Here is a 70955-nt window from a genome sequence, read left to right as displayed (position 1 = left end):
CTGAAGATTCACATACGAACTCTGGAAGCACATTTTTCCTCCTGCTGCTGTATCCGTCAAAGCAAATGTGCCTGTTGTTTCTCTTCCTGGCTTGTAGACACCTGCTGTGGAGGTGGCACTCAACCCTGGCACTTCAGCATGACTGAATGCAGTTGCCTGGTCTGCTTCTCTCCCGAGTAAGTCAGTCAGTGTCAGGCAGTCAAGAGTTCTCCCTGCCACATCTCTTGACACATAGTTGTCTGGGACTTGTTCACTTCATTAAGCTTTATGTTTTGGGCAGAAAGGGTGGAAAGAGAGGTAGTTATCACCCAATTGTGAGGAGCTCTTCCTAGAGCAAACGGGAAAGCTTTCCTAAGTGCCTGCACTTCATAATTGTATCTTTGGGCATATGAGCTTCAGACTGATACCTTATGGTTAATATGTTTAATCTTTTAGGTGTTTTACACCGTCCGTGCAACATACTTCAGTCTGAAAAGATATGCTTGGAAAAGTCAAAGACACTGATGCTGTCTGGTGCCTGTTGCATTGTGTGAGTAGTGGTTACACAAGCCATCATTTTCCAGGGTACATTGTACCTCTACCCACTGAGTGGGGAGAAAAGCTGGAAAGGGTAAAAAGGTTATACACAGCAACTGAATTCTGATGATAAATGTGAAGCCATTCTCAGGGACAAAATTGTTCAGTCCTCTCTGTGCTTGGTTTTCTACCAGAAGAGATTGTTGCCTGGAGAATAACTTCAGGAAAAACAGGAAATAATTCTGTGTGGGTTTTTTTTGGTTGTGGGCTGGTTGTTTTTTTTTGGGGGGGGGGGAGGGAGGTGGTGGTAGTTTTCTTTTTTTACACTGATGTATTTCACAAATGTTCCTTCATTACTTACTTTCAGCTGGTGACAATTATTTTTCCTCTGAGTCCCAAGAGGTTTAAAGTAGGCCTTAAATTAAAAGTATGAGGAAATCGGCACTGAGAAACTGGAGTTTCAAAACTAATGTTTTTGCAAAGAAGAAAAAGAAATGTGTGCGCCCCTTGGCTGGTCTGTAACCACAGCATGGTCTTTTCAGCATTCCTTTCCCTGACATGCAAAATATTTCCCAAACTCCCATCCTGTTGTTTCTAGGAGCTGTGTCAGACTGCATGCAACTTGTAAGACTAAGGCAGTAACAATGCGGCGCTATAGAACTCTTTCGTATTCTATTTTATTGGCAGTAAACAATCCCCAGGTGACACATCCTGAATACACAGGAAAATGGAGTAAATTAAGGAGAGTTATGTTCCTTTTATGGTGTGTGTGTCAGGGCGGGGGGGAAGTCGCCAGTCTGTGGTGCACAAATCTCCAGGTATGAGCTGCTGCTTGGAGGGCAGGGCCAGCCCTGCTGGGCTTCTCGTTGAGCTTGAGGACCACCACTGCTGCCCTATCTGTTAACTTGTGATGGGGACATAGATGTGGCACGACTGTGCTGCTGGTGTGACCACAACAGGATCAGTGTTCCTGTGTAGTGTAGAAAGAGTACATCATGTTTAACTAAACTCATCAAGAAGTTAAGATTAACAAATATCTGAATCATAGTTCAAGCAGAGCTGTTGATAAGCATGTTGATCTCAGTGTCTGAACACCCACTGTTTTTAATGCTACTTTTTTTCCTGGTCCAGACATCTTACATGTTTAAAGATTTGTTCCTGATTAATGTTTCTCAGCTAAGTTGTTGGAGAGTTCACCCACCCGTGACCTTAGTTTAGAGAAAAAAAAACCTGAGCAAATATTTTAATCTTAAAGTAAAGCTGTGAGTATGCACCTATTTATCTACCTTTTGGGGAACGGATGTCTGTTTTTTGGCTGGGTCTAACTGTCCTAGCATAGAATGTTATTGGTGCACGTTGGTAGGGTTAGCACTGTTGCTGAAATGGTACATACACTGTAATAATGCAGGTGTTACCTTGTTTGATAAGCAAATAATAATACTCTGAGAACTGCTATACTGACCAAGATCAAACAAAAAATGTATGTGGGTGAGGAATCCGTAATAACAACTCAGTTCAGTAAGACTGTGACAACCAAGAGAGATCCCACTGCAGTGGAACCACCTCTTTTGCTAACAACTGGTTAAACTGATAAGGTTTCTTACTGCCATCTACAGTACGAATGCTTCAAGCCAGAGGGGAATAAAAATTCTGTCTCTTGGTTCTGAAATAAATGAAATTGCTTCTGAAAAGAGAGAGAGAAAGCAGAGCTTGATTTCTCTCTAGATCTAACATTCCCTTTATTTGTCATCTTTTCAAATTCAGAAAGAATTTATTTTTTTTTTTAATCTTTCCTATACTGAGAGTAGAAATATCAAGTGTGATCAAGGGAATCATTATCCCTTTACTCTCTGCATTTTCCATCAACATAAGTTTCCCCTATATCTATGTCTACAAACATAGATAATATTTTTTAATTGCTGCTTTCCTATTTTTCTTCATTTTATCTAGCACAAATATAAATTACAGTCCTTTTTGACAATTTTAGCTTTTGTCTGTTAATTATTTTCCATTAGATTAAACATTTTTAGATCCAGAAGTCTTTATAAACGTTACAATCTTTAATTATTGGAATCCAGTTGGAATAATTGGAATCCATTGGATTAATGGAACATTCAATTGTTTCACAATAAATCCAAACAAAGAAAACAAAGGAGTTTCCTTACACTGCTACTTCCTAAATTTTTAAAAGGCCCTTCCTACAAACTCAACCTGCAAGGTTCAGTTTGGGTCTGTGGCAGGTACAAATGGTATTTAATTGGAAGAAAGAGCAGAGCTAGGCTCATGATTTAAGAACTGGCCAGTCCTTTATCAGGGGAATACTAATAGGCATCACTTGTTTCCTATCATTCAAACCTTAGATGTTGTTTGTTAAAAACAGTACCCATCTTTTCAATTTCAATGGAAATGTTAAATTTAGGGGTATATTACTGTAGAATTTTGCCACATCGGTGAGCTAGAAAAGCAAATGAGATCATCATAGCAAAAATACTGAGATCAAAGTCCAGACCTACAAGGAGGAGCAGCCATAATAACATCTGTTAAACGTTGCTGAGACATTAGGATCCACAAAAGCACTTGCAGAAATGGAGGAGGACTGACAGAAGTGATGAATTTGTTTTCAAAATGCCTGTAGATTTATTTTTTTTGAAGAGTCATGTTTTAGGAAATACTGATGAGGCCTCATGATTTGCAAATACCTGATGTTTGCACATACTGCTGACCACCAGCAGCAGAATGAGCATATTACACTTTTTGATGGTGGGCTACACCACTGCAAAACAGTATAAAAGCTACTGCCCACCTTGTTGTTGTTCCCCAGCTCACACAGTAACAGTATTACGAAAAAGCCACTGAACGCAGTAGCGTACAACTACAAGAGCAAGATGACTAGGAAGATACATAAGCACTTTGTTTTAAGGTTTCGTATTATGGAGCCTTTGGTGTTTGTCTTACTCAAAGGCTATAAAGCCTTAAAGGATTCTTGATGGTGAGACTCTAAAGCTGGCCCATGTTGAAGTGAGTGAGCACAACCCTGCTTTGCTGAGAGACCCGTTGTGTCGCGCCATTCTTTCTTTATCATCCGAATAAGGCATATCTCTTCACACAGGCTTTTCAAATCTGGTAAGTACAACTTGGCAAGGAGGCAGAGCAGAGGAAAAGTCAGCTGGTTTAGTGCTAAACCATGTGGAGTTTTTCCACCATGCCAGAGGAGTCTCCAGATGGACTTTTCTGGCTGTGTTGCATAAGGAAGACGGATTACAGCTGAGAGTCTGTGCCTATACTTCTAAGTGACTGATGGATGAGGACAGAAAAAAAACATTGGGGTTTTTTGTTAAATTTAGAATTGGATTAGCCTGGTGCTTGCTGTCTTCATTTTCTATTGCTATCAGTGGGAGCAGAAAATCCTCAAAACCTGATAAGCCTGATATCTCAACTAAAAGTTAACAAAACCAGCAGCTTAGAGGAAGATACAACAGATAATAGCAGGCCATGTTGTGCTACTGGATTTAACACAAAGCTCTTCATTAAGGCAATCACAGAAAAATGGCAAGATCCGTTTCTGGCTTAGGCCCATTCAAAAGTGTGATGCCAAAGAATGTTCCTACTGAGCAGGTTAATGCAAGAATGCAGAGAATCCTGCTGCAAAACACTTCCAGAGACAGTTTAACACAGTGAAAATGAGTTACGAGAAAGTAAATACAGCATCTTGTACCAGTTGGGTATGAAGTTGTAGTGTGATAAGCAACGGAGTTTTATTGAGAAAATACTAATGAGAAATAAATGCCTGCAGTGAAAAGTGTAGCATCTGGTCTGCATTTGACTTCACGCATGAAAGCTATTTGGCTTGACTTCCTGCCAAATCCTGCAGTTTTTGAGATCATCGCACATGAAGGAGATTGAACTCCCTAGGTTAGCATCTCAAAATTTTCTCTTAGCAGAGCACATGTGGAGTTCTAAAAGGACAGACTCCCCACTTTTGCTTACAAGTATGGCTCATTTTTTTGCATTTTTTATGCTGTTGTAGTCTCTGTCAACATCTATAACGTTTATGGAGTGGCGGTTATTAAAGGTTGTTAGCCGTTGTTCAAGAATCCTTCAACATGTATACATCGGGTTTTAAGTCATTGTCTAAATACCCCAGAAAATCTGCAAGAAAGAAATGGCAAACCGCTGCACAATCCATCAAACTGGACACTGTGGGCTTTCTGCACAAGGAGCTTTCTGCATTGCTTAAGTAATGATACATCCCAGTCAATCTATTTGTGATTTGCAGGGTTTAAGGTACTTAGAACAGTCCAGTCTAAGGCATTCCCTTGAGAGGACTGACTTTGAACAGTTAAAAAGAAAGGCTACTATGAACATTTCTCAACTGTTTGGATGCCATTGCATTCTCCATAGTATGCCAAGGGCTCTGCTGCTTTTGGTATTGCCTCTAGAATTTTCTACTCATCTTGGACCGTGGTGTGCTTAGTTCGTATAAACTAGTCCCTCCCTGTCCTCCCCTCTTGCACTTGGACCATTGGACTAGGTAGTCTGAAAGCCAGAAGAGCAATAAGAGTGCTAAAAAAAGACTGAAATGAACTTTTAATGAGGGCTTTTTTTAACATTCTCTGGACCTAATATCATCTGCTCTAGCATCATTGCAATTAGTCATTTCACAGCAATGACGTGTAGGAAGGGGATGACAGTGTCTTCATACTAATGAAGATATTTTGATGCTCCAGTTAGACATGTAGACTAACAATTCCACTGATAGCATTGAGTGGCTCTGGATTTGCCTTTGCATTAGGCACATACAATCTCTTTTAATTGTCATAAAAGGCTGATGTGAGGATCCCAAATCTGCAGGCTCACCTGCTTGGCAAAGTTCACAAGAGTCCTGGTTATTGGACATATCCTTGGATGGGACTTGTATCTAGCTGACGTGCTGCCTACCCATCAATCTGAATCTGCTGATGCACTGAAAATCTTTCTTTCCTTCTGCGTACTTGAGTAATACTGTCACTGTTTGGTCACTGTTCAGTCTCTTTAGCTTGCTGCTCAGTCAACATTCAAATCATTAAAGAGAGCTATTAAAAGTTTATTGGAAAACAAATGTGTGGAAGGTTTTGAGATAGTTTAAAAGCATCAATTGGAGGGCATTGTCATCTCTCTGTAGTTTCTGTCTAAAGAGAGCAACTACATGGAAAAATAATTTCTGTGAGCAAATGCTTGCTGTGCCATTGGCACTGCTCTAGGCTGAAACTTGACTCTAAAACCAGCGTTGGAAAATTCAACGTTTGTAAGTAATTCCTCACTAATCTAGATCAAATATGCTCATCTTGCAGTTAAAAGCTTTTGTCTTGGTGGTAGCCTAGCTTGCCTTGCTTTATTTCTGCCTGGCATACATTTAGCAGCAGGCTTTTTTCATTTGATCCTGCAATCATTTGCTGTGGAGTGCAGACTTAAGATCAGAAATTATGTTGTGGCTTGAAGTGTGTCCTTCATCTTCTCTCTATCCTTTTCTTATACATCAGTGCAATGAAAGCGTTGGTTAAAACCAGCCTATTCTGTCAGAGCCGCGTTGGTGCTGGCAGGAGTTACAAACTTACATCAGGAGAAGGGGTAGGCGGTGCTGAGCGCGCTGGGGGACTGGCGGGGGCTCCAGTTACCCGGCAGAGAGGAATTGTGCTTTAAAATCTTTCTTTTTAAGGATTACGTATTTGGGAAGGATTCACAGGGATTTGACTCAAGTTGCCAAATACTGCCTGTAACTGCATTTGGACGCACAGGTGGCTTTTGGTGGTTAAACCAGCAAACCAGCTTTAAATCGCCTTCACCAGCCAGACGTGAGGAGCCCCGGGGAAGCGGCCCGACTGCCGGGGCGGAGGCCGCCGGCCGGGCGTCCTTCAGCGGGGCCCGCCGCCGCCCCGGCTGGAGGGCCGGGCCGTTAGCTGCCCGCCAGGCTCGGAGAGGGGCGCAGGTCGCGGCACCGGCGGGCGGCTCGTCAGATCGAGCCCGTTGTTAACCCGCAGTTAATCCAGTCTGCGGAAGAGCGAGTTGCGCTGTCGTCCTCGCCACCGCTTTCCGCTCGCTTCCCGACAGCGCGGCGGCCGCCCGAGCGCGGCACGCCGGAAGGGTCCCGCCGCCGCCGTCCCTCGGGAGGGGCCCTGCGGGGCGCTGGGAAGCGCAGCCTCTGCGGCCTGCCGCGCCCTGGCCGGGGCTCCGGGGCCGCGCCTGCCTCGCCGGCTCCGGCCCCGGCCCCGGCCCCGCCGCTACCGGGCGCGGAGCCACGCTACGCCCTGAGACGAGCGGCTGCCCTCGCTCGATGCGCTCGGAGCTCGGCCGAGCGAGCGCTCGGGAGCGGCCGGAGCTGCCTGGCGGGCACCCGGTGAGGCGGTGGCGAGGAGGCGCGAAGCGGCCATGTACGGCCTGGCGCGGGCCCTGCGGCGGGCGGCGGCCCCCGGGCGGGCCGGGCGGCTGTCGGCGCCCCGGCGAGGGGGCGGCGGTGCCGGGGCGCGGCCCTGGGGCTGGGGGCTGGCGCTGGGGCTGGCGCTGGGGGTGAAGGTGCCGACGCCGGCGGGCTGCGAGGCTGACGGCGGGCAGGAGGCGGAGGCGAACCCGCTGCCGCCCCCTCGGGGCTTCGGCGCGGCCATCGAGAGGAGCAGGGACCTGCTGCGGAGGATTAAGGTGCTGAGCGAGCGGGGCTGAAAGGGAGCCGGGGGTCTGACCCCGCGTCTGGTGCTGTGCGAGCCAGCCCTCGCCTCCGTGAGGGGGGAGATGGGCTTGTCTCTCGTTCCCGTGGACTTCGCGATCGCTGCAAGAGATTTCGGTCAGGCGTTGCGCGGGGGGAACGTTTTTGGGGGGCCCCGCCAGGCGTGCGGTGCGCGCCGTGCTGTGAGGAGCCGCCCGGCGGCTGGAGGAGGAGGGCGAACCCCGCCGAGCTGCCGGGGCTCATCCCCAGCCGCTGGCTCTCCAGTGAGGAGCCGCTCCCGCCCGCTCGCCCGCCCCGTCCTGTCCCGCCGCGGGCGCTCACGGCCTCCGCCCCGCCCGCAGCTCCTGCGGATACTCGTTGGGTTCCCGCCCAGCGATCACAGATGAATCGCTGAATGTGACGGTAGCCGTCTTACGGAATATTTCATTATTTTTCTTCTTAATGTAGTGTCAGTGAAGGCTGTCGGTGCTCGGGAAGCTTAGGCCAGGCAGAGCTTGATGTGGCGAGCTGGTGAAAGTATGGTGCAGTACGGGGTATCTGAGAACAGGGGAAGGCGTTACAGGCTGTAGGAAGGAGGGAGAGACAAGGGGATTGTTTAAAACACACGTTGTAGTTACTTTGAAAATCTCACTAAACCTCCTTTGAAATTCTACTTGCTAATAGATGATGCAGTTTGCGTGTTGCCTATTAACTCTGTAATGTTTTATTTCTAGTCAGTTTTTCGTGCATGTCCTGTTGCTAATTTAATTCAATTATTAAATAAATTATTTTCTTTAAATTATTATTGTTGTTAGATATATTTTTCCTAGTTGCTGGATTAAAATTTTGCTTCTCGAAAGCAGTTTATACCAGTTCAGCCCAACTAATATTTAGCAAAATTTCAACTGTAATGTGACAACAATACGCAGGTGTATTTGTAGGATTGCTTTTGCATTTTTAGGGTTTGGGAGAAGGTGTTTTTTAACTGTAAAGATCCTTCTTAATGTCTTCTGTCTATTTTTTTGACAGGATGAAGCAGGAATCCCAGGTGTACTAGTTGGGGTTTCTGTAGATGGAAAGGAAGTCTGGTCAGAAGGTTAGTATATGGGAGTAGTAGTTGTGCATGCTGTTGGGAAGCGATGAACATTTTAAAAATGAACAATTCGGACACACTGATCAGGCTGGGATTTCATCCACTTGATGTCCCAGCTCCAGACAGTGGCCAGAAACAGGTGCCTGTGGAGTGTGAAGTGATACTTGCCTTGGTAAACTTCAGTAATTTCCAGGAATCAATAATTTATTAACTTCCTGAATGTGCTAGTATATCTCAACAGTTATGTTTAAGAACCTTTCTTCCATTAATTTGTCAGATTGGTCTTTGAATATACTTATACTCTAGGCATACAGCTGTACAGTGATCTGGTAGAATTGTATATAGAAGGTACAGAACTGTCCCCACAGGAACTTACTTAATAGTCAAAGTAATAATGGCTCATATTTGGTGATCTGTCTCCCATTTATGGGCCGAGGTGTACATTTTTACTGGGAAGGTGCTGAGATGTAACATGTGTCCTCCTTCCAGAAATTGCAAATGATTTTTCTGGTTACACAGTTTAGTTTTAAGAGTCTGTTAGTACTGCTCATATCACGTAGACATTTGATGTTTATTTAAAAAAATCACCAAACTGTGTGTCTGTTTTCAGAAACACTTTCATAACATGTTTTGGGTTTTTTGGACAACTTAAATGGTAGTAGTAAATGGCAACATATTTCATGAATGTGTTAGAGAATTTGGAAAAAAAAAATCTTTGTAAAAAAGACTGTTACTAACTTTCTTCTGGCGGTCTGTTGTTGCATTAGCTTTTATATATGTATAAAGCTGATTATAGGTTTTCATTTCTCTTTCATCATAACAGAAGTGAGTTGGAGAGCCACTGGTAACTTTTGTAATGTGGCCTAATAAGAAAATTGTGCTAGAAACTTAATCACAAACTTTCTCAAATCGGATAGCTTTTTCTGGTCTCAAATTACCTAGCAACGAAAGCAGAAGTTTTTATAAGACTTGTGCAGAATCCCTTCCTTGACATGCAGGAAAGTGCCTGAGGGAACTAGTGCCAGGGTTGTGGTTTATCACCAGGACTGCCAGATCCAGTAGCAAGACAACTACATGTGGGAGCATAAGCCATGGTAGAGCTTTCTATAACCTGCTGCATATGGATATAGAGAACAACACTGCCTTGAGTAAGGCAGCTGGGAGGTGGGTAACATTCCTCTAGCAGACTTCTGGCTCATTTTGTTGTCTTCCTCCCTTCTTCATGGCGGGGGGGGAATAGGAACAGGTGTAAGTTGCATGTATTCTGTGACCATGGTACTAAACCTGCTTTCTTGCCAAACTGATGGGAGTGATTTGAGATTTGGAAGGTTTTTTCACTGAGGGGTACAGCATCTGCATTCACAAGCACCATGCAAGCACTTGAGTAGCAACTTTACATAAAAGAAAGGGTCTTGGGCAACTGACATGTCATCTGCTTTATTTCTTGTATTTTGGCAAGGGTTTTTTTTCTGAGTAGTTCATTATTAGACTACAGGTTTATATAGACAGACGTGCATTTCTTGCAGGCCTTGCTTGTACTGAAAACTGAAAATATGTCATTACTGCATTTCATTGCTTTTTATGCTGCAACATCACTTGCACAATTTCTTCAGACCTAGCTCAAACTGAAGACTAGTATGGGAGCTTGATAATGCCTTATTAGTTCCAGTTCTTGCTACCAGATTTGTGGGTTGGTTACATAGGAAAACACTGGTATGGGGACCATTAAGCTGTCTTTTAATTGAAGTTGTGCTGAGTGATGTTGAAACATAGTGTGTAACACCACTGTTTTGTGAAGCTTTACAGCTTCGGTAATTGCTATGAGTTTGTGAGTGATTTCCTTTCTCGATTTCTGTACTGATAAAATAAGACCCTTTACTGTTTCAACCATTAATTCAGAACAATAAAAGGAGTATTTATGACTGTTGGTCAGTTATTTTACAGTCTAGGTTTTGGTCTTTTTAGTCTTTCTACATTGAATATTTGACCTCAGGAGTGTAAGTTTTGGCTTAATCTTCAGTCTTGTTTATCATTAGGTTTGTTTTGTAGTCTTAATCAGTAACTTGGGATGCCATTGGCCAATACAATGGGCTTTGATTAACTGTTCCTACTATATTAAAATGTTATTAACTTAATTGAAGGAGGAGCAGGGATAGTCCAATGCTTCATGTCCCAGTTTAGGTAGAGGAAAAACATTTTAAGGAGCGAGTAAATCTAATTCATTGCAAATAATTAATTCAGTATGTCTCTAGGCAAAATATTTACCACAGTGTTTTTATTTTCTTAAAGGTTTGGGTTATGCTGATGTAGAGAATCGTGTAGTATGTAAGCCAGAGACGATCATGCGAATTGCTAGTATTAGCAAATGTCTTACAATGATGGCTGTTGCTAAATTGTGGGAAGAGGGGAAACTGGATTTAGATGCTCCAGTGCAGAAATATGTCCCTGAATTTCCAGAAAAAGTCTACGAGGGTGAAAAGGTATGTAATTGTTTACTGGTAACACTTTTCTGGAGTTTTGTTCCTGTCATTGCACAGCCATATGTGTACAGGTGCCTGTATCTGGACCTATATTCCTGTAAAACACCAAAAATCTTTTAGACAAGTACCGATGTTTGCTGCTTAAAAAAGCAACACTGGAAATTTGGATCTTCAGTTTTATATCAAGTGTGTTGTGTACGCATATATATATATATATTTTAACTGGGTTTAATACATGATACTTAAAAGGTCTTATATCTTTGTCTGTTCCTTGTCATGTTGAATTTTACTTTTCTGGTGATTTAGTGTGCATCATATTGTTAATGAAGAGAGCTCACATTTAAATATTGTCCTTTCTACCTAGGTTGCTATTACTACAAGACTGTTAGTTTCACACTTGAGTGGGATTCGTCACTATGAAAAAGATATTACAAAAGTAAAGGAAGAAAAGGAAAAGGCAAACAGAGCATTTAAACTAACAAAACCCTATCAGGATAAAGAACAAAAAGAAGGCAAAGGGATTGAAAAGATTGATTCTGTCAAACCGAGAAAAGAACATGAAGGTGAGGTAAAAAGCCGAAATTCAAAACCTGGCAGGAGAGACAAGGAATTTGAGCAAGAAGAGTATTATTTGAAGGAAAAATTTGAAAGCGTGATTGAATCACTGAAGATATTTAAAAATGATCCTTTATTCTTTAAACCAGGTGAGTTTCTATTCATTTAGACCAAAATGTATTTTTATGGTGAAATTTTTGTTTCAAATTGTTTTACATGCAGTGAGGATAGTAAAGTCCAGTAGAGAGTGTTTGTGTAGGGTTTTTGTTTTGTTCTGTTTTCCCTCCCCCTCCCCCCTTTTTTTTTCTTCTTGTGCCCCATTAAAAGCTCAACAGAGAAGTATTTGGGCTGTTCTGCATAAACCATCTGATCATGTAATTGTCTTAAAACTGATGTAACTTTTGAAGACTGAACTGATCAGGATTTTATCAGTTCAATTTTAGATAACAGTCTTTCATAGGTATCTTTACCAATCTACTAACTTAAAGAATTATGCTGATGTAGATACCTTCTAATGGTGTATCTGCACCATAATCCAGCAGGTTCAAAATGTGATGTAGCCAAGAATTAAAAGGTAATACAAAGAGTCCCAGATAATGCAGGGGAGAAGAGAAAGTGGGACCTCAGGCAGAAATAAGACTTCTCTCCCAGGAGCTCTAAGTAATGCAGTAAGTGCTATGAAACGTACCAGTTACTGAATTTATAAATGCTAAAGCAGATTATAATTTTGGTAACAAATTTGTATCTACAAAGTATTTCGTAAGTGGATACCGACTTGCTGTATTCATGCTCTGGGCCTTCTAGATACGAACCAAAAGTGAAAAATTTTAGTGAGGCACTAAACCAGAGCTAAAAAATTTGACAGAAAGACCATAGAATCACAGAAATATTGAGGTTATTTATTGTTGGAATTATTTAAGTTAATTCTAGAAAGGACTTTGAGGAACTTCAGGTGTAAGTTCTAAATGAGTTATGTTAACAGGCGAATGATACGCATTGCTGATGAACAGTAAATAATGTGCATTTAAGGGGAGAGGGGTAGGAAAGGGGACAAATTAACCACTTACCATCTTGGAGAGTTCTAGGAACCATTTCAAGTGAGATGTGTCTTGACTGTAGGCAGTTCAGCAGTTGCTTGATATGTAGATGTTTCATAAAAGGTGTTAGCACAAGAATGAGATTTTTAAAAATGTTTTGTAAATAAATTATGTTGTCTTAAATAATACGCATGTTAGTGTTCATATAATCTTTCAGGATATTCTAGAACTAGAAAACTAGAACTAGAAACACTATGATTAATGTGATCAAGACCTTTGAAAACCTTGAGCGAGTACTACCCTTGTCTTTCCATCTCTAGGGTATAGACACACAAACAAGTCACAGTAGATGAGCATCTTTTAAGAAGTAATGTTATGGTTTGCTTCAGCTTTCCAAATCCAGACATCCTTGTTAGAACTGGTATGGTAAATCTTATGGAAAAGATGTTAAATGTCAGTCTTCACATCTTGGTGTGAAACCTAGCTGTGCATGCAGATCGTTGAAAATTTTTTAGCGCTATTCTCAGAGCTACCTGCACTTAGCAAGCATCTGTGTCTGCTGCAGTACAGAAATTCCTAGGGCCCAGTATCATAAGCTTGTGATTCACATCATATTAAAATGGGAGTGGAGGGGGTGTCTTTTAATTGATTATTCATTGCTGTATATAGTTTTATTTGCACATGTGATTACTTAAATTTTATCTTTCAGATTCCATTTAAGCATCATGCAGCTAACTTTTTTTCCCCCCCCTCCCTTTCTCATTGTATTTCTTCAAGGTAGTCAGTTCTTGTATTCAACATATGGCTTTACTCTGTTAAGCGCTGTTGTGGAGAGAGTTTCAGGACAAAAATTTACAGATTATATGCTAAAAATGTTTCATGATTTGGATATGCTGTCAACTGTACTAGATGACAATGAAGCAATGATATATAACAGAGCAAGGTAAACAAGGATGAAACTTTTTTTTTCCCACAACAACTGTTGCTCTTTCTATCTCTGTTAAGCTGACTGAATTAAGAATGTGTGAATTTTTTTTTTCCAGGCTTTTAAATGAAGTGGGTTTTGTTATTTCAAAGTTAGTCATGTAACTGATTTTATGTCAGCATTATGGTATTGTTTCTGTAATTAGCATGTAAAATTACAGAATAGGAAATATGTATTTCCTGTTATAAGAGTATATGGGGGGGGAGTGGCAGGGGTGACTTTGAAGTTTGCATTTATTTTGGATACAAATAAGCAGGTAAGTGTAAATAGAGTAAAATAAAGGAGTAACTAGGAGATTGTTAGAATATATAGTTGCCTTGGTTTGCTTAATATACTGACCTTTTAAGAGTTCTGTGGAATTGTAACAGTCTCACAGTAACAGAAGGTTTTCATAAATTAAATTGTAGTATCAATTTTAACCCGAATTAAAATTCTATTTAACACAGAACATGCTTTACCAATTGATTTCTTTTTATTAACTAGAAAAACCCAAACAAACACAAAAAAACCCCAAAAACTACCAGAGAAATTAATGTAACTGCATAATCTGTTCCAATATAGTGGATAAGGGCAGAGTTTCTTGTCTTTCTCTCCAGTCTTATTTTATTGACCTACCTGTCTGGGCTCTGAAATTGATTTATTGACTGACCTGTTAAATTTTGGTGCAGAAGAATTCTAACTGAATCATAAAAGCAGGTTAAGGAAAATGTCTTATGAAAACGAGACTCGAACTTTTTAAAAGTTTGGCTTCTAAAATGCTCTCAAAGAATGAAAATGGTGATGAACATGTTGAATCCAAGGTTTATAGTCCTTGCATATAAGTGTATATTTAAAGAGTGTGTGTGTGTGTACATAGACACAGGAGTTTGTAATGTTTTAGGGATAGCTTTACTGCTGTATTCTAAAATGCTTTGTGCTGGTATTTATTTTGCTTGCAAATTTTCAGAGGCTCTTCTGGCTGTAGATCTGGATGCTAGTGATGTTCTCATAAATTATCAAGCTTGTACAGTCAAGTTCTTTTAAATATATATGTGTGTGTGTATTAACCCTTTTATAAACTGAAATATGGTAGGGATGAAAGAATTGGGACAGACGCTATTTTGAGGGTCTTTTTATGGGCTATTTATTGTTAAGCAAAACTGATATGCTAATGTGATGGTTTTGCTTCCACAAATAGCTAGCTTGGTGCCTCAAACTAGAACATATTGACATGTTGTGGTTTGTTTAATGGTTTGGTTATGCTATACTTCACTGACATGAAAATGTTTAAAAATTCATGTTCTAGATCTTTTAGAGGTGTAAGTCAAGCATTTCAGCATCTTTGTAACAGTTTTTATTGTGATTGAAAAACTGACTATAGGGACACCGAGATAATCAAGTCTCTGGCAGAGTTGATGGTAGTCTTGGACCATTTGTGTCTCTTCCTTTGCTTCAACCTCTGATTTTCAGTATTATGGCTTTCAGAAGTTCCCCAATATAAGTGCAGACTAGATAGGGAATGTATCTCTGTACTGTTTGATAGTACGCTTGCCCTGTCCTGCCCTGCCCTGCCCCGCCCACCCCCCCATTCCCCCCCCCCCCCCCCTTTTTTTTTTTTGGTGGTTCCTTTTCACAGCTCTCCAAGTAGTACATGGACCTCTTCTGGTCTAAAGGCCAAAGGCTGAAATTCATCAGATTGTATAGTTATTCAACATTCCTTTTCATATGTTGTTTGAAATGAATCCAGTCATGATTGGACTGTTTCTTTCAAAAGCATAATTCAGTGTGCACTCCTGTTGTGTTGTTCCTGATAGTTCATTCTGCAATTCTGGTTGGTAGTTTCTAATTTGTATTTTAATGACAGGTTTTGCAAGACTCTTTCATGCTTCTCACTTTTCTTAGTAGTTCCAGAATATTCAGTTGTAGTAGTATATGGCAACTGTAATGGTGAAGTGGGGGGAAATCCATCATAAATGGAAACTACTGTCTCAGAGCAGTCACCTAAGGCTTCAGTGAAATTTCAGCTCAGTGTCTGATAATCATGGGGTAGTTGTAGGATTCCTCTTTCTTAAAACACTTTAACTAGTACAGGGATTTAAGAAAAATCCTGTGCTGGCTGATCTATAGATTTCTGTCACGTCTCTTATTTGTATATTGCCTTTGCTCTTAGTATGTCCTAAGCGTAAGTAGAAGGATTAGTACTTTTATTGAAACTAAGCTTCTAACCTAAGAAGTCACCTTCATTTTTGTTTTCCTGTCTGAATTTCTTCTTGATTTTTCTGCAAGAAATATATTTAAGAAAAATATATTTTAAAAAATTCTAAAGTTTCATGAGAACAAGCTAATATATGCTCAGTTTGCTCTTTTAAGGTAGGGCAGCTTAAAATAGTTGTGCATAGTATCTGAGAATGACAAGTTGAATTTTCTTGAATTCTAGGTGTTATGTTTACAACAAAAAGGGACGGCTGGTAAACGCGCCGTATGTGGACAACTCTTACAAGTGGGCTGGTGGTGGCTTTCTGTCGTCAGTAGGGGACCTTCTGAAATTTGGAAATGCCTTGTTGTACAGTTATCAAGCCGGACAATTTAAAAACACTAATGGCAAACTTCTTCCTGGGTACCTCAAACCAGACACAGTTGCAATGATGTGGACCCCAGTGCCAAAAACGGAAGTGTCGTGGGACAGGGATGGTAAATACGCAATGGCTTGGGCTGTAGTAGAGAAAAAACAACAATATGGCTGTTGCAGACAGCAGAGACACTATGCATCTCATACGGGTGGTGCAGTGGGAGCAAGTAGCGTCCTCCTAATTCTTCCTGAAGAGCTGGACTCTGAAGCTATAGATACTGGGCTAGTGGCACCACCTAGAGGAGTGATTGTTAGTATTATCTGTAATATGCAATCAGTTTCACTCAACAGCACTGCCTTAAAGATTGCAAGGGAATTTGATAAAGAAAAATGGGCACAATATATAGATTAAAAAAAGAGATACGTGTAACTGAACTCACTGTACTGAAACATGAAAAAGAAAAAAGGAGAAGGGTGAATTGGACTCTGAGATCACTAAAAGTACGTGAAGAAAAAGCATCAAAAATTCACTTAATTAACTTCTGCTAGTGGTGCTAAACTTATGTGTAACTGGAATTCATCTCTCAGGGAAGTTCCTAACTTACAGAAAAGGAGAATGTAACAGTCAAATTTGACGTCCTGTAGTACCTGTGTAAATTATCATTATATTAGCAGGGTTTTTTTGAATCCAGCCAAGCACTTGACCAAGATTAAAAAAACTAGCATTGGTTTCTTGCACGGAGAAGTACAACAAATTATCTACCTTAAATGATAAGCTTTTGAAAAATTTCACATCTTGATTTGAGCACACAAAGATGTAATTTGTTATTCTCACAGTTCCAGTCTGCCAAAACTGTTCAGTATTCATTTTTAAAGAAAAATGGTTTTACTGTTGATTTTTCTATTTTCACATAGTGCTTTATTTGCTTAAAAAGCAAAAAAACCCCAACAAAACCCAAATCTTGAAGCTACCTCCAGAATGCAGATTGATACTAGAAGTACGCTTTTGTCAGAGCTGTGGATTTTTAAGAATTAGAAAAGAATGAAGCTTAGAGTAATGTAAGTAAAAAATCTTTTTGTTATTTAGATGTCCTCTCTTCCATTTTTATTGGACACAGAGAATGTGTGAAACTAGTTTACTAGTGAACTAAGGGTATTATTTCCACAGTCGAATATGCCCAAATAGCACAACATGGTGAGCTGTCAAACTGTCTCATTGTTTTTGAATCATACACATGCTAACTTTGGTAGCCAGAAATGGCACTGTATTCTGTAATGTAGATATTCCTTTAGATATAGGAATTAGGAACTCAAATAACTCAATAAAATTTAAAGCCCATTCTTGAAGCCAGTAGTAGAAGTCTCACAGACTTCGAGAGTTTTTTTTGAAAACCATCTTTTTTTCCATTTGGAGACCTGCCTCAATGAGTTACTTTTGCACAAGGCTGAACAAGAAATTGTGATAGAGTTCCAAAGAAGCATTTTCTAATCTTCAGTTTTACTATAGGAATACAATAACATCTGAAGATGTTAATTGTATATATTCCGTAATGGCATGGAATATCTCCATGATCTTCAAGATTTACCCCCACCCCACTTCCCCTGCAGTTACATCAGACAGTATTTCCAGGCTGAGACAAAACAAAATATCTTTCAGGAAAGGTTTGAATACTTACATCCCTGCACTGTTTAGCAGCTCTGCTTCTCTGAATATAAGGAGCAAGATGTCTTAGATAACAGCTAGCAGAAGGTAGCCTTACCTGCCTCTTTCCCAAGTTATTGCTTTTAGTGTTAACTTCATAGTTGTTACCTGCCCTGTGATGAAACAACATGCTGTCATCTCTGTTCCCAGTATGCCTATGATGATAACATTTATTACCTAGGACTGACAAACCAGGAAATTTAGTATTTTGAGGTGTCAGTGTTTTACCTACATTTTTAATTGAAGCTAGTAGGACTGGTTTAGCACTCTTCATAATTATAATCATTCTTGTGCCTTAAAACAGTAAAAGCTTACACCTAAACTATTTGCTTGGGTTTTCTGGCCCACTGACCAAAATTTCACTCTTTCATTCATTAATAACGGGTTGTCTTTATCTCAAGAATATCAAATCAGTAGAGACAACAGAGAGAAGCTTTCTGAATAAACTTTCATTTGGTCAGGCAATAAATTATGTGTTCTTCCACTGAAGTCTCTGATTCTGTTTGACAGTTCCAATACAGAAGTACTGGAGCTGAGCGTCTTCTACAATAGCAACATTTCCACACCCCACACCCCCCCCAGTCTTGAGCACCTACTAGCTGGGTAAACGTGCAGCAGCAGAAGTCATTGCCCGTTTTACACAGGGAACAAGAGTAAGTAGTTCTGAGTTGTTTTCATGTTGAAGAATACATGAATAGAAATAGACCAAATACAATGTTTTAAATATAGAAAATCTGAAAAGTAATAATACCGTTATTTTAGGATTTATAACATACTTTTCTTGTATGATGCATCTGTTTTGCAAATGGTATTTACTGTTCTTGAAAACCATTTTGCATATTTCAGAGAAAACAAGTTTCACTCACTGATCATTGTGTTTGGGTTTAGACAAAGATTCAGAATGTAGAAGGCATAGGTTTACCGTTATGCTTGTCTGCATATGACCAAACACTAATAAATGTAAATACTTGAAGTATATATGAAAGTGAATAACAGTAAGAAGTGTCTAAGGCATTTCTAACACCAAGATACTAATGACAGTGTCTCACTTCCCTCACAGAATATGTTTAGCCACCAACTTTTTATATGCATACCATGTTCTTCATACTGGGATACATACGTATCCCCATAACTTAAGGCTTTTAAAAAACCTTTGCTGTCACATATACAGTACTGGAGATGCTATGATGTCTGAATTTCATCTTCCAGTACCTGGAAAATGGGTCATTGACTTTCCTTGATTTGGTATTTACTTAAATCATGAGTTCTTATCTTTTAGGGTAGAGGAAGAGAAGGCAGAGATATGGGAGACTAGGAATCAATCTGGCCTTAGCACATGTATTCAGGTCACAAGTGAATTAATATTGCTACTTTGATCTTTGTTCTGAAACCACTTATTTGATGGACTGGCATTACGTGTGGGAAACTGGTCAATTAAGAGCAGCTTTCCTGATAAACTTACTCTTAAATTAACCTTTATTGTGAAAACACAGTATGGCACTGACATAAAACTGTACTTTCCTTAAAAGGCATGTATACTACATTGGTGCATCTATTTCTGTATCAAACACCTACTTTTTGCACCTGGTAATTATAAGTGGTCACTGTTTGAATTAACTGAAATAAAACTTCTCTTGCAAATGCAACAAATTGTAATATCAGGTTTTGGGGTTTTCTTTTATTGACTACAAACGTACAAGTTTTAAAAGTCATAAAAAGAATACAGGTTAAATAGAAATTCCCAACAATAATTAGCTCACCAAGACACCTGATACTTTAAAAGAAATGTTGATACATAACTTGAGATATTATTTAGTAAAATAAGATACATGTAAGACTGTTGAATGTTTTCTCATGGTTTAAAAAAACAAAATCCACTTTTTAACAGCCATTTAGAAAGGGATGGCTTTTAAAAACTAACTAAAAACCTGTTTCCTCATTGCAAAAAGGTAATTATTTAATGTCAGTATTTAATACTGAAAATATGCATGGTTTTGCTGTACTAGTTTTTTTAATGACTGGATACCATTCACAGCTGTTAGTGTAGTTTGCTGACTTACTGTTGCTTATATACCATATACTTTCTCTATACTCAATGCTTTCAGTGTTTTGCAAAAGACTTTTTTTTTTTTTTGGTATAGAAATCTCAGTATAGAATACCAAATGCAGTTTTGAGACCAGATTAGAGGGAGGGAAAAACTATGCTTTCCAGAAAAACAGCTGAACATAACTGAGTAACTTTAGATTTTTATTTATTGCTACGTTACTCAACACGGTAAAGGGACTAAAGCAATGTTGAAAGCAAATGAGCCATTTTAAATCTATCTAGCCTTTGCAACCGTTGCAGTTAGGGTAGCTGCAGTAATAAAGTATACAAAATGCTTTCTTAAGCAGTTTCTGTCACCATATACGTTACACTGGTGTAGTTGATTCATGAGGAGAGGATGCAGCAAGTCCAAGGTTTTTATACTAAATGACACCACGCAATTAACAATACACTGTTTAAAAGTAAAATTATAAAAATAGAGCTCAGTTGTCTGCAAACTTGCAGGAAAAACTTGCACTTCAAATCATTTATTGAAAAAGAGATTCCAGCTCATTAGCCACCAGTAGCGTGTAATTTTTACAAAATCAGTCGTAATTAAATTGTATTAACAGGCATTTTTAAACTGGTAAGGCTTTCAGGAACACAGATCCAAAACCACATGCTGAAGTGTTCAGTGTTGCTTTCTTCTAAATGAACAGCCTGTAAAGAAATCACATGAGTATAGACATGGATAGTCCTTAAATTGTTAGACTGCCTTGGAAAATTGCCCACCCAACTTAAGTAGGAAAACTCATGCAATAAATTTAAATTTCATGTACCACAAGAGGTGAAGATTTAGCACTTTGAGTCCACTAACTCAACCAGAACAACATGGCTGTCGTATAATTCATCTTAAAATAAGGCTAAGGTGTACTATTTCTTTTCTTCCAGATGCCTTTTAAAATTTCAGTCTACTGTTCCATCCCTTAGTGATACAAACCCCAAGCTGAAACAGCTGCTAGGCGTGTTGATACCTTTTCAACTGCTCAACAACCTTACTTCAGGTATTCTGTCCTCATATAAACTACATCCGTAGAGTAGCACATGGTATAAGCACTGCTACATGTAATTTGCATATGTATTTACCTTTTGTCCTTTAAACAAAACATGAATAAGACGTGGATTTGTTCTTTAGGTTTTTTTAAACCCTCGAGTGTTTCCAGTGTTTTTCACATAGCCCAGACGTTGGGTTGCATTTCAAGATACTGGTGCTATACCAGTTATCTGTATATAATTACCAGTGGTTATTTGTTCCCTTATAATTTATACAAAACAAATTTTGATTAAGTAACATGAGCCAGGGAACTGCCTTACAGTACTACTGTTTAAAAACAAACAGGCAAGCCACCACTGACTAGCAGTGGCACAGAATTGCTTTAGCCTGGCAAAAGTATCCTACTCCTTTAATGGTTCTTTTTAACGCTTTAAACTTAGCTCAGAATTAAATAGGCAGTATTTATTACAGATAGGCTAAAGAAAACAAGTCAAAGCACCTGAAATCAAGTGTGTTTGATCACAATGAAGCTGCTTAGCTGCCTGGCATACCTGCGTAGCCATTTCGAAACAAGAATCTGAAGAAAAATTTGCAATTCAGGGCCCATTAACGATGTTTTTACTAGCCAACTCTAAGCAATTTGCAAAATAAGCATTCCAGTATCAGTTTTCAAAATCAAAGCTAAAATATTTGCAGGCTATAAATACATAAATGCATTTATGTAAGTGGAATATTTAGGCTGCTAAACATTGCCCCTTACCTTCTGTGAGCCTGGCTTTCCCCCCGGTGGGCTGACACAGCACAGTTGAGCACCCTACACACAGAACTACTGTCTGAGCATGGCTGAATACAGTGGTGATCTTGTAGCATCCTGGAAAACAGCATTATTAAACTTTCCATTGAGTATTTCTAGCATGATTTTTTTATTGTATGTGTAATTGAATCAGATACTCTAAATACACTTGTCCAAAAAGGGATCTATATTTCATTACACAGCATACCAAGTGAAACAAAGCAGAACATTGTTACTGCGGTCTGAAGTACTTGCTTTTACTAACATGCGTATGAAAGCAAGTTAGTTAACTGGAACTGTTATGACTCCCCATATGAAAATCAACACAGCCTGATGGCTGACAAGCCCCAATTTACCTGTAGTATGTCTCCTGCAAAAATGTCGAGGAGTTCTAGACTAGCCTTCGCTGCTGAACAGAACCACCCATCTAGCTAAATATTTAACTTGTAATAGTAGAACGTTGCTGTTGACAAAGTCTGGCAGCTGTGAATATAAACACTGCTGTTCAAGTTTGTGTTTGCTTTCTGTTTAATAATTGGTACACGTAAGGCACGTGCTCGGTTGCATTCTACAAAGCTAGCATATTTAAACGAGAAGACTTGCACAGAATAACTTCACTAATTCCAGATGCAAGAAGAGGCATCAGCAACACTTGTCTACAACTTCTAAATTCTATGACTTAAGAAAGAATGACATCACTCTTGACAAAGGGATTTTCACTGCTTTCATTCTTTTCCCTGAAAAGTATTTTTAGTTAACCAAGAGGAATTTTTGGAGAGAGAAAACTTGTAAAGGATTTAATCTAGATATGGATATAGAAAAATAGACAAATAGATAAAGGTGAGCATAGATTCCATTTTCAGCATGTGTGGACCAGAAAGGTAAGATAAAATATATGTTGTGAGGAAGGTCCTCAGAAAGCTGACAAGAGAACTGGTTGGTAGAGAGAACTCCTATTAGAATAACAGATTTCTGCTTTGTTTAAATCACAAATAGTAACTGCACAAATCTCCGTTTTGCAAACAGGTGCTAGCAGCTACAATTTAAGCATAGCAATGTTGTTTTCCCCCCAAGAACTGAACTTCCATGTTGATGCATTTTTAACTTTGTGGATTTTGCAGGGAAACAAGCCCAATCCATTTCAGTAACTAGGTAGCAACTTCTAACACCACTGAATGATGCATAAGGCCGTCTGATATTTTCAGTGCCTCGTGCTTAGGACTCTCATTATTGAAGCTCTCCTGCTTTGCTCTATATATCCCTCAAACTCAATAACCAATTAGTCCAACAATAATGAAGATAACCAATGACCTATGGGCTTATGTTCACATTAACTGTATCTTAGTATATGCATGCATGTACACTGGTTTGAAGAAAGTTTAAAAAAAAATAAAAATCAGTGGCTTAGCCTTCAACCATGTATTTTTTAAAAGTAACCACACTTCACTTTCAAACAGTTTTAATGAATTTACCTCACTTTTAGATGGAAAACAATGTCTCAGAGCTTCTTAGAAATCTAAGCTACTAAGAAAAAATAAGATAATAAGAAAACCTGAATACAGCAACAATTCCCTGCTTCTAGTCAGGATGATCACTACTGTAAGTAAGTCTATGCATTTTCTTACTCCTATAATCTTCTTATACTGCAGTAGTTTCTAGGAAATAAGTTACCACACTTAACAATTTCTGTGCCTCGATATGGATGTAGCTGTGCTGATCAAAGAAGCTGTTCACTGGTAGAGCATACTCCTATAATTGTGCTAGAAAATCCCACGTTTTAGTGTATAAAAGAAGTTGGTTATACAGATGTTTCTGAGCCAAAGTAATGAAAATCTGTGCAAGGCAGACACAGGCAACACCTTAAATATAACCCCTGTACACGTGAGCTAGATGTCAGCTTACTTCTTAACAGTAGCACGTGAAAAAGGCAGTTGTATATGTTTTACTTTATATGTGAAGTCCCAGTATGCCTGTATATATCCTTGTGAAAAGTTCTTCTGGTTGCTCTTCCAGAATCAACCAACTTATAAAAGGAGGAAAACAATGTTGTCTTCTATTTGAAACTTGTGCCATGGATGCTTTAAAGCATCCATTTAGTCTCACTTCTTATACATGCAAATCTGAGGGTTTGGTTTTTTTTCCCTGCCTGCCAGGATTTCATAAAGGGAAAAAAAACCTCAACAACCAAACAAAAAAAAATTCTCATGCCAGACCTCCAGAAAAGAAAATAAAAAGCTGACTGTTTAAATTAACTTTTGAAAAAGGTTGAAAACACTTTTATTGTTAAAAAACCGCAAAGCACTATACAGACTTTTTTTCTCTACAGAACAGATAAATCACATTTAGATTAAAAAAAAAAAAAACTAAAAAAATCAGACCTTTTATGAAGATGAACGGCATACAAAATTAGTTCCGTTCCTTCTGTAAGATACAAACATTTTAAATATTTACCTGGACATTTTACATCCATAAAGTAGGAGTTTGGGCTCTGCACAAGACGTTTCTTTTTGTGCTTCCTCTTCTCATCCTCTAAGGAGGGATGCACTAGGTCTTTAGCCAGCTGGGTAGGGCAAGAGGAAAAACGCACTGCATGTTAAACAGCGCTCCGGCTACTTGGACAGACTGGATGCCGCGAAGCCGCCTTCAGTCTGTTCCCGAGCACGGCCGCAGCGCTAGCGCCAACCTCCCCGGCAGGGCTGAGGGTGACGGGGACAGCGAGACCCCTCTCGGGCCTTCGCAGCCGCCGGCGGGGTACCGCCGTTTGCCAGCGAGGCGGGAGCGGCGCGACGCCTGAGCGACCGCAGCCGCTCCCCGCTCTGGTGGCAAGCTCGCCCGCCCGTCCCCGCCGGGCGCGCGTCCGCTCCGCTCCCCCCCCCCCGCCCCGAAGGCCGCGGCGCGCGGTACCGGGGCGGCTCCTGTCAGTCGGTGCCCCCCGCGCGGGTCCCGTCGCGACGGAGGCCCGAGGGCAGGGGCCAGGTGTCCCCGAGGACGGACCCTCGGCCGCTGGCCCGGTCTCTGCCCCGCGGAAAGGCCCGGCGGGCGCTGGTAAACAACTCACAGGCATGTCTGCCGCGGAGCCGCCCCGTGCGCCCGCGACGCCAGCCCCGTGTTGCCCCCGCCGCCCCGCCCCTTCCCCGCGCGCTTCCGGCGGGCGCGAGGGCAGCGCCGCGCTGGCGGCGCGGAGCTCGAGCTGCTCTGGGCGCCCGGCGGACTCGGGTCTATGGTGTGTGCTGGGGGGCGGGGCTGGCCGGCCCCGGAGCGGGAGCGCCGGCAGGGCGGGCCGGCGGCGGGCGTGGGGCGCCGGTTTGTGAGGGGCTTCCAGAAATCGGGCGGGAGCCTCGGCCTCACAGGGACGTCGTTTGCAGTACTTGCAAAAATGCCAGCGTGCCGTTTCCCGTCACGCAACTTGATTTGTTTGCCTTTAATTGGTTAGGAAGTCAGTGCAGGGAGTATGTGCACGTTCAGCTAACTGCCTGTTGAGGATTTTTGTACGAGCTCACGGTAATGCGCCTACTGCTTTCCCAGACAAAATGGCACTTACAGGAAAAAGCAGCGTGAGACCTTTTATAATGGCATTACGGTGTTCATGGCAGGGCAGTACCACAATGCTTTCTCTCACTGGCACTCAAAAACTGATTAAGCACAGAGAAAGACAGAGTCTTAATACGATTGCAGTTCTCTCTTCAAAAAATCTGCTCATTTTTCCCTCTAACAGATTAATACATGACACAGGTATTTTCAGGTAATGAATGGAATCTAGAAGTCCCATCTACTTTTATACTAAATGCTGACTGAATTGTCGCTCATACGTTGTTTCATACTAAATGACACGTTGCGTGAAGTCGTACCTATGTGCATATTCTTTTGCAGTTTCCCACCCCATTCAAAAAGAAGAATGCAGAAGAATTTCTGTTAGTTACCATTTATGTGTTTAAACCGATTTAGAGAACCTATGAGAAATAAAAATATTGCAGGTAGTGGGAATGAAAAAAACATTTTCCATTGATTTTTTTTTAGTAAGAGGTTGAGTGTTTTTTTCTATAAGTCAATAAAAATAATCACAAATATAATCTGTAAAGACTCTTGGATTTAATCAAGCCTGGAACATTTAAAAGTGTAATTCACTAGAAGTCCAGTAAGTGGCACAAATAGACCTTACGAAAATTGCTTATTATGAAAAGTCTTCCAAAACGTACAATGGGCAGCGTGTTGAGCCACATCCCTTTTGAAGAGAGAACTGATGCATTTAGCAAAAATTATTTTAAAAGTTTGCCATGAGCACAAGCGAAGATGTAAGTTTTATAGAGGCATATCTTCTGACAACAATATTCTCAAAGCTGGGATGGCCTCTCCAGTGCTGACACTGTACACAACTTTCAAAATACTTTCTTCCCACCCCAAACCCCTACATTATTCTGCAAGAATAGACCCATGTGTTGTAGTGCTCCAAGCCATTATATTGGTTTTCCTCTTCTCGCCATCACAACCATGGTCTTGTAACATTGTAATGCTATGTTAGCATTTTTTTCCTTACGCGCTGGAGTGGCGATGACACACAGATAGAGGTATTTTGGAAGTATTTCTTGTTATATCATGGGGAATTTAATATGAAAGGCTCTGACTCATACTTTCCTCTGCATGCCGTCTTGTGAAGCTAGGAACATCAACCAGTTATCAGCGCAGTCAGTTCTTGAGTCTTAGCTGTTCCTACTACCTTTCAGTCTTTTTCAAATGTATGTTATTTATCTGCAAGTGGAAGGGAAAGGGGAGAATCTATTAAGCCTGTTGATTCGGAATCTGAAGGAGAATTATGTTTTTCTTTGTTTAAGAAAATACCTTCACAACGTATAAAGCACCACCAACAAAAAACCAGAACTTACAAAGTGCCGCCCTCCTTCACCTCTTCCTCCTAGCTTTCCCTTCTTAAATGTCTTTCCTGCAAGGAGCCTCTGGTGCTTGAGGAAGACTTCAGAGTCACAGTTTACATTAAAAATTGGTTTCTGTGGAAGAAGGGGTACACAGGACGATCTGAAAACAGGATGTGTTTTGGACACATTCCTCTGTTTGGTTCTCTATTTTGGTTTTACTTGGAGATTCATTTCCTTTTCGTAACTGCTTGTAGTTCAGTGACCTGCTGAATGAGTCAACTCTAATGCATTACCTTCAATCTTATGATTGAAGCTTTTTTTGAAGTACACTCTTTAGAAAACAGAAATGCAGCACTGAGTTTAAGTTGCAAGTTAACGAGGAGAGAAATGCAGTCTGTACTACAGTGGTGTGGCCTACAGAGACAGAGATTCAGGTCTAAGAATGACTTCCCCTTTCCAGCCTTCTCCCAGCAAACAAAGACTTTGATCTCATTTTAGAGAAAAGAACAAGAAACATTATCTGTCTGCTAGAATGACAACAGAAAATTTCCAAAAGCTCATCTGGAGATGTTTAAAAACAACATAATGACAGTTGGGGTTTTTTCTGCATTGCGAGTGGCAGTCTCTTGCTGTTGAAAAGCTGAATCTGTGTCTCTGATGACATGCATTGTGGGGGTCTCCTGCTGGGCTGGTACAGCCAGCAAGCCCTCCCTGCGATGAGGGAGGTAGTGGCAGAGCGCCCGCTGACACCCAGTGCTACTCTGTTCTGCTCCATTTGTGGCCTTCTGCAGCTGAGTTTGGGTGGGTTCTTAGGATTTGCTATCTGATGTTGCAAGAATACAGGCTTTTTGGGGGATTTACTACAAAACCTCGTTTGAACTGACTGTGGTCACTGAGGAAGTGAGTATTGACTGATTTAAAAAAAAACAAATTCACCCTAATAATGCTTATAGTGGTTTGTTTAGATGGGTGTCTCTGTAGTACTATCATTAAGACCGTTTAGATTTCCATACACTAACCAACTCTAAGCTGCACTCAAAATAAGTAGGTTCACTTCAAGTGGTATGTTTGATCTGGAACACAGTCTGCCTGTGGTTTTGCCTGTACTGCAGAATTAAGTATTATAATTTTAATTGATTATAAATTAATGGTGTAAACCATGGCATGTAGTCATTTGGTTTAAATATGCTTACGCTGAGATAGTTTAGATTAGCACTGGAACTTGAAGAAGGTCCGCTTTTAGAACTACTGTAATAGCAAACCTTGAAATTAATGGAACTTACAGATAAGAGTCTTACAGTGTTTTTCCTTTCTGGAATTGAACTGCACATACTTTAAGTTAATGACTTGATTTAACCTCTTCTATATAAAGTTCTGCAGCATATACATATGGAAAATTCATACATTTAGATCACTAAAGGAGAGTACTGTTCTCTGTAAAGACCAAAAATTAAACCTATGCATTGATCTTAAAACTAGGACTTAAAAGCAGGACATATCGGCATATCAAATGCAGTAAGACAAAGTGTAGAATGAGCATAGAAGTATCTACCTGCAGTAAAAGACGTCTTTACTGGAACTGGGGAATAAGTGACTTTTTTTTAAAGGAGTGTCACATGATGGTCATCAAACAGTAATAAATTGCAGAGGCATCTGCCAAAAACATAGTTGTTAAAGATATACATCAAAAATATTATCATATTAGCTAGCAGAGTCCAAAAGCTAAGGAGCAAAGCTCATGTTAATGATTTGTGGCTAGGTGGCATTCGGGGCAAGACTGCTTCATAAGATTATCTTTTGTAGGACTTGGACCTGTGGATTTATTGTATATGAATAGAGGGAGTAATTGCATTTTGCTATTAGTATTAGCGCCTTTCTTAAACTGAGTGCTTTAACAGATGCACTTTACATATACCTCAGTGACTACAGGAATTCTGCTGTATCTTGGTTGGGACTCAACATCTGTTTATTGGATGAGCTTCAACTGTGGTATTCAGGCAAAACTGTTAGGGCAGTCATTTAGGAGTTGTAAAGGGTTTTAAAATTCTGCTTTTTTGAAATGTACAAATCAGCATCACACTGTTACAGTGCTATCCGCTTTTATATAGTGACAAAAGGTAAACCATAGTATTAAACATTTTCTGCTTCCTACATGTTCCCCTCAGTGGTTCTCCCATACTAGAAAAAAATGAAATGTTTAATTGTAGTTGATCTAGTTGACTGTAATGCAATATAAAACAAATGTTGCCTTTTCCAATTTAGTGCAATAACAAAGACTGGGCTTCAAAGTATTTTCATGAAACAGGTATCATAGTGGCTTGGTTATTGAGCCTTAACAGCTTTGATAGTACTCCTCAAAGTTTTACTAACATGTTGCAAGGTATACAATTGTACAATTACAGTTTTTCCATATTCTAGAAAATAAAAAAATGTAACTCTTTATATCTTGTTTTTAAAGTTCATGGTTAAGTAAACACCTGTCCCTTGAATCTGGCAAACTGGCACTTTTCCAAATCAGAACAAAACGCAATATTGCAAAGCACCAGTGTAATTAAAGAGGGAAGTAATTTGCATTATTTTTCTATAAAACTACTCTTGAGTAACAGATGGCGATCGCAAACATGTTGCTCCGGAGACATATGGAAGCCTATTTGTTCCATAAAACTCAAGAGTGAATATTAACCCCAAAATTACTCTCTTCTATGCTGAAATATGATTGTGTAGTAATTTTCAGTATGGCCGTAATTACAGTACATAGCAAACTGATGTCTCTGAAAATACAGATACAGGGAAATGTTTCAGAGATTAGTTTTTCATTTGCAGTTTCCTATATAATCCGATTATTCATGCCAGTCTGAAATAATTAACCAATTTGGTTTGACTGCTTCAGTGCCAGGTTGCCATTATCATTTATAAACTTAAATCTTGTAATAAGTATTGTAACAACCCATCTTAACATCTAAACAGCCCAACTGCTAATGATACAGTACAAAAATGAACCAAGCAGCCATGTTTCCAAATTCCACCCTGAACTGGGCAGAGGTCTCCAAGTGTGAAAAGAAAAAAAAAGAACCGGCAATTCCCCCCATCCTTGTTTTGCTGCCTTGATTCTGCTCTATCAGATGATATCCTGGTCTTGCAGAGGTCTCAATCAAACAAACAATGACATTTTTACTTGACTCACAACACAGCATCTATGATATAAAATTAGATTTTGGTACAATTAACTGGAAGTTAGATTAGCGTTCATGACAAGCTCTTACTGAATTCACCTTGTACAGAGATTTACATCAGATCTGTCATTGGATTTTTGATGGTTTGTTATCACAAACATATATTGGCCGGGAACACCACCAAACTGAGACCCTTAACAAGGAAGATTTGGAATAATTAAAAATAGAGGCAGAATAGCTTTTGCTTTTTCAAGGTTTATAATGGCTGAGGGTATTTGTTTGGAGTGATTCCTCAGAATACTTTGCACAAATATGGCAGTAGCCAGGCGTTAGACTAGTTTAGCCCTATTTTACCCCATCAAATTGTAGGTTGATGTCATGGAGTGATTTTTTGTGTGCTTGGAATATGGAGGCTAACCATGTATGACAGAACTTTAATATTCAAAACTACTTTTGTTTGATTCTGTACAGAACTCAGCGTATATATTTGCCAAATTAACACAAAAAAAAAGTGAGAAAGGACCTTTTACAGTTGTAGGCTGGGTTATAACTAATAGATCTGGCTGCAGGTGGGAGACACTTATAAGCAGGTATCTCTGGACTGCTGTTAGGCGGTTGAATCACATTTGTGCCCCTCAGTCCCATTTAGAGGGTGCTTGAAACACTTGCAGCTGAGGGGAGATCACAGGGGTCCTCAGGCCTCCTAACGCTGCACCTCACTCCTGCCTTACTCCAGGCGGTTGCTGAGCACGATGGCCTGCTGGGCGACTAGCAGGAGCGGTGCCCTGGTCAGCGGGTGCCAAAGGGCCGTTCCTGCACGGAGGTGAGGGGAAGCCTGGAGGGAGCTGAAAAGGAAGCTGGTGGCTCAGGTCTTGCAGGATGACAGTCCCTTAATGAAAGATTTGGGGAAAAAGGCTCTTTTTCCTTTGTTTTCCTAAGAGGGAAGTGAGAACTGTTGTAGTGATTTATAGTGTTAGAGATTTCTGTTTATAGCTGGTCTAAAGGCTACAATTTTTAAATTAAATTAAAGCAATAGCTCTTTGCTGTCATTTTAAAGTGTTTCAGTAACGCTGTTTATTTTTATAGTGCCTTGTGACATCCTGTGGGGAACACAGCATAATGAATACATAATGAGGTTGCCTCACACCAAGAGATAATTATCAGTGGAAAAAGATGGGGAAAAGTGTTTATTGAAGTGCCCTAGAATAGTCACATGTTGTTCTAGAGTACCCACGTTTTTAGTGCTACTTGACTGTGTGAAAATAATTTTTCTGTTGTGTGAACAAGTTTCTTCCTTACTTGACACTCCCAAAGCAACACGTAAACATTTGAGGCCACATACACACTCACGTTTCACCTGTGTGTATTGGTGATGTGCAGTATTGTGCCATTATTTATTGTGTCACTTGAGCAGATAAATGCATGACTATTTACAAATCTAGCTAGTTTCGATGGAGAATTTAGCCCAGTCCCCTGTAGAATGAGGCCATCTGATTGCTCAGTGATAGCAATTCTCCATGTGTGATTAAATTCAGGATGCATGTGTTTCTATGTCGAAAACTCATGCATCCACTGCCATTTGAGCACCAAGAACGCAAGGTCTCAGACCTAACGGTCTGAGCGTTAACTTACTGTCAGTGCATGTAGGTTTTAAGAACTCAACCTCAAAGACTGCATCTATGTTCACACGGAAATACACAGAGAAGCATCTGGCAGAGCGCTTGGCTCGGTGGGGCCACGCGTTGCCTGCAGGGTCCTCCGGCACCGCAGGCAGGGGAGGCAGGCGCGGGGCAGGCCGCTGTCGCCCCTGCGGGCCGGCGACGCCAGAGAGGCGGCTGCTGCTGTGCACGGGGCTTCCGCGCACGACGGCCGCGCCGGCAGCGCCTGCCAGAGCCTTGGCGTTAAAGGCTCCTGACTGGAAGGTCCTCAGAGACCGTGGCCGAGGCGGCTCCGGCCGGCGGCACGGGCGGAACCCCGGCACGGCCGCGCCGGTCCCCTGCCGCCGTCGCCCACACTACATCTCCCGTCGGGCCCGGGGCGCTTCCGGCGCGCCGTGACGCGAGGCGGCGCTGCCTGCTGTGAGTGGGCGCCGGGCGGGGCGGTGCTTCGCTCCCTGCCTGCCTGCCTGCCTGCCTGCCTCCCTCCCGCGGTCGCCCCCTCCTGCTGCGGCGGCGAGCCCGAGGCCGAGGGAAGATGGCGAAGACCTACGACTATCTGTTCAAGCTGCTGCTCATTGGGGACTCGGGCGTGGGCAAGACCTGCCTGCTCTTCCGCTTCAGCGAGGACGCCTTCAACACCACCTTCATCTCCACCATCGGTGAGGCGCCGCGGCCGGGGCTGGCCGCCGCCACCGTGCCGGCGGCGAGAGCGGTCCTGGCCGGGGCCCTCCCGCCGAGAGAGGAGCCGCTGGGCGGGCGGGAGGAAGGGAGGGGGACGGGGACGGGGGAGCGCCGCCCGTCTCGCCGCCGGGGGCTGGGGCCGCGGCCGCGCTCGGCGGCCTGTGCGTGGCCGCTGCGCGGGAGTGGGCGGGAGCCCCGCGGCCGTTACGGGCCCCGTGCGGGAGGAAGCGCCGGGGCGCCGCCGCCGTGCCCCGGCCGCCGCGGGGGGAAGCGGGAGCCCAGCCCGCCCGGGCTCGGGAACGCCGCTCCCGCCGTCCCCGTGGAGGCGGTGGGGGGCCCGTCGGGGGCCCCGGTGCGGACAGGCCGCGCGGGGGAAGGGTTTGTCCCCGGTGCGGAGGGCCGGCGGGCGGCTCGGTGGCGCGGCCGCTGCCAGGGACCCGCGGGATGCGAGCCGGTCCTCCAGCGGCCCCGGCGCCTCCCTGTGCCCCGGCGACAGCAACAGTTGGCTCGGCCTCGGCTGTGCGCAGCCCTTGGGCCGCTCGCCTGTTGTTTCTGCTGGTAGTGGAAATGATGTTTCTGTGGGGCTGTGTAAGCAATGGCGTGTGCAGGACTGCATCGGTAACGAGTCCTACGCAAAATCCAGGACGTTGTACTGGTTGAGTTACAGGATGATCTTTCCGTCAGTTTTTCTTGCTCTTTCATTATTGGTCGTTTCATGTTTAGATGTAAATTTTCAGAAAGTGGAAGAGGGCTTGCAGTGCTTAAGCTAACTGTGGCTCTTGCTAGGCTGCGTAGTGACAGTGACTAAACCACTCTCGGCAAATAGTTTAACTCTCTCTTCTCAACTCTTCTAAAGGCGTGTGTGTATTCATATACGCGTAGCTCATGTTTTTGAGATTTGGAGTAGTTCTATTCAAGCTCCTTAGTCGACTGGAGTTAGAAGCTCCTTAGTGACCAGATAGAGGAACCGCCTTCACAAAAGGTTGAGTTTGGTTACGAATTTGGTGGTGAAAAGGAGTTTCTAAAGCTCAACTAACCTCTTTCAGTGACAAAGAGATATGATATATCAAAACAGACTGCTGTGGCTTATTTCTGTAAGATTTGTCAGTCTTAAAATACTTTCTGCTGAACTAAACATAGGCAAAATTTTCAAGTTCTTCACTGAGATATTGCTGAATTGAAATCTCAGTCTGATATGACTTGAGATTTATGGTTAGCTACTCGTAGTTGAGGTCATTTTTAAAATAAAATCAAGTACACTGTTTTTGGGATGAAGGGGTAAACTGCAGTGGAGGTTGCTAGTATTTAGGAGGGCGAAGCTAATGCTGGCTTTGAAAAATAACACTAAGAGAATGAGTAGACTCTTTATTGGAAGGAAGTTGATTTAAAGATGAGGTGTGACTTGTTTTATGTTAGCCAAATGCCGTATCCTCTTCAGACATTTTATTGTGCTGAACTTGGTGCACAGGGAAGAAACAAATTTTTGTTTAGGCAGATGTGATTGACTAAATGAGGTATGGCTGGCATTTCTAACGGTTTAAGAACAGATGTTATACATTTCAAAAAAATATTTCTGAAGAATTAAAATGGCACATTCCTTTTCTCTCTGCAACCATTTTCAAAATGCTGTATCAGTAATACTAGCTAATCAAGACCTCAGTAGCATTTTACCTAAAAAGGTATTTTGCTGTATCTGTGGTAGAATAAAAGGCTTAATAAACATTAATAAATGCTATATAGTTAAAAAAAAAAGCCTACATTGGTACTGTGCTAAATATAAAATATCTCTTTATACTTTTTAAAGAGATAGCTAACATAAATGGGTGCGTCTGTCTTCCAACCATTTTCTTGATGTTTCTTGAACTGCTTAGCCCCTTGATATTTCTTTTTCTCACTGATTGACTTTGAAATCTTGAGGATTGTGAATGTGATGCTGGTTTTTTTCTTGCCTTATTCAGTAAATACAGGATTTGCTCTCATTTCCTTCCTTTATATTTGCTTTCACAAAGGTCTTATTTTCAACACTATTCAGCTTGAAGAAACTTACTAATAATTGAGGCATACTCCTGATTCCATAGGTAGTATTTGTGATTTCACAGTTACGTTTCCTCCTTATCATTTCTTTCTTCCAGTCTCTTTTATTTTTCAGTAAAGGACCTACAAACAGGAAAGTTGACAGTGCAGTAAATAGTGAAACTGTTCATAAAGTGCTGATGTATGCTTAAATAAAAGTACTTGGGCTTTTTTCAGTCTTCCTCATGTATTGCTTGTATTACTTTTAAGTCAATGATGTAGATCTAATCTGTTTGTTCTTGAAGACGTGCTCACGCACGTGCTCTCTCTCTCTCTCTCTCTCTCTCTCTGTGAGTGCATGGTGGCTGCTCAATACTAGTCAGTTTTACAATCGTAACTAATACATCTGCTGAGCTTAGAGGCATTCCACTTTTAACAATTCTGATTTTTTTCCGTGACCAATTAAAGCATCGCCAGCCATGGTGTGGAGGGAGACGGAGGGATGCAATGCTTTTCTCTAACAGGCCCCCCTGCCAGTTGAAGTTTTAAGGTGTCTAGATTAGCATTCCTAATTGAGTACACCGAGTCTTCCTGAAGTATAAGCTGCCAGGCTGTTTTGTTTATATGTTCTCCAAAAAGTGGGTTCTGCAGTATGATGGTACTTACTGTTACGATGTGTGTTCAATTCACAGTGATTTTAATTAGCACGCACAATATTATGTGCCCTTAGTGGTGCCCTAGTTCTTCTCTGGTCTGTCTCTCTCCTAACAAGATCAGAGTCGGTTTAACTGTAGAAGTCTGAGAAGGCATATGCTTGAGACGTGTTGACATCAAATTTTATTGTTTAGTCTTATGTATGTAAATGTTATTTGTGAGTGAGGTGAGTCATTTAGAGGTTTTTCTTAACTACGTGGGGTTAAACTTTTACCTGTTTCAGCTTTTTCTTTTTTCTTAGATTCTACATCCAGAAATTAAAGCAAACTTTGTTGCTGTGATGAAAGGGCCCACGTCATGTCTAAGCACCAAATATCTTTCTTATAATTTCCCACTCCTATTTTTGTTTAGTAGTTTAACCGAGGTTAAACCACAACACTTCAGTTACAAGAGCAATGGAAACATTCTCCAAAAGGAAAACAAGAAAGTAGGAGGGGCATATGGAAATATTGCTTTATTATAGAATATTTGTTTTACTTGGCCTCAATGTTCATATTATAGAAATGAGTCAATAATGAATTGTAGTGACTTTGTCATCTTGCATGATATGCTTGTGTTGTACTTTGCAGATTCCCTTCTCTTCTGCTGTCATGCAAAACATGCCTGTAAGGCTAAATCCTTGTGGATTGCTTGGAAGTTTGCAAATGATCCCTTGACTTTTCTCCTCAAGACTTTGGTCATGGTATAATGATGGCTGTACTGATTCAGACAGTTAAGGTCTTCCAGCCTGGTGTCCTGTGGCCAACAGTTGCATAAGAAGTAGGATAAAAGTGCAGTGCATGTATATTTCTAATTTATCAGACCTTTTTTATTCTTTTTTGGGCGACTCTTGGTGCAAGAGCCTTTCTGTCTTTGTCTTGACTACCTGGCATAACTAGTACTGTCAGCAAACTTTGCTACCCATTATGAGAAGTGAACCAGCAATCTTTCTCTCGGATGATCCTTTTGGTTATTCTAAGTGATGTGTTTTCAATCTGTGAAAACACAGATTGGCCTTCAGCAGCTTTAGGCAAGACAGGTCCTTGGCCTTCAGCAACTTTAAATTTTTTATATAGGGCTCTGTAGCTCTGCTTGGAAAATTTCTAAAAGGGTTGACAAGTCATAATACTGCTGTGGTCCCTAGCGAGGATCAGCTTTTCACTGTTAACATGGGATAAAACTTTTTTTACAATGGGAATGTGTTATATAAGGTTACGTTGTTTAGTTTGCTTCCTGAGTGGAAACTTCTGGTTTTGCACAGTTCTACATGGAAAGTAAAATGCAGTTGAGTCAGCTCATTTTCACACTTCAACAGCTCCTAAAGCAAAACTTATCTTGGAGTATCTCATATGCATTTTGCTAGTAGTTTCAGTGCGGTGTACAAGAACAAGAAGCATTAATTTAGCAGTCTCTAAGTATCTTAACTTGCTGTTCAAGTACGGCTGTCTGGTAAAACTGGATTGGGTTTATCATTCCAAATAATAAGGTTTATTCTTTGCATTCCTTTCAACTTTTTGTTTAAACTGGTTTCTAGGAGAGTAAAGTTATATCTTTTAGCTGATAGCATTTCTGACTTAGTACAAAGGCTTGCTGACTCTGAAACAAAATTTGTTGTATTTATTTTTTTAATCCAAGATGATATCAGCATTTGGCAGGAAGTTGCCCACACGAGATAGTACTGTATCTGAGAGTTGAAACAATTTGTTGATTTTACAGAAGTAACTTTTCCTTAGCCTACATCTTGCAAAATAGGACACTACTCCAGCAATCAAGCACGTGTATGCTGACCTTTGAACACTTTGATGAAAATCCTTTGACAAGCAAAATTATCAACTTCCCTTTCGCAGTGAAATTTCCATGTCTATAATGTGTAATGGAAATTGTTTTAGTGTACTCAAGTCAAATTATGCCTCACTGTTTGGGAAAAGCATTGCATCCCTGCATCTCCCTCCGCACCATGGTTGGCCATGCTTTATCGTTCCAGGAAAAAAATCAGAATTGTTAAAAGTGGAATGCCTCTAAGCTCAGCAGATGTATCAGTTATGATTGTAAAACCGACTAGTATTGAGAAATATTTCTACTCTTCTTCCCCACGGTATGATAGACAAAAGAATGGTTGTTGGTTTGTTGGGTTTTTTCCACCGTCCCATTAAGCTTCAACGTTCCCTGTCCTCATTCAATCAATTTCTTTTGGGCTTCTCCAGATGGTAGGAGCTGTAGAAGAAAACACACATCAATGATAGATGAGCAAAGGGAGGGAAGAGTCAGGAAGGCGTTGTCAGTAGTACTTTATTAATGGTCGTTACAATAAATGAATTGTAAGTAAGACTTTGAAGTGACTGAGGCTAGTTTAAGTGTCTCAGGTGGCACCATTATTCATATCTACAGAATGGTAGTGCATGTTCAAGGTTTGTAGGATCTGGGACTTGGGGATCTCTTCAGTACAGTGTGAGAAGGAAGTCAAGGGTTTACATGGGAATAGGGGCAGACAGCATTATGGAGGTAAATATGAAACTGGAAGAATGATTCTGTTTTCAAGGTATGTAATGGGTGGTCAGCAAGATGTTATCCTGATGTTGATCAGAAAGTGTTGTAGTTGGAGACATCGTAGGTTAAAAGCATTAAAGTTTGTGTCTCTTGTGACTTTAAATTTGATACTAACACCTGGCTGGTAACAGAAGACATCTTAGACTTTGATTCTCATCTGCTGATAAGATCGCGTTACCCTACTGTATTCTGCAACAGGCCAACAACATAAGTGAAATTGTTTGGCCTTTATTAAAAATGCTGTTGCAGCTTTCTTGCTGCATGTTACTCTGAAACAGTGTGACAGATGTCTAACTGTTTCATGCCTATTCCTAATTGGCAGATGGAGGTCTATCTTGGTTATGTGTTACCTGGTTATTTGAGTAACAGGATGGCAGCTTAGAGATGCTTTTGTGATTTGATTTGAATGCAAAGTTAACACAGACTAACATTGAATGAACATAGCAACAAATGTACTGATAGATTGATACAGGCTTTGAGAGAGGTATTGAAGACACATAGCTTTTATTTGGGAATTTTTTATTTACTTTTTTGGAAGGATTTCCTACCCCTTCAGCAATAGGGCATCCTTTTAGTAGAAATACATCTTGAACTGACTTATTTCAGAATTTAACTGAAATTCATAATAGGTGATGAAGAATACATGCAGTATTTATAGTGAAGCTTTATTTCATGTTTTGTGATAGAAATTAGGTGTGTGTTTGTAATTCAAAGGATATTATATTGCTTTTTGTGTTTAATCGAATGTTATGGTAGCTTAAGTGCCCAGTCCATCAAGCTGACTGTAGATGTATAAAATAGATCTGATCCTTTTCTAGTGTGAATAAGCTATGAATAATAGTAACTTCAACAGAGTTGCACTGTGTAAGACTCTTGTACAAGCAGAGTTGATCCAAAGGCTTTTAGTTGCTGGACTTGCAACTCGGAACTTAAGTCAGCAACTTCCTGTCCCAACAGGGGTTGCAGTGGGATGTAGTTTAGTGCCTCTTAAAGGGTTTTTGACCAATAATTGCATGTAATATCAGTTTAATCTTGTGGTTTATAGTAAGCTTTCCTCTTCAATGTAAGCTATGACACTTTTGATTAGATTGTATGTAGTTTTAAAGGCAACTGAAGTACTGCATGTTTCAGAAGACTTCTCTTCTGCTAGGGAAAACAATCAGTTGACCAAGTTTAAGATGATCTGTATTAGTTTTGCTGCTGCTGTGCAGACTCTACTGCTTTGGGCACCAGAGAAAAAACTTAATGCTGAATGTCAGTGGTATTCTCTTATATGTATGGCAACATCTAAGAACATGTAAAGCAGACTGGTCACTAATAGGAGTCTGGCACCAAATCTGAAACTCGGGAAGAACAGCTTGAGTTTAAGAAACTGGGCAAAGCTAAAGTGGCTGCCAGCCAGGGAACACATACACTGCTCCCCCCCCCAACAAAAATCCTCCTTTCTTTCATCTGCCAGAGAGAAATAGCTTTCCTTTGCTGAAACAAAATATCTTGTCTGTATGGTGTGACTTCTGATGGGATTAAAGATGAAGTAAGGTATCTGTGTCAACCCAAGCATGGAAGGAAGGAGGAAGATACAGTAAATCAGAGTAACTGCTGGCTGGGAGAACTCTGGCTTAGCGGAAGTGACGAGAGAGGAGTACTTAGAATATGCAGTGCAGGAAAAGGAGATGAAGTGGCCATTAAAAGAACCTTGCATAGGGTAGGAAAAGAAAACTCTTACATGCCAGAAAGACAAGTATGGCCTTCGTTAATAAGTTACGTGGTTTTGCCTGTTAATTTAGGTAGTAAAAGTCTTTCAAAAAAGGCCTATTTTGTCATTCACGTAAGAAGTTAAATAAAGCAGCCCTTCTTCCCTCATGTCCTTTGCTTCCCAAACAGAAGAAAACCCCACATACTTACCCCATGTAAAAACATGGGTTTAAAAAATCCTCCAATAAAAATGATATTCCCAAAGTCTTTTGAGAGTGCCACCTTTAAAAATAGCTTCAGTAACTTTAGTCCTTCTGCTTTGACTTTTGGCCTGATTTTGCTACCTCACTAGGTACTTTACACGCTTGCTTCTAAAACATGACCGTATTTCAGACTCTAACTGAAATTCCTAGATTAGATGATTTATCTTAACAAAGATAATTCTTACTGGATGAGGCATTTTGATCTTCATAGATAACCAAGATCCTTTCGGCCAGAGTATCAGTTACAAAGCTAAGAACTATCTTATACCATTGTTGACGTGTGCTTTGTTTTTTTGCATTTTTATCTGTTTATGTTGCTGGTAATACCCATATTCTATGTACTTTTCCTTCCAGTTTTAGCAGGGCTGTGCCCTCTGAATTCTTATCTGTTTAATGAGTGGGGTGTTCCTGCATTCCTATAAAACTTGCAAAAATTTCACCACTGCTCATCTTTTTTAATGACTTCTATCTTTATAGTGGTCATGTGTAATTTATACCTGCTCTGTCTAACATTATCCAATTCAACTTTTTTTTTCCTCTGCCTCTGACCTTATCTTGATATCCCTGAATCTCTCAAGGAGGTGCTTGACGGTCCAAGTTCTTGGGCTATAGCAGTGTTTAACTGTGCATACTAACTGTTTGCATCAGGTCTTCCATACCTGTCTTAAATCTGCAGGTGATGGGATATGTATGCAGTACCTATCATAGGTACTGCTGGAATAGAAGATACAAAGTGCATTGTTTGTACCGTGCAAGGGTTTTTTATCTCTAAGTGATCAATGACTTACCAATTCTTCCTTTGCTTTGTGAATTCTGGACACTCTGTATGCTTGCTTTTCATATAGCAGCTCTTCTGTTGTAAACAGACAATGGTATGGCCCTCAAAAGTCTTTATTTCTTCACTCTGAATAACCAGTTCAGTATAGACATCCAGATCAAGTGGGAGCCCTAAAACTTTAAGAGGCTTTTTTAAAAAGAAGTGTTATCTCTGTTTCTCGCTGGACAGTCATATAGGTTCATCTGGACCAAAAATTACTGAACAAAACCAAACCTAACCTTTTTGGCCTGTTCTCATCATCACAACTGAAGTGTAGTATATGAGTAGTGAACAATGACTTTTAAATCATGGTGGCAAGGTAGTATTGGTTACATAGGATTTTTTTAATAAGGCATTTTTTCGACCTTTTGGACGCTTAAGATGCTAACTTTTGGATGAAGCGAGCTTTTTTTTTTTCTGACAGCAATATTCAGTTATCTTGGTTAAAGACAGCATTTTCTATGTTTTCTACGTCTACAAACATATCTGATTTACAGGCAGGAGATTCAGGATCATCTTTTCCTGTTCTGGGGGGTTTGACTTTCAGGTTTTTTTGGTCTTACCTATTAAATGATGCTTTTGATAAGGACTAATCACATGTCATCTCATATTAAGCACTGGGCTTCTGAAAGAATAATCAAATACCTATATTCCTAAGCCACCTTCTAAATGGGCAAATCTGGTGTTCTTACCCATTAAAACATGTGGCAAAGGTTTTTTTCTTGTGCAGTAGAAAGCCATATGCTGCACATCCCAGAGACCTGAGGGAAAGAAGAGCTTCAAAGTAGATGACAGATGCACAAATCTCCCATTGCTGCATTACAGGTTAAGTGAGTATGGGGCTGGGTCCTTGGGAGATTGCTGCAGCCGTTTCTGTTTCATATCTAGCCATAGTTGGAGTGTGAAATACAGAGCAATTCCTGTACTAGCATGGAGCTGCAACTGGTCAGGTGGTATCCTGGTGTAAGATCCATACTGGAGCTGCTCGCAAGCTACTTGTGGGCCATGTTTTGGTCTGTATTAACTAGGGCTTTAATTTAATGATTGCTTGAATAGAGTCTGTGGTCTGCTACTCAAAGGAGGAGAGCTGTGACTATGTATACCTGTTCTCTAAGTTACACCATCGGCTGTCATTACAGATGATGGTAAGGTGAATTATGGAACTCACCCAGATGAAAACTAACCTGATCAAAAAAGAAAAGGATTTGGTCGTGACTCTTCAGTGGCAGCACCTACACAAGTTTCAGCTAGCTGTGAAACTGTAGCCTCAACTCCAGTCTGTTGGCCAATTTTAAAATCTGCTGCTTTCCAGTTGCACATTGGCTTGAAAGGAATATGTTCTTAAAGCAGCTAAGTTAATGCATTCCTCTTGGAGACAGTCAGTCCATAAATAATCCTTAAAATAAACAAACTTTGCTGTCTGTATCAGTAGTGCAAATTTAATCTATTTCAAAATTTTTTTAGATGAAACTGAGTTACCACCAAATGGATCTTATTTTACATTCAAAATAGAATGAGAGGTAGACATAGGTTAATTTCTGTGCACTTTCATAGAGCTGTAGTACCTAGGTTGTAAACTCTAAAAGACATTCTTCAGGGACCTAGCCCTTTTAAAGTTGGGCTGTTGTGGCAGTTGGTAATTTTACTCACATCAAGCAGTAATAAGTTTCTGCTATTGTGTTGTTTTATAGTCTTTAAATTTGGATCGAATATTTTTGGTGTTTAAAATCATGCAATTCAAAGGCTGCTCAAAGCAATCTGTAAATTCTGAATTCAAAATGCTGAAAAGAGAATTTTACTTTGCAGGATCTTCTAGTGTTCACGCTGAAGCACTGCAATGCACGGTTGTGGTGGCAGAACTCATAGGAACACTGTTATGAACAAGCGGCTGAAGAGCACTGGATTAAAATTTTAGTATGATAATCAGATTACACTATACGTTATTGAGCTATCAAAAACCTGAATGTTTCAAAGTGTAGGTTGGTCTAATTCTGATGATTATAAGTTGTATTCTGAATCGCTTGTTCTCTTTTAAATGGAAAGTAGTTTATCTTAAGAAAGGAAGCTTAGAATGGTAGCTGTACCATAGCTGAGGAGACATATACTGAAGGAAGTGGCGGTTTGCTTAGCATTATGAGCATTGATCTGATCTTGGTAGTAAGTTTCAAGGTCTTATGAGCAGGGAAGTGCCTCATGTTATATATACACACGGCACTGCATTCTTTATTGCCTTACCTACTTTAGCCATTTGTATATATTTATTTTGCCAGCGCAGTGTGTTTAATCTTTAAGAACCTTACTGTATTAATATCTTTCAAGGTGCAAGGCACTGCTCTGTGTATCATTGTGTAGGACACCAGTATTAGATTCTTTGTATGGGTGAATAGTAAGAAGAAAGGCCAGTTAACCTGAAGGAGCCTATTCAGGCCACTCTGAATTTAGTAGTGTTTTGTGGATTCTTATGGGCTGTCCAGAAGGAATAGAATACAGCTTTGTCCCTTTAAGTTGTGAAAGGATGAATAAAACTGGTTGCACTTGTGTATAATTCTAAAAGAAACTTATCTTACAACTTTTAAAAAAAATGTTGACCTTCACCCTGGTGTGTTGCTTCATGTTAATCTGCTGTATTTTTGAATGGTCGCCATAAAAGACTACTGCGTCTTTAATTTACATAGTGATACAAGACATTGCTGAGATCATCTGAAAATGCCTTGCAGATGTTACTAGGGACTAAAGCCAAATGTTCAAGTTCAAAATGATTAGACTTTGTTCTTTTGCATGAGGCTGTATGACACACTGGTGTGTTGCAAGTGTTCTCCACCCTGCCTTTTACACTAATCTTGTTTCCTACTTGGTCATTTCTTACGTTTACTGAAATCCTTCAAGAAAGATCTAATATAAAAGCAAATTTCTGAGGCTTCATTTATCTACCTTTATAGATTAAGACAGTATACTGATGTAGAGCAAGAAAATATTCCCTTAAAAACACCATTAAAAAAAAATAGTTGTGTATTTAATCCAAACCCTGCAATACCTACTGCTGAGAACAAAAAAAAATAGTAATCCCTGGGTAAGCTCGGGGGGAAAATCTACGGGAGCAAACTGATGTCCCTCAGCTGTTGGATGCATGTTGAAAAGAAAAAGTTTCTGGAAGAGTGTTGTCCTGTAAGTCTGTCCGTGCTTGGAAACTGCATGGAAGATGTTGAAACTCTTCAGCTCTGTTCATGTGTGTCCACACAAAGCTCGCGTATGTGATCAGTGCTGATATCTGCATGTCTGTCATCTTGTGGTGAGCAAGGTGTGTAAATGAGCACTTCAGTGTCCTTCAGTACTGAAGGATCACTTAAAACTTTTCGAAGTATAATGAAAAGCAGAATTCAAGAAACTGAAGGTGAAGCATATTGATTTTCAGTCATGTGCCTCTTCTCACTTCCTTTTTTTGAAGGTAGGTTACAAATTTGCTTGCTCATTTCTAAGTTGCTTTTAAGTCAGGCTTAACTCTGAGTGACTGCAGGAAAATGTTTTCCTTTCCTTTTGTATATCTTGAAGACTCTTGTGTGTTGTGTCTTGCAGTAAAGAAGTTGCAAAATTTTCTCCCTCTCCAGCTCTGCCCATTGAAAAAAAATCAAAACCCCCACAACCCCACATATAAACACAGTAGGATAGGAAGGACCAATGCTGTGAAGTTGGAGCAAGCCCAGGTTGAAAGTTGATGCATAAATTCCAGTTGTTCTGATGCTGTATTGCTCAAAAGGGTAACGAGACTTTGTACCTTGACTCCTTTCCCCATCTTGCAATGCATTCTTTTTTATTGTGATCTATGTCCAATGGTGATAAGTGCCACAAAGTTTCTGGTTATCAGGGAATCCCATTGGAAAATTCTTTTATTTCCATTTAATCTTACTTCTTCCGTTCTTACTTCAGAAGAGTAAGGTAAGATTTAGATAAGTAGGAAGAGAACTTCCTTAATAGGGTGGGGTTTTTATTATGTGCAGATCATGCAAAACAGATCTCTTAATTTTTAGTTTGATCTGATGCTGTGGTGCATCTTTTACGTTCTTTGATAGATGGGTCTAAAATGAGACTCTTTCTAGCAAGCAAATCAAGTATTAATTTTTTTCACAGCTTCTTTGCCAATTTTTGGTGTTTAATCACTTTTTAAAATTCCCTTGGCTTGTATATTTAAAAAAACAAAACAAAACAAAAAACAACTAAACCATTTAAAATGCTAGTACATTGAGTACTTTTTTTTTTTTTTTTTAAATAAAGTATTGCTTTGCCAGAGATGGAGAAATACTCTACTGTGGTAGATATACAGGCTAGTGTACGCTATCAGAGAATTGACATTTATTTGCATCTTGAAAGGGATTGATTTCCTGGCTGATTTCTTGCTAAAGCTGCACCAGAAAAATGTTATTAATATACAGACTCTATGAACTTAGTGAAATGGGAAACGTATTAAAACAACTTGAGTTAAAATCAACAGGAATTGTCATCTGATCATACAGCTTTCTCACATGTGGGGTCCAGCTGCTGCAAACTAATGTTGAGCCACATGAAAAATTAACTTAAAGTACTGGTTAACTGTGTAATACAGGTAAATATTAAGAGTTCTAATATTTACTTGCCAGTGGCTACTAAGTTTTGTTCGTTTTGGGGTTTTTTTTACATTAATTTGCATGTGTTTCTTTTCTGTCTGTCTTTCACTACTTGTATTATTCAAGAACATGGCCCTTCTAGTACCTTCTTGCTAAGCAGACCGAAGACCAGAGAGACTTTTAACTTCAGGAAGTATTTGCTGGTGCTGTTTTAACAGTTTACTTGCTCCAGTCAGAATATTTTGGTTTGGTTTCTTTGGGCTGTAGCATTTTCTGCAACAGTAATTTTGTTTAAAAGAAGAAACAAGACAATCTGTAAGACCAAACAGTGATACTGTGTAGGGAAAAGTTGTAGTGGAGAGCTAGCTGAAACTGATTCTGTAGCACTGAAAAACCTGAGATACTAGCTCTGACGATTACAGGGTTAAAGTCACGGATGAGGGGAGAACAAAAGAGTAACAGTGATGCCTTGAGAGTAAGCTACTGTTCTAAAAACTAAAGTAGCAAAGTGAACTGTTTCAGCGTCTTTGCTCAGTTTGTCCTTACATTCCTGTAAGAATTGTGTCAGACTAGTTTTGTTAAGGATCGTAGTAGAAAACCATTGGTACTAAAGCTGGAAAAGGAACCTCTCAGTATGTACTGCTGGGCAGTCCTGTATATTTAGTATCGTAATGCAGCTCTTTGGAACATTTCCCAATGTCTCTTTAAAATGATTGCATTACAGCTTAATTAAAATCTGCCTAGGTCGGCTGGAATAAGAAGGAACGTGTAACTAGGGAGTGGAGTGGTGGAAGAAGAAGTAGTGGTAGAAGAGCTTTCAGTATATGAAATGAACGTGACTTCTTGGCTTAAACCAAAAGAGGCCTATGTGAGGCCAGTCTCCCTGGCCTCTGATACTTGGATACGTGCTGTTGGACAATGGTATACCCTAGCTGGTAGATTTTATTAGCTTTGCGTAGCGATACAAGGTAAACACGGCAACATCCAGCTTTCATGTTTTTTTGTGTAAGTGTTTATGTGGCACTAATGACACCGACTTTTTCTTAATGTGCAGATTTCTCTGCTCAGTGTATTCTTTGACAGAGTTTTGTTGGAAGCTATGGGAGAAAATATCCTCAGTAAAGTGAGGAGAGAGGATGCATCCCTGGCCTATAGTTAGCAAGGATCTGAAAAGGATTTTGAAGAACAATAAGCCCTCAGCTACTTTTACCCCATGCTGCAGGGGAAATGCAAGCACTTAGTCCTAGCCAATGCACAGTTCAGGTCTCAACTTGGACGTCATCCTTGCAGACTGCAAGTTTGTGATTCCTGCAACAGATGCTCTTGTATCCATATCTAATATGTACTGACTTGCTAGGTGGACACCACTGTGTCAGACTTTTGTGCGGCAACTCTGCTTTAGCAGTTAAAAATAACTATCCTGTTAGCCTTTGCATTCTAAGAATTAATCTGGGTCTGTGTTTTCTAAAAGCTTCTAAAACTTAACTTCAGATGGACATCCAAATGTTTCTGGGCTTTTTCTCCCTACTGGAGAGAGCATTGCACATTGCATTTTAAAGCTGTGTGATCCTTTGCAATCAAACTTCCTGATTCGTGAATGACTCTTCCTTATTAGACCCGAGTATCTTTTCAGACTTTTGTATCCCAGTGTGTGACTGTGCAAAATAAGAATTCACAGATAAAGGAAACTTTCTGTCAATAATTACTTTTGAAATGCTATAGTCATTGGAGTGTTTTACATGGCGTAATTTAAATTTAACTGTAACCAAAAAGTTGCTCGTACTTACCCATGCAAGTGTACTTGGCAGGAAGTGGCAGCACATGTCACCAGGCTTGCTCTACAAATGTTTGCAGCTCACCACTTCCTGTTACTGAAGTGAAAGAGCAAAAGAAACACCAGTTTCTAGTTCATTTTAGCCTCTAAAAAGTTGCAGTTGCATTTGTTAAACTTCTTGGTATCATAAGAGAGATATTTATGGCCTTCCCCTTTATATTCTTCTTTTACCTTTGAAGTTCATCTTTATTTGAGAATTTGGGTGAAGTTCCTACTAGAAATCTTAAGGTCCGAGAAGATATTTTTTGTGCAGATCCTGAGTTTTAGGAGTGATCAAAGGAATGGTTGTATAAATAATTTTGGTGCTGCGAGGGAAATGACTAACCACAAGAAACCAGTCTGTGCAAGGCATGGATTGGTGCACATAGATATGTAACTGCAGTGTAAGCTTGCTTTCTCAGAAGACCATCCCTACAGGAGTCTTTCACTGTTTATGCTGATGTGTCTTAGCTTCAGTAGTTGACAGTACATACAGAATTATCTTTAAACCACAGTAGTGTCTGAACCTAGTTTTCCCAGTAGTTGTTATACTTAATTCTAAGACTTCAGGCCTAGACACGAAGGAGCTTTTAAAACTGATTTAATTTGCTGGTGTCCATGATACAATACCCTTTCCAGAAAAATCTGTATTTGTGCTTTATAACCTTTGAGGCCAAAAGAAAATCTATTCAGAGCAAAGGTCATTTGTTTTCAGACCTCAATACAGTTACGTGTGATTTCAGCAGGTGTTGCACCTCATTGGGAGAAAAATCTTTACAATGAGAGACACAAATCCTGTCAAATGTAAGATGGAAACACTTGCCAAACTTCTGTTACATATAATAAGGATTTTTTTAAAGTACACATCATTCTTACGTCATTTTTAGAAGAATGGGAATTAATGAAAGTATCTTTTTGCCTGTAAATCTACTAGTGAATCTTGGGAAATGGCAATTGTAGCAGTAGTCATAGCATTTTAAATTAATGCAATTAATTTCATATGCTGTTAAAAATGCTGAAGTGATATTTCTGCTCATAATTTGTATTCTGACTAATGGACTAAACTACGTATCCATAGCACATCAAAATTAAGTGGCTGAAACTTGGTATTGTCAGTATATTAAAATATTAATATCACATGCAAGAAGAATGGAATTCAAATAGTTAATGAATGTCCATATTTCATATTCAAATGCTACTGTAGTATATTAAAAAAATCCCGTAGTGTTCTGTTTAAGTGGTGGATGAACTCTTAAAGCTAGAAACAGCATTTTCCCAATTAAGATACTCTTGATAATTGTCACTTAAATTACATCTGAAGAAGGAAGACATTAAATAAATAAAATAACCTACCCCGCCTCCCCCGATCTTTTACAAACTATGACTAAATATCAAGTAACTATTTAAGATTCAGTGAAGAAAAAATGGGCCATTAGTTACAAAACAGATTAATTGGGGGGGTATATGGGGATGGCTGTCCTGGGATTCAAAAATCTGGCAATCATGTAGTAGGACTTGAGCAATCTCAATTTGAGCTATGTTATAGTATAGGTTAGAGACGCAAAAGTTATAGTCCAGCGTGAAGGCTAGTCTGTTTGGAAATCTTGGCTCTGATTCATAGATCCATTTGATCCCTCTAAACCTTAAAAGACATTATTAAGCCTTTCTGAATTAAATGGTTTTTTTCCCACCCATGGCTTAAAATATGTCTTCAAAATCAATCTCGGAACTGATGGGTACTATGTGGAAGTGTAACGGGGGGGAAAGGAGAGAAGCGTTTTCTTGATACCTTTTGGAGTTTCCTAGAAAATCTAAGTTACTCCTAAACTGGTGATCTTGAAAGAGTCCCACGCGTGATCTACTTCAGCCACCTTCAGTAACTATCTGTATAGCTTTTATCTGCTGTAATGCTTTACCATTTACTGTGATGTCTGATTAGATTGCATTAAACATCAGTTTTCAAAAGTAGATGCCAGTTTTGAAAAGGAACTGAGGGGTCATAGTATGTATTTTTTCCTCAGAGCCAGCAGAGGTTCTAGGGAATTGACTTGAACTGAAGGGGCTAGTCAAAAGTTGAGAAAAATATACATTCAAACTAGTGACCTTATTGGTGTAAATTGGAAGAATTTTGAGATTAAATCTTCCTCTCATAATCTTGACTAACTCTAGTAGTGAGTCTGAGTTTGGTCTGTTTTTGTTGTGCAGAATAATTTATCCTTGACATGTTGGATGCAGTTGAAAACCTTTGTGCATCCTCAGCACTTCCTAGTGTTTGGAAGAAATGACAACTTCAGAATAATTCTTTTGCCTAAGTTTGCTCTTACCAAATTGTCAAAAACAAACCAAACACTTCCTTTTCATTTATTGCAAAACTTAGAGTATCTCTTTCTCTGGCAGGAATCGACTTTAAGATCAGAACAATAGAATTAGATGGAAAGAAAATCAAGCTACAAATATGGTAAGTATTCCAAAGTAATTTAAGTTTTCAGTGAGTATTGAATTAATCTTTGAGCAGGAATGCTTCATAGCTTTTGAGCCTGGGTGTACCAGAAGTTTCATACCTTTTATTCATTGACTTTCCATAAGGTTTATGCTTTCTTCTAGCTTGCTCTTGGAGTGGTTCTGCTTCGGTAGCACAGGAAATAGCCTGTTCACATGCAAATGTTACAGCAACTTCCCATTTTATCAAAACTGTCCTCTTACATGTGCTTTTAGCTTTTCCATGTGGAAGAGAAGTATTAACTCCATAGCTGTAAACTAAAATATGTGACCTAATAAAATGTAATCTCCTCTGATACTTTGATGCCTAGTTGTACTTGTAGAGGCACAGGTGAGTGATAATGCTCCCATTCCTTGCATGGTGGGTTAGTAGAGACTAAGCCTCCTGATAGCAGCAAATGAGTATTTTTGGAGTAGCGTTATTACACATATCAAACTCTTTAGATGCTACTGGTGAATGTAGGGCTCTTGCTGATTTCTCAAGTTCTAGAAAAGATAGTTGTGATACTTGCATGCGAGCCAGAATTCTTGTGACTAAGGAAGTGAAGTGCGGGAAGTGATTGGTACAAATTTTCTGTCTGTAAATTAAGTCAAAAAGCTGGGTTTTGTCAGGCCTTTGGGGTTCAGCTCCCCCTAGGTGTGACTAGTAGCCAAACACTTTGGTCCTCTTGTTCACTCACAGACAGATACTGCTTTGAAGTCATCTAGGATAAAATATCAGCACACTAAGGTATAGTGGCTGATTTCGATAGCTAACTGTATGTGAAAATGCACTATCCTAAAATATATTACTGCTGCATGTTTTAATTTTTATTTAATGCAGGGCTCGGATGCATCAGAGCTGCCTTTTTTAATTATTCTAGGGAAGGCTGTGTAGTGCTGAGTTGTATTGCTTGCATGAAAATTTAAATGCTTTTGTGCCATATTTATGGTGCTGCTATAACCACTGATTTAAGTAGGATAGCTTGGGAGTGAGGAAGATGTTGAGGGCTGAAGAAACTTGTGCAAACAGCTTCTAAATGGTATTTTTTCTTAATGAGTGAGTATCAATACATTGTTACTCCCTTTAAAAAGACATCTCTAAGTACAGAACAGTGTAAAGATCACCTCCAACAAATACTTGTTTTCACTGAATTTTAGGGATACAGCAGGCCAGGAGAGATTCCGCACAATCACAACAGCTTACTACAGAGGAGCCATGGTGAGTGCTCTCACTTCAAAAATATTAGGCACAACTAGTGTAACTGGTTTGCTGTTCTTAAGGTAATATCATGTAAGTCTTCAACTGGAGGATTGGATAATTGTGGCTTGAGATGCGGGGAATAAAATTTGTGGTTTGGTTGGGGTTTTTTTTGGTGGGGTTTTGTTTGTTTGTTTGTTTGTTTTTTAAACCTGCTGGTGCTTTGTCTAGTCCTGTTTTTATGACGGAACTTCAAGCCCTGTTGTGTTTTTTAATAGAATTAAAATTTCTGCACATTATAATAAGAAGCTAAGTTGCCAAGTTTTAATCAGGCAGGTTTTTTTAATGCAATCAACCCCTTTAAACATCTGAAATGTTTGAAAAACAGGTAATGAATGATTTTAATATTGAAAGTGTATTTCACTGAATTGCTTTTCCTTCAGCCAGTAGAGAATGCAAAATCTGGGCTAGAAATACAACCACCTACAAAAGCTACTGTTAATTTTTCCTCCATTAAGAATGACTTGAAGTCAAATAACTGACTTAGAGCCTGCGCTCTTTGTGGTACAACTGCTTGTAATCGTTCTTAATGCTATGATTTGAGATACTTTATGTTGGGACACTGTCAATTTCAACTTGCTGATTACTAGCTATGCTGCTACTCCATGTTAGCGCTTTGTATGAACAGATCTGTTCCATTCATAGGCTGGCTGTGGGTCTGTTACGGAACACAGATGGGGAGAAATAGTAATGGTTGTGGCTCTGTGTTAGAGCTTTCTAGTACTTAAAAAGGTTTTGGCAGTGACATGGTCTTCTCCCCACCTCCCAGTCCATGGCCACAGCCTTTTCTTTGTCCTACGAGGAATGATTGGAAAGGCAATAAGGAATGGAGGTGAACCTGGCAATCTGTCCTTAATGCAGCTGTTGTGTGGTTTGCCATGCTTTGCTAACTGTTGAGAGCCCATGCGAGTATACGTACATAACTGGCTGAAAGAGTTAAAGCTGCTGGGAGAGCACCTGTTGTCAGCTTTGCTCTAAGTATCTACTGGCCCCAGCAGATTGGATCTCACAGGTTTGTCGTCTTTGGCTGCTTAAAGCTGCTGCTTCTAAACTTGACTTTAACAATAGAGTCCTGGTTGCTGTTGTAGTAGAATTTCTAAATTTTTCCTGACTATAGGCTAATTATTTAAAACTTCATATAGGTGGTGTGTTTGACCTGTAACAGTGGCAAAAGATGTTATATAGTAATATTTTGGGTAAATTCTCAGCAATGGCATAATGCTTTGAGAAAGGATTATAGGTGTATAAGTCGTATGTTGAATTTCTTGCAAGTATAATCAAACCAACAGCATACATCAAAAGTCAACCAATAGTCCTAGTTCATCTAACTAGATTTTCTTAATTTTATTTAGGGAATTATGCTGGTGTATGACATCACAAATGAAAAGTCTTTTGACAACATAAAAAACTGGATAAGAAACATAGAGGAGGTAGGTGCTTTAGAAAGTACTTCTTACTCGTTCCCTCTTATGATTTCCCTGGGACAAATAATAATCAAGTAATTACTTTCATTATAGTAGTCAACATATATGGCTAAGTTAGACTGTGCAGTGAATGCAACAGTGGTTATTAATGGGGAGAATATAGGGATAGAAGGTCGAAAAGTTTAAAAAGTAAGCATAAAGTGTTTCAAAACTGCTCTTACTATATGACTTTTATGGTTCCTTTTTGCTTTTGGATGTGTCTAAGGAAGCGATGGGATGGGAAGGAGCGATATCTTAGCGAGTCTACCTTTCACTGAGATGATGACAGATCTGTCTAATTTCAGTTGTTACGGTGTTGTGTGTTTGTCCAATTAGAGATTTTTGACCTTTTCATGTGGTCTTGGGTAAGCTTCCTTCCTGCTAACTTATTGTAAATTATTTAATGGGACATGCTGTCGAGTGGGGATCGGTCATTATGAAGTTAGAGGAGAAACCTTAATTTTAGTGAAGCTGTAGTTAGGTAACAGAATCTTACTGGCTTTTTTTCCTTAAACATAAAATCCATGGTCGTCTTTTAGTGTTGTTCTTTGGGTCTTAAGCAAAGTTCCTGCATTAGTGACCAATTTGATCCAATAGTGACTGGGCTAGAAAAGTTCTGTTCTCTTGTTGAAGTGCTCTTGCTGGAGTGATTACCACTTAAGAAGTCTTTTATTAATAATCTATTTTAAAAATGCAAACGTATTATATAATGATACTCCAACTAAATACCCCAGATGCCCATGCACCACTTTGAAGTGTGTACCGTTACATTTCCAGAATAGCCAAATGCCTGTGCATGTGTGCAACCTGGTATAGAGCTCATGGTACTGTGTTTGATCTGTAATAATACTCAGGCAAATTTTATCTAGGAGTATTTATTCCAACCTATCTTAATATTTAAATATTAAATTGCCTGTTTCAAAAGTCAGTCTCTTTCTCAGTAATGCCTTCACATTAGATAACTTTTTAAAAATAAAATATTCATTTGTGGATGAGTTTGACATAAATTTCTTTTAAATAACGGTGCACTTTGTTTCTGAGAGATTACTTTTTCTTCTTTCAGCATGCCTCTTCAGATGTAGAAAGAATGATCCTGGGTAACAAATGTGATATGAATGAAAAAAGACAAGTCTCAAAAGAAAAAGGGGAGAAGGTAAGCTTTGGTGACTTACCTTATTTGTAAGGCTACTTTTCTTAGGATTTCAGCTGCTAGGTATTTGGCATGTTTTAGGCATATAAGAGATAATGGGCCTCAAACCTCTTGTTTCAGTAACTTTAATATACTATAGGATGCCAGGTTTGGGTTTTTTGTTTTTAAATAGCACTTGACTGTCTTCAAGTTTGAATAAACTTAATGGTACTGTTGTCTTGAAGGGAAGATCCTGTAAAGAATGTTGACCTTTGTTGTAGCATAAAGTATTCTAAATCTCAGTATAAAGCTTTGTATACAGTTCTAGCATGTTGTACTCAATTCACCATGGTGGTTACTTACTCTTGTCATAAGTGCTGTTCTTAAAGCTTAAGTAATTAGTTGGCAAGCAGGTAAGAATACTATATAATCTATCATGTACACAGCTAAAGTAGTGTAGTTGCTAGTAACACAACTTATGGGATGATTGTCTGTAGTTATCTGGTCCATAAATCCATATCAATGAAGATTCTATCTTGATGTTCTTTTAGGCCCTAAATAAGTCTTTTTGTGAGCAATTAATCTCTTTGTTGGTTTTGAATTTACATGAGGGTATGGCCTGTTCTAATATTTTGTCTAATTGTCCAGTAACTTTAACGTTTTTGCAAGAGAAAAGCAGAAATGAAGCTTGTTTGGTTTTGTTTTTAAAGCCTGCTGCAGCATACAGCATCTGTTCTATTATGAACCTATGTGAAACATTCCTTTTACAAAGGAACTTCGAAAACACTGAAAAACTTTAACCTCTTTTCCAGTTAGCAATTGATTATGGAATCAAATTTTTGGAGACAAGTGCAAAATCCAGCATAAATGTGGAAGAGGTAAGAGATGGCTGTTACGCTTAGGTGTGTTTCTTGAACTACTACTACGGAGGCATGTTTCATGATCATCTGGGCTTTTTGACCTGATCTGGGACCTGAAGTCCCAACTGTGCTCCTGGGTCACCAATCTTGTTATATTTAGCGAGCTACTGTAAAATCCAGCATTTCTGGTAATGTCTGGAATTGTTTTTTAAATGGATGTTAACAGAGTGGCTTACTATTATTGTAGCAACCAGTTGCTTTAGACTTCTGTGCCTTGCTACTTAAATTGCAAGTGCTTTTGGACAGAGAATAGGTGTAATTTAGAACAATTCTTTGTGCAGGAAATTGAATTCAAGATTCTTTACTTTCAGAGTAACATGCTACTGTGTCAAGGAGCCTTCAGGTTACTACTAAATATGTGCTGTGCAGATGAGACTGAAGATTTGTATGTTAACCTGGAACATCAAGATAAACTGTCATAAGCTGATGTTAGAGGAGGAGGGAGGCTTATAATACTCTATAGACTCGCAATCTGTTTTCCTGCAAAAAAATTTTGTGCTAAAACCACAAGATCCCTATTTATGAGAGCATAAGGAAATAGAATTGGAAGGAAGAGTGGCTCGACTCCAGTCTGTCTTACCATGAATCACTCTTGTCATCTCAGGGAGGGTGGGGGTAGGATCTTAACTATGAAAAGTGTGGACAAGAAAATAATATTATATCAAAAGGCAGTTACATTAAGATTCATTCATTCAGATAAGGCAGACTTGTTCTTAAATGTTGTTCCTGTACCTAATCATCTAAAAGCCTTTCCATGTGTATTGATGGGATGCCTTTTAAAAGTCCTCCAAACACGTACTTAATTCGGATCATGCAGCTAACAAATTAACTAGAAACTAAAGAGATTGTTACTTTAAAATAACATGACTGATGCCGTGCCAGCCAAGCATTTTTTTCTCATTGCAGGATGATTGTTATACAGTATAGTTAGAATGGACTTACTTTGTGCTGCATGTGGAATAATGCTTGACCTGATTTTCACAGTGTCATTATGATTCTTACAGCAAACAATGGAAGTGTGAACATTAGCAGCTAATACCAATGGTGGATAGCAATAGTCTCCTAATAAAAAGTACCTATCTTTTTCATTAGTTCCTCCAGATGGTTGACTTGCTCTTTCATGACATGCCCTGCAATTTCATTTTAACTCCTGTAGGTCCTTAAATGTACAACATTAGTTTGTGCTTACTCCAAACGACTTGGCTATCTGAATATTTTTTTAAATTGTCACATGAATAGTGAAGAAAGCATTAAAAAATGCAGCTGGTATAGGCATTCAGCAAGTAACGATTTAGTCTTCTTTCCACCAAATGCTTAACTTGTGGGAAATGACACAATTTTTATATTCTTGTGATCAGAAGTGAATTAATTTATTTTATTTGTTGTGATTTATTTGCATTAAATGAGTGTCTGTCTTTGGATATATTCCAAACACAATGAGAGGGGAAATGTTTACAGTTTTTTACATTCTGCAACTGTCCTTGGATTGTTGATATCTCCAGATAGCCTAAAATCTTGCTTTTGCCTGCTTCTGGAGAATTGCAGAATTTTTCTGCTATAGAAGTTTCTTTGCTCCTTCATACATCGAAGTCGTAAGATGCTGAGATTTGCCAGTCTCTTTTTTTTTTTTTTTTTTTAATAGGGATGTTGGACGCATAAATAACATTATAGATAGTCCCGGAGCAAAACTTTTGGAGGACAGAAAGCAAGCTAACCTTAATGTGAATTCCCAGACGTGCCATCCTCAGACCTCTCTGTGGGTTTATAGTTGCGATACACAGTACAGTTTGGCCAAAAAAAAAGTATTAGTGTATGCAGCCTTCTCTTCAGCAGGTTTGAGGGATTTTTTGTGGTGGTTTTTTTTTTTTTTTTTTTTTCCAAGAGATATGCGATGGGAAAGTCTGTTCACTTGCTTCAAAGATTGGAGGGATGAAGACTAAAAATAAATAGTTTTTTTTCTTCTAAAGCATGCTTATTGCAGTGTTAAGTCAACAGCTATTGTACATAGAGTGCCTTGCAACTCAAAGTGCTAGCAGTGGCCTACAGAATACTGTATTGTGAATGTGTCTGGCTACTCCAAATCTGTCTTGTCTTTAATGTGTCTTGTGATTAACTCTTTTTTAATTTCTGCTCCTCACCAGGCGTTTTTCACACTTGCACGGGACATTATGACAAAGCTGAACAGAAAAATGGTTTGTATTTCCAATTGGCATACAAAATAGATACATTGAAATGACTGCCATAATAATTGGCTGCGTAGTAGCCCTACCAAAAAACTCCTGGGGATTACAGTGAATGCTGGATCAAATTTGAGCAAACAGTGCTTTATCGTACTTTATTACACATCAGTGAGTAATTGTTCTTTATTTTGCATGAACATTAACATTGGGCAGCCTGAAACTGATGTGTTCTTTTGAAATGTAACGGTGTGATCCTTGCTTTATTAAATGTCAAATTAGGTAGTCACTCCTTCAGCTACTGCTTGAGACCTGGATTGCTGGATAAATGTTTCTTTTTAAAATAGGCAGTTTTATTGAGTGATTAACAGGCTGGATAATTGAGGAGCTCGAGTTGCAACAAACCTCTGCTCTGGTTATTGCTTTGCAAGGCGGGGGGAAGTAGGGAGGGAAACTAGGAAAGTTAGACTTATTTTTTTCTGCGTTTTATGATGTTGATGCTCTTTTCTCTTTCAGAATGACAACAGTTCATCAGGGGCAGGTGGGCCAGTAAAAATAACAGAAAATCGATCTAAGAAGAGCAGCTTCTTTCGATGCACGCTACTTTGATGAACTTCTAATGATAGACTGCAGCACACTTAGAACCTTTTCTGCTTCTTTGAAAGCACAGGGTCACAAAGCCTCAGAAATAATACCACCAAGCTGCTGCTGAGAGCTCCATTGAACGTAGACTGCGATACACAAAATACCAAGTGGATTTTGCTCACTAAGCCTATTGACCTGTCAGGCTCTTCTTTCTCAGATATGGAAGCTATGAAGTGGAGACACAAATGCAAGAGTTAACTTGTTTTCCTTTTTTACTTTCTGTTTTATTGCCTGTTGCAAAAGCTGCTATGTTTCTTTTAACTTTGCACATCCATATTGGCCTCTTACTGCCTGTTACAGCACAATCTTACATTTGTATTTGCACAGTTTGACTTGTAAGTAAGATTCTTAACAGATTTGTGCAGGTTTTTCTTTCTCTTTTTAAACAAAATTATTTTCAAGCAGAAGAGCCAGGGGAAAAATTAAGTCTCACTTCCATTTATTTTCTATGCTGTATACTTGTGGCCATGACTGCAGTATGGATGTTGACACTCTAGTGATGAGAATTACTGTAACAATTGGCATTTAACAATTTGTATGGGTTTTGTCTCTTAGATGCACAAATCTGTTCATGCAGAAGCTATGGCTTCTATTCTGAATGTAGTATGTTGCTTTTCTCTCTTTACCAGACTTAGCAATGTTGTGTTCTGAATTGCCAGTCACTGTCTGATTCACAGATGCACCTTTCAGTTATTTGAATAAACACAGTGTCTTTCCTCACTTAACTTCCCTTTGTTAGCTCGAACTGTCTGCACCTTTTTTTGTTTCTGATGAGGAAGTACACTCTGGAGTTGAAATCATCATCACAAATTGGCCTCATCACTATCACTTAAGTGGCTTGTGGAAGCTGAATGCATGAGTTTTGAGTAACCTCTTTGTGGACTCGTTTGTTCAGAAATGACTGCTTCTAAAGGTGACTTCCATTTCTACTGGAATTCGAAGGCTAGTTCATTAATGTCTGTAAGCATCGACCCTTGACAACAGAGGTGTCCAAAAACTAGCGTCCTATGCAGTTGCTAAAGTTTATCAAGTTCTGGCACTAAGGAAACGGTCACATTAGGGCTATAATGTACTATTAGTTATGCAGTTAATGCTGAATGTGTGCAGCCCTCTTTGGTCTGCTCAAGCAGTTAAGTTATTTTTTCATCAAAAACTGGTACAGTGACCTAGACTGTTAGAAGCAGAGTTGAAACGTAGTTGCCTTTTTTACTCAACTGAGCATTGTATAACCTAGTCTTTGTTCTACTACTTTTTTATTGTCTTCTGGAAGATTTCCTCAATGAGCAATTAAAACAGGTGCTTTAGTTCTGTTGATGTGCCAAACTTGGACCATTGTAAGCTTTAACTAAAAGTTTGTGTCCAGCATGTTTGTTATTAGGGGATAGGTGCATTCTGTCATTGTCAAAGTTAATGTCTGATGTGCTTGCTTTTGCTTCACTACGTTGTCTAGAGTTGTAAACAGTGAGTTGGTTGTTACCACAGATAACCGCTTCATTTTGTGGTGTCAGGTACTGAATTTGTCATCTCTGGGTCTGTTGTAAATATCTTGAAAGTGAACAGGCCAATAGTGTTAGATTTAAAGACTTTTGATTTTAAAAGGTTTAACATTAGTAGCTGGTTCCATAAAGTTTTAAGTGGTTATCAACCTGTCCCCACACGTAGTTTAATAGAAATAGCTATTGTAACTAGATGGTTAATCTCATAAACTGCTGTTGCTGCACTAAAACAGAAAAATCTTCATGGCAAAAAGGTTTAGTGAAAAAGCAACCCTAACTGCTCTGTTGTCTACCCTTGATGTTTTTCTTGGACAGGCTAAAGCAGTTATGTTTTCTGTATGGTTAAAAAAAGTGCTTCTATACAGAAAGTGTTGTGACACCAATTATGAATGTTGTTTATTTTCAGTAATTTACCTCTGACTTATTTGGTGTCGTAATACTTTGATTTTTATCTCAGGGGTTGTCTGCAAACCAAAACTGACATGTTCTGTGTTTGGCACTGTTTACAGAATGCTTTGTGTTGTTTTTCCTGTCTTTGCTGTGTGGTTAAATGTTCATTCAATATTAGTCTCCATGAACTTCTCTTTGAAAGAGCCTGTAAGTAGTAGAGTCTATGAAGTGCTTCTTGAAGCAGCAGCGAATTGGGGTATCTGCTCTGTATGGGGGGGGAAGAAAAAAAACTTGCTATTTTCTTACATTTAGCTGTGCTAAACTGTACATAAATGTGAGGTAAGACCATAGGAAATCCACTTTATGCATGATAAAATAATGCAGTAAATATTTCACTTTGCTTAATGTTCATGTAAAGTTCATCTTTTTCTATTTGTAGAAGAATTTAATGCAATTTTGTTGTCCCCTGCTGAAACTGAAGAATTCTAATTTCATGTGGTCTTATGGATAAGGTAAAATGCTGATTTCTCTCTCTTTCTTTGTTGTTTTGCCCCGACCCTTCTTCTCCAGCAGTATTAAATGGCTGAGTGGCTGCACTTTATTGGTGTGCTAACTTTTGGTCAGTATAGACCTCTTTCTGTGTACAGTCTGCCTTGTCAGACATTGAAAAATGTGCTGTATCTTAGCGTGCAAATCAGCTGTATGTTTTACTGGGAATTTTTTTAGCTATGTTTTCCTTTAGACAAGCAGGTGGTGATAAATGGTATGTTCTGCCTACGCATCAGATGCTGGGTACTACAGGCTTTTGTAATATCACTATGATTGTTTCGTGCAGTCTCTGTTGCTACTTTGCTCAAGACTATATAATCTAAATTTTGAAGGACTCTTAACTATACCTCAGTCAACTAGTTAGTATTCTAATGTCCATTAGAATGAAAGTCATATAATTATTATTCATTAAGCAGCAAATGTATTTCTGTTTTGTTCCAGAAATTGCCGTTAACCTTTCAGGAAAGGCAGACATTTTTTGGTGGATTTTGATAAAACAAAAATGCTGCTTATGCTGTGGAGTTTTATGAAATCTTCCCTCAGCCCCATGTCTGTGCACTATATCTTGACCAATATCTTTCTAAATGGTTTAAAAAAAAAAAAAAGCCAAACAAAAACCAGACTGGTCTCAGTGCTTTGCAATTTTAGCTTTCAGTCTGTGCTCAGCAAAACATGCACAAGAAGTTTTTGTTGAGTGTATACAGAATATTTGATTTACTCACTGTCTGGAAGTTCTATTATTGCTAAAGCTTAAACCACTCATGAAACTTAACGCAGCTCCCTTTTCTATTTGGGGACAGTCTCAAAAATGCTAATTGACTTTTCAGACTTGTAGTTCTTTTTACAGAAAGTATTTCCCATTGCAAGTACCTTTCCCATACTAGTCTGCTAAGTCAAGTGAATTAAGTGGATCATTTTCACAAGTGAATAAAGGAGTCTTAAATATACATATCACATTAAAATATTGTGAATGGATAATGATTTGAAAGTACATGAATAATTTGTAAAATGCATAAATGTGTTATTTGTGAAAATGCATCTGTTATTTGGTTATCTATTAATGTAACAGAAATTTTGCAATGTTAAACTTCTTACAGATTGGTCTGTAGGTGATAATAGGTCTCTCTTCTCCTCCATTCACTGAACTGCTTATGCCATTCTCATTCTTATAAATAAAACTTGTATTTCTTTCTTCCACAAAAGCAGGATTTCCATTGATTTTTCTTGTTTCTGGTGAATTTAAGTATTTTAGTGCATTCCTATGGCCTTACGAACACTTTTGCAAATAAAACTTCAATTACAGTTATTTTAATGCTATATAGCTACTAAATTCAGAATAAAAAGTATAGTCCTTGAGAAAATGCTTAATTTTGAAATAGAAGTGTTCTACTGTGTGTGTTTAAGCACATTTTATCTCTGGTATAAAGGTGTAATGTGAAAAGCTCCTGCAGATCAAAGTGAACTTGTCATGTGGTTAACTTGTAAACCTAATCATTAATTGTGTATTGATGTGTATAGACAAAAAAACCCAAACCCAACCCCTAAAAAAAACTTCACACTCCAATGGTTTTATTATTCCATGTGAACTTTTTTACAACAATGTGTGTCTCAAATAAAAGTTACATAATGAAAAGTATTTGGAGTATTTTGTATGAAATATTCCACATAGTTTTTATACAGTTGGCATTTCCACTCTATTTTTGATACATCTGTCGTGGAAAGGTGTCCAGCTGAGTTGCACCTGTAAAGCTTTGCTTAACTTCAGTGGCAAACCAGAAGGGTTTTTGTATGGCTTTGCTTGTTCCTAAACTTGGCTGTTCTTTACATTTCTCCTGAAATATCCTCTCTTCCTGTAGTGACTGCTTAAATCTAAGTATATTATTTCAATGACCTTCAGCTTCATAAGCAACCATTTTTCCAGACATTTAGTGTCATGAAATACCCTTCCAAGGTAACTTCTGAGCAATGCCAGTAAAGATAACATGAGACAGTCTCCAATTGGATTAAGAATTATCTACTCAAGCTGTTAACGTTTTCTTTTTGGTGGTTGTTGTTTTAAATCAGTTATGTGAAAGGTATGACTCTTAAGTAACCTGAGGCACAAATATCATGAATTAATATAGCAAATATTGTTTGTCCAGCTTCCTTCAGCACTGAATATTGAGGGATTTGACATAAATATTTGTTGGCTATTGCATTAGCGATAGTTCTGGACTTTCAAATTATTGTGGTTTGGCAGTAACTCACAATTGGTATGAAAATTAGCAAACCTGAGGAAAGAATGGTTTTGTCTCCCCAAGACAAAAGCAGATTAATAGTTGAGACACCCAAGTGGGCACCCTAAGGAATGAATAGGAAACGCGTGGATGACAAGTAGCTTCTAAAGTTTGTGCTTTTTACATGTTCATCTAATAAACTGTATTTAGCTGAAAGGATGTATTGTCTCTTTACCTTAAGCAACAGAAAGCTAGAGTTACATTCTTGCTACACCTTATTATTTGTTGGTTTTGGTTTGTTTTGTTGTGGGTGGTTTTTTTTTTTTCAGACTGCTTCTGGCAGACAAGTTTGCTGCTTTAGGACCAGCTGTTTAAACATTATCTTGCAGATCCCTTTGATCTGAACTGGTTCTAGATGCTCAGCAGTCCTAAAATCCTTTCTGCAAGTCCTTCCTTCAGTTCTCACAGAAGTTAGTGGCATGCATCTGCATCCCAATAACATTTTAAATACATTTGCATTCTCCATTTGTTAAAAGGAAATAGTGGGCATACTTACACTGCTTAAAAATGGTGATTTATTACAGTTCCTGGATCTATTTTTGGTTGCAGACTAGCAATTACTACACAAGTAGTGCACACTTGTAGACCAGAGGCAAGTTGTTGGTACACGTGTAGAACATATCCAGCTTTTATTATCTGGTAAATTGCCTTTTTCCTAAATGGTTCTTTTTCCAATTTTGTTGACTAGCAGCTCTCTAGAATTCTTGAACTATACCGAAGTCATCAATATAACGTAGGATTTCAAAATCATTTTTCTTTAGAAAGATTCTAATCTTCAAGAGATACATAAATGAAGTTTTTATGTTGCATAATGTTATTCTTGCCATCTAGAGGTTTAAAGAAAGGGCATGGAATGGAATGCAAAACATACTGAAGAGAATTTTTAGTTCTCTAGGATGTTTTGTAGTTGCTTCAAAAATTTTTTACTGTCTTCAGCAGAGCACATCAGCACTAAGCTTCTGGTGTGAAAAAATGTTACATAAATTCCTCTGAGCACATATTCAGTACATATTGTTCCTTCCGTTTGCGAAATGAAGTTGTAAGTTTTGAGCAGGATACAAGCATTTTCCTCGTCTGAGGAATTAACATGTTTAATGAATTGTGGAATGTGTGTGTAACTTGGAACTCTACTACTGAATATGTTGTACTGACTTCAAAGTGAACAAGAGTTCTGTAAACATTTCACTAAGTGTTGAGAATTTCACCCTGTTTAGTCTTAAATACCTTCCTTGAGTAGATGATTGAGATGACTTATTGCAGTTGTGACTTTTTCTGCTTATGCCACCACTCCAAAGGAGTGTCCATGATACACAGCTACGACTGGTATCCCAAGGCATTGTGTTAGGCAGTGGTCTATCGGATTGATAGGCTTGTTTCAAAATGTTTTTTGATTTCTCAGGGAAACGTTACAATTGTGCTCACTAACCTTTCTGACTTGGTTTAACACCTTTGCGGAACAGCATAAAGAGATGATGCTACTGTGAACACACTTGTCTCTGGGACAGAAAATGGTAGGCTCCAGAACTGCTGAGCGCACCTTTCTCAACTATGTACATTCACAATTTGTGACACTTTCAGTGCTATTTCATCCACATGCATACTTTTGTTGGACTACTGGCAATGTGCTAATCTCTAAAGAAAAGTGCAGTCTTTACTTACCCAATTACAAATGAAGTGCAAATTATGTCAATAATGCTTTTTTTTTAAAGAAAAATGGAATGTTTAATTTATTTTCAAGGCTGTTTGCAAATCCTTAGTGTTACTTTACTTTTTCTTTTTTTCCCCCCCCAGGCAACATAGCAACTAACTAGCTCTGGTATGTATCTCTGGTATGTATTAACTCTATCCCAGCCGAAACCAGGACAGTATTCTAAATAAAGGATGGCGTTTTTCCAAGAAGCCTGAGCAAGTTCTGTCCATGAGATTAATGTCTAATGCTGCCGAATACTGCTTCTGAGCTTCCGCACCTGAAATGCAATGACTTTGTAAAACAGTTATGCTCTGAACCAATAAAGTACAGGGAAAAGGCAACCACGTGTGTCTTAAATACTGTTTGTAAGTAGTCTTCTAGAATAGCACTGGTAAGTGTACTTGAAATTAGGAAATGGCTAAGCAATTCCCTGGGCCAAGTGTGGGGATGGGCAATCCTTTAAAAATAGTATTCAATTAATTAACTGTTCTTTGAGTGCCATGTCCTATCTGGCACACGCTGCTACATTACTCTGCAGATATTTGATCTGTTTCAAGGGAGGGAAGGAAAAAAACCAAACCAGTGCAGCACAAGGTAGAACTGAAGCCGTTTCCCCTCCCTGTCTCCCGGAGTAGGTACGGCGAGACCCCGCTTCCCGCCCAGCGCCGCCTGAGGGGAGCGGCGCCGTCCCACGGAGACTCAGGACGTCTGCGCCCTCCTCACACAGCCCGGAGGCGGCCGAGGCCGCGGCGGCAGGTTGGTCCGGGCGGGCAGCCGCACACCCGGGTGCGGGGGAAACCTCCCGGGCTGTGGGGATACCGGCAGAGGCGGTGGGAAGCGGCGGCCCCGCCTTCAGGGGCAGAGGGGAGAGCGAACCGTAGGGTGCGGGGGCCGGGCGCCACAGCCCTGGCAGCGCAGGCGGGGCTGTTACCGCACGTCTGCCTGTCTGGCACAAAACCCGGTGGTTTCCGTGCACAGGCGCGGTGTCGGGATCCGAGCGCGGCTTCCCGCCAAGCGGGGTCGCGGCAGGGGGGCCGGCGGGGCCGGGCGTGGGACACCGACCACCTCACGGCGCTGCCGGAGAAGGGGACGGCGCTGGGCGCCCTCCTCGGGGCCGGGCCGGGCCGAGCCGCCGGCAGCTGCCCCTCGCCTCAGCGGGGAGCGGCGGGCACGCGGCTGCCGGGGTCGGGGCCGGCGCCCAGCTGTGACAGGGGCCGCCTTCCCCGGGCGCGGGCTCGTCGCCCTCGGGCCGGCGCTCTGCAGCCGCGCGCCGCCTCCTTCCTCGCCGCGGCGGCGCGGCGCGGTGGCGGCGCCCGCAGGGGGCGCCCTTGGGGGCAGCGGGCCCGCCCCGCCCGCAGGCGGCCGTCCCGCGCTGCCGGCCGGGTGAGGGCTGAGGAGGCGCCCGGGCCAGGGCCCAGACCGGACGGGGTCTGAGCTGCGTTGCCCTCAACCCGGGCCGCTGGAACCCCGCGGGCAGCCGCCGCCGTGCCGCGGTCTCAGTCTCGCCCAGCTGGGCCGTCCCTGCGGGTAGGGCGCTTTTCTGAGGTGGTGACGGCAGCTCGCTCCCGCTTCGGTCTCTTCTCAGAGGTTTCTGTGGGGCCGGCCCCTCGGCGTACCCCGCGCCCACAGGCCGGGGGTGCCAGCGAGGGCTGCCGGTTGCCCCGGCTGGCTCCGGGCACATCAGCCCCAGAAAACCAGCCCTCGCGTGGTCCTGGAGCACGGTCCCGCAGGCCCGGGTGGCCGCTGGCGACGTTCGCCCAGGCTCCCCGCAGGGATCCTCGGCAGCTGCGCCCGTTGGCCATAAATGTCCCCAGCCCCATGTCCCAGGTCCTCGGTCACCGTTCCGGGGCAAAGCACTGGGGATGCCAGGTAGTGGCTGTGCCGTGTGGACACCCCACTGGTGTGCTGTAGTGCTTGGGAGTAAAAAACCAGGGATCTCCACGTGGTGGTGACTCAGGTTTGGTTACTTCTGCAGCATTCGTGAGGAAGCTCCCAATGCTGCATTACAGTAAGTGGGCATGGGTGGGTGAGCACCCTGGGTGCAGGGGTGCACAGCCTCTGTCCTGCTCCAGCTGCCCCGGAGTGCTGGCGTGCCCTGCAGAGGTGCCCAGGGTGTCCCACCAGGGGAGGGCCTGGCTGTGAGCCCCCACTGTGCACAGCCCCGTGCTCGCCAGCTTGGGCCTCTTCCAGCTCTGATGTTTCGGCAGGCCCTCCATTTTCATATGCACTTTTAAATTCATTTCAAATCACTGTTGTTTCATTTTTGGTGCCTAGCAGGTATTCCCAAGAACCGTAGCTATGGTAGGAAACAGACTTTACCAAAAGTGTTTTTAGAAGCTCGTCCTGCTTTTCTGTATTTTCTCACACAGTGTAATTAGGCTAGTCCTTCCTCTTTCGGTAGTAATGTAGTTTGCATAAATGGGTAGAGTCATTTAACTTTTTTAACCACCCTGTCCACATCAGAGATGAAGTTGCTAGTTTAATTTTTCTTAAAAAATAGTTTCTTGTCATGGGAGATGTACTCTCTTTAGAATGTATTTCTTTTGTGGTATTTACTCTGTAACTCTCTAACCAATTTATTTGCTTCATGGAGATCCTTATTAGAAATTTCAGATGCTAGTGGAAAATGCAATATGAATAACAGTTCTTTGGGTTTTTTTCCCCCTCTTTGATTCAAGGGCTTTCATCTGGCTGGTCTCCCTGCTGCTTTCTTCCCTTGTGTGGTTTGTTGCTGTGCAAATTGGTGGTAGCCATTAAGCATCAGTATGGAAAAATGTGCTCATCTTTGGAGTGGTGTTTTCTGTTCTGCTCCAGGAACTATTGCGATTTACCTATGACAGACTTTTGAAGTAGGTCATATGATATTTCCCATTCACTGGAGATTCCTTAAGTATGGAATCATATTGGACAAATAGCTAACAGTACTCAATATCAGCAGTTCTCTTGTGGCAACATACTTTCTCAAGAGTTAGGTTTGAAAATAGAAAATAAAATGAATGCAGCCTTAAAGTAAATAATAAAACTTAGGCACTTTAATTTTTAAATTTGAGTCTATGATGCAAATTGGAGATCAAACACAGCTAATAGGGTTAACCCTATTAATTAACCCTTGAACTTTCTTCCATAGGAAGGGCTACCTCTTGGAAAGAAAGAGAATTTAAAACAAAGTAGTTTAATATTTCATTTATCACAGCTCTTTATTAAAAGTTAGTATTAGTTAGAGCAAACTCCCTTTCAACCATATATTTGGAAGTTTCATGAGTTATTGTTATTACTGCCTGCCAGTTTTCTTCAACTTATGACACTGTAGCTCTTTCTGTAAAGATGAAAGTGATTAAACGATAATAAACTTTCCAAATTGGGTTTTGCTTAAGGATATAGAATGAAATATTTAATTTGACCTTTAAAAGGGTTTTTTCCCTTTATTGAAATTCCGTCTAAATGAGAACACAAAATTAATAGAGTCAGGTAAGTTTTCTGAGAAATGGGTTACAATGTCATATGGTAGCCTTTGATATCATGATATGTTGTCTTGTGACTGCTATATAAAATGTCAGATGAGTGACTATGGTTGAGTGCAAAAGCAACAGCTTGCTTCACTGACCTGGAATTACATGCAGAGTTTAGGCCTATAGCATTCTGTGATACTTACCTTACCCTGTAATTACTGTTTTATGACAGAAATGTAATCTTTAATAACTTAAACAGTAAATGTCCTTTAGCTTCTTATAATGTCTAATAGCTTCTTATAATTCAGGTAATGTGCAAAACGGTAGTGATGTTTTTGCCAGTTATCTTTCAAGAGATTGATTTCCAATGTTAAACCAAGAGAAAAAGATACTATTTTTATTTTTATTTTCAGTTTCCAAATAACAAGTGAAAACTTTGATGTGTGTTCCAAAAATCTTTCCAAAATCTTCTTGCCTTGGGGAAAGGGTGACCAACACTATTTTTGATTAGTGTATATTTCTCCATGCCAATGAATTAGATACCTGATTCCACTGGACTTTTGACAGCTTTTTGACAGACACCTGTGCATGTCTTTTGTGGAGACATGTTTGTGTCTATAGCATGCAAAGAAGTATGAAGTCAGTCAGAGTGCCCTAAGCATTTCCTGTGCAACCAAGATGAAGACTGTGTTATGATAACTATGCCAATTATTAGATTACACTCATAATCAAAGATTCAGCTATAGAGATGGCTGAGATGGTCAACACCTCTGCATGTTGACCATCTTTGTGCATTTACCATCGCCAGAATATTTTAAGTGATACCATCTATTAATAAAATTGCTCTGTGCCTCTGATTTTCAGTTGGTTCAAAGACCCCCCATACCCTCATAATGTACTACCACGCTCACTAGTTTCACTAATTCAAGATCTAAAGGTTCATGCTCCTTCTGTTTTTAAAAGAGATGTCAGATGCTTAAGTGCCTCTTGAAAGACTCCACGGCAGGTCTGTCATTCTTGATCTAGAGCAGTGGTTTCCGACAAGTTAGCTCAGCCTCCCCTGCAGAAGTTCACCTACACCAAAAGCGAGGTTTAGAGCGCCAGCAAGTTTTCCTATGAAATCTTCTGCTTTTATTTCGAGACATGCAGGGTCCTAAAATTTAAATGTTAGTAAAGCCCCTTATTATTAGGCTTTAAGTAGTAGAAATTATCTTTTTCCCTTTTAATTTTAGGGAGCAGTTTAATGTATCTCTTTTTAATTATGTAACTAATTCAGTGGGTGAACATTAGCTTATCAAAGGTTTAGTGCAACCAACTTGAAGACAAAATACAGTAACAGCTAGTCCTAAAAAGGCATATTTATTCATGTATTCATGTATTCAATAAATTTGAGTTATTTGCATGCCTTTTCCTTCAGGGTATGCATACAGAATTTTAGAATGAAAAGATACTCTAACATGTCTTTTCCTTATTTTACTGCTTTTTATGACGAGAAGCATTTGCTGTTTTAGTCCCATGACTGTATCTGTAGCTGAGATTGGAATACTCATCATTTCAAATGGGAGTCTGTGGACTTCCACTATGTTTGTCTCCATGGTGGTTAAAACAAGTGACAATTAATTTTTATAAATAATAGCCCCCACATATTTGCAAATAAAGTTTTAAAAAAATCACATTTTGAAAATCATACAGGTTTTTGTAAAAGTTAAAGTGAGCTCTGCAGGTGTTCTCAAAAGACTGATTACAAGAGTCCCATTTTTACTGTCAGCTGAAAACCGTTCTTGCAGGCAGAAATTTCAGCTTGAACTGAAATCAGTTTTGAAAGAGGAAGTGCAGTCTGTTCAAATACATGTTTCTGTGCTCTGCTAAAGCTCAAATAGATATGTGTGGTGAAGTGGTTGATAGAGAAATAATTTGATCTGGGCCAGCTGCATATGTTGAAGTTAGTGGATAAAATTGTTTGACCCAGTGCTTGTTGTAACCAGAAAGGATTTTATCCATATGTTCTTGGAATATGGTCCATACCTGTAGTAGCTTGTAGTAGCTTGCTCTTCTGTGATTTCCCTGACAAGTTTTTTTCACTTGTTCTTGCTGAAGATCGCAGCAGCATGGAGCTCTCCTGTCTGTTGCTTTTCTTAACGGCTTTCGACTCTGTTACAATAAACAGCTTACCTTATTTATCTTGTTTTTATTAGGAATACATAGTATTCTTTGCCCTGCCATAGAGCTATGGATAAGCGAGAAGCCAGCGGAGCTACAGACCACTGTAATGTTCTTCACAAAGTATTTTCAGTCTCTCAGTGTGTAAAAAAAGGTAATTCTCTGATGCTGTAATTTCAACCTGTCCCACTTTTTAGGGTGGGACACCCTAAAAGTCTAGAGTGGTGGGTTTTGGTGGGGTTTTTTTGAGTTGCTAGAGACTTAACTTTTCTAGCAAAGCAAGAAACTGTTCTTTGTATTTATTAAATACACGCAGAATGCAAAGAACAAAAGAGGAAACATTGGTGAAAAATGTCTGAATCTCCACTGCGCAACCTCCTTCACTCTTTCACTTTTTGTATAGCAATTCCTAAAGGAAAAGTCCTCCTTGATAGTCCTCCAGAGGGCATATGACTTCTTGTTGAGAAAAATGCGAATAAGTTTATTTTCAATATATTCCTTTAAGAAAAGCACAGAGGAAAAAATATAGAGAGTAGCAAACATTCTGCTTTTGTCTGTATTTTTCTAGTGGATGAATTCCTAGAAGATTTTATAAAATGCATGCAATCTGTACAGAAGCAGTTAAAGTTTAGTTCTGTAAAAATAGCTTAGAAATGTTCTATGCTGGCAGCTTTTAGGCAATCTGCTGGAAATGTGAATCAGTGAACATATACATGTAGGATCATGGTGCCTGTGCAAATATGTTGTGGTGTTATTAATTGAAGAGAAGGGGCCGCTGCCTTACTTGATTTTATCAGTGAAGAGTTAGATGCGTCCAAAGTTACTCGATTTTTATTCATAAATTTTGACGGCTATGTGTGTTATCATTAATTGATAGAAAATTCCTTAATAAGCTGTTGTTGCCATTGCTTAAAAAGCATTTGGCTTTCCTGGGAAGATGTTTGGGTCAGTAGTATGGGACTATTAAATTTATATTGTATGTGCCTCCAAAAACATTTTACTATACTAAAGATTGTAGGTACCTAATTTGGTAGAAAAATGATCCTTGAGTAATAACACCTGACTTTCAATTCCTTGTTTTATACTAAGTGTTCCAGCATTCATGTTTATTTTTACATTTCCTTTTGCTATTGTTTCCAAACTTGAATGTGTGGTGTTTTGAGGAAGTAAAAGAAGTGACAACTTTCCTGACTTGACTTTCTCATCTGTAAGTCACTAGATGGTGCCGTTTCACTTCTCTGGAATCAGAAACTGTTTGTCTTGCATATTATTTTTAGTAACAGTTGTTAATTTTGTTTTTAAAAGAAAACAAAATAATTGGACTTTTGACTTCTTTTTTGGAGCTATTGCTTTTTTCTGAGACTATGCAATATATATATTTTGCTCAAAACTAATATATTAATGAAAATGTGCAAAATTTCCAAGTTCTGTTCTTCTAAATTGTCATAAATTTTTAGTTTTACGTTTGTTTACATATATTTTACTGACTTTGATAATGAGACCTGATTTGATAAAAACACACATTTTAAATGTAGACTTGTTTGAGGGTCTTTTTTCCTTTTCTTCATGAGGTCTAGGTAAGTGTCTGCAGCTAATGTGAATTATGATACTGATTACTTCAGTTGAGGTATAGCAGTTTTCATCTATGGACAATTGCTCTATATTTCTCTATGACTGCGCTAAGAATTGAAAAGAAGAGAGTTAACAGTGGCTTATTTATGTGTCTTACTGTAGTTGTAGGATACCACAGAAACAACTTTGTGCAATTTCATGTAACAGGCTAAAAGTTGTCCGGGGAACTTTTGTTTCATAATTTCACATTAAAAAGCTACATCACAACCCATGTGCTGGTTAAGAGTTAGGTACAAGTGATGGGTATTATTTCTAAGTTTAACCACTTACTTTTCTGTTTAGCTGGTCAGAAATAGGAAGGCTTGCAAAACCATTTTTGCAAAATGGTTTTGACACTTTTATGTAATAGCTTAAATTGAGAGAATGGCAAAGTAGAACTTAGCATTCACAGGAATGCTTTTTATTAATAAAATTATTTATTTGGAATGATCCTAATATCAGGTGTTGATTTGCTGGCCAGCAGTCTTTTCTTGGTGAGGAATGATGTTCTAAAACTGTAGCTGCCATATTGTGGTAGAAAGTCTTTTTATGAGTGGACAAGGTGCAATGAGTTAGGTCCGTTATAGAACAACTTTATATGTTTCAGAAAAAGTAGTGAATACATAAGTTGTCTAAAGCTATGCAGTAAGTGGGTTACAGTTCTAGGTTAGAACATGGGCAGAGCCTCCAGGACAGTCAAGAAAGGCTTTTAATGTAATCAAATTATGTAAAACCGGTACCACCAAAGCATTTAACTGGTTGTGTGAGCTGCTTGGTTCCCCGAGGCTTCTAAGCCACCATCTCTTTGTTACTTCTTACTTATTTTGTGAAGAGCCAAGCACGTACTAAACGTTCATATTAAAGAAATGGAGACTTCAGCATATCCTGGTGCAGGATACTTAGTCGTGTCAGCCTGCACTGTTCTTGGCAGTTGGATACATCCACTCCAAGTGTTGTGCAGCTGTGTAAGGCCATCC

At 39.8% G+C, this 70955-nt stretch overlaps 3 protein-coding genes across 5 annotated transcripts; 2 read left to right on the top strand and 1 right to left on the bottom strand.

The window, feature by feature from the left end:
• Positions 1-6921: 6921 nt before the first annotated feature.
• LACTB (lactamase beta) lies at positions 6922-16869 on the top strand. Its single transcript, XM_050903333.1, has 6 exons — positions 6922-7188; positions 8222-8288; positions 10575-10765; positions 11130-11469; positions 13135-13300; positions 15759-16869. Exons 1-6 carry the CDS (start codon positions 6922-6924, stop codon positions 16300-16302), a joined length of 1575 nt encoding a protein of 524 aa, XP_050759290.1. The 3' UTR covers positions 16303-16869.
• Positions 16870-19242: 2373 nt separating this feature from the next.
• RPS27L (ribosomal protein S27 like) lies at positions 19243-26105 on the bottom strand. Its single transcript, XM_050903493.1, has 5 exons — positions 26094-26105; positions 24524-24808; positions 23917-24025; positions 21433-21543; positions 19243-20338 (listed from the first exon to the last, which is right to left on the bottom strand). The coding sequence occupies exons 1-5, from the start codon at positions 26103-26105 to the stop codon at positions 20310-20312; spliced, it is 546 nt and encodes a 181-aa protein (XP_050759450.1). The 3' UTR covers positions 19243-20309.
• A 5594-nt stretch (positions 26106-31699) lies between these two features.
• On the top strand, positions 31700-63088 carry RAB8B (RAB8B, member RAS oncogene family). 3 transcript variants are annotated; one of them, XR_007767094.1, is made up of 9 exons: positions 31700-31823; positions 48682-48742; positions 49924-49984; positions 51376-51453; positions 52550-52639; positions 53428-53493; positions 55677-55727; positions 56229-58755; positions 62860-63088. XR_007767094.1 is itself a non-coding variant. In XM_050903372.1 (8 exons), the coding sequence occupies exons 1-8, from the start codon at positions 31700-31702 to the stop codon at positions 56319-56321; spliced, it is 624 nt and encodes a 207-aa protein (XP_050759329.1). In that variant the 3' UTR covers positions 56322-60773. The 3 variants fall into 3 exon arrangements, 2 of the variants coding, with proteins under 2 accessions (XP_050759329.1, XP_050759330.1); XM_050903372.1 differs by lacking the exon at positions 62860-63088 and having other exon boundaries at positions 56229-60773; XM_050903373.1 differs by lacking the exons at positions 31700-31823; positions 62860-63088 and adding an exon at positions 43262-43318 and having other exon boundaries at positions 56229-60773.
• The last annotated feature ends 7867 nt before the right edge of the window (positions 63089-70955 follow it).

The sequence above is a fragment of the Gymnogyps californianus genome, chromosome 11 (assembly GCF_018139145.2).
Source record: "Gymnogyps californianus isolate 813 chromosome 11, ASM1813914v2, whole genome shotgun sequence".
Classification (NCBI taxonomy): Eukaryota; Metazoa; Chordata; class Aves; order Accipitriformes; family Cathartidae; genus Gymnogyps; species Gymnogyps californianus.
Note: the sequence above shows the minus strand (reverse complement) of the source record. Positions and strands in the feature narration are given on the sequence as shown.

Coding starts and splice junctions, on each gene's coding strand:
- LACTB (XM_050903333.1), top strand. CDS start 6,922: ATGTACGGCCTGGCGCGGGCCCTGCGGCGGGCGGCGGCCCCCGGGCGG. Junction 8,289..10,574: donor AAAGGAAGTCTGGTCAGAAG/GTTAGTATATGG, acceptor ATTTTCTTAAAG/GTTTGGGTTATGCTGATGTA. Junction 11,470..13,134: donor TCCTTTATTCTTTAAACCAG/GTGAGTTTCTAT, acceptor TATTTCTTCAAG/GTAGTCAGTTCTTGTATTCA.
- RPS27L (XM_050903493.1), bottom strand. Junction 24,026..24,523: donor GCTCCGCGGCAGACATGCCT/GTGAGTTGTTTA, acceptor TGCCCTACCCAG/CTGGCTAAAGACCTAGTGCA. Junction 21,544..23,916: donor TATGGATGTAAAATGTCCAG/GTAAATATTTAA, acceptor GCTGTTTTCCAG/GATGCTACAAGATCACCACT.
- RAB8B (XM_050903372.1), top strand. CDS start 31,700: ATGGCGAAGACCTACGACTATCTGTTCAAGCTGCTGCTCATTGGGGAC. Junction 48,743..49,923: donor AAAATCAAGCTACAAATATG/GTAAGTATTCCA, acceptor ACTGAATTTTAG/GGATACAGCAGGCCAGGAGA. Junction 51,454..52,549: donor GGATAAGAAACATAGAGGAG/GTAGGTGCTTTA, acceptor TTCTTCTTTCAG/CATGCCTCTTCAGATGTAGA.